The 72,089-nt window shown below is 36.6% G+C and overlaps 2 pseudogenes; both read right to left on the bottom strand.

The window, feature by feature from the left end:
* Positions 1 to 20,816: 20,816 nt before the first annotated feature.
* On the bottom strand, positions 20,817 to 22,635 carry LOC126015098 (AFG3-like protein 2; annotated as a pseudogene).
* Positions 22,636 to 31,462: 8,827 nt separating this feature from the next.
* On the bottom strand, positions 31,463 to 69,103 carry LOC126014937 (serine/threonine-protein phosphatase 6 regulatory subunit 2-like; annotated as a pseudogene).
* Between the last annotated feature and the right edge of the window lie 2,986 nt (positions 69,104 to 72,089).

Raw genomic sequence — 72,089 nt, 5'->3', positions numbered from 1 at the left:
GTTACTATTCCTGGCATCCCATATGGTCCCCTGAGCTGCCAGGAGCGACTTCTGAGTGTGGAGTCAGAAGTAATCCCTGAACGCTGCCAGTTGTGGCCAAAAAAAAAACAAAAAACAAAAAACCATAGAAAATCTTAAGTGGTAGGAATATTGCTAATTCTACACATTTGAAAGCTAGATTCTGAAATTCCATAATTTTTCAACTAATGGCAAATTAATGAAAGTAAACAAGGGTTAATGGTTTGGGCAGAATATCAGAAATCATAAAATACATCGAAGAAAACATAAGCAAAGTATGCCATAATATTGGCTATTCTGATGTCTTTGGGGAACTAAACTCAAGGGAACAAAGCATAAAACAAGTGGGACGACATAAAACTAAAATATTTCTACATAGCAACAGAAAATATCAGTAAAAAAAGGAGTCATGATACAGAACAGAATAAAATATTCTTGTGTCATAAATCCAGTAAAGAAAAGCTCAGCATAAAAACCAAAAAACAATGTGTGGTAGAAAAAGACAGATTTCCAAAGAAGACATACAGTTGACCAATAGCTATATTAAAAATATACTCATTTAAAGCCAGCCCAGTTCTCTCTTCACCCTGCCCCCTCACCTCTGAACTTCCAAAAGCCACGCCCATGAACCAAAGCCTTCTGCCAGTCTCTACAAGAAGCCAACACCAGAGGCCAACTAGGAATTGGTGCTCGGTATCCCAGATAGTCTCCCTAGCCTTCCAGGAGTTTCTAAGTGCAGAGCCAGGAGTGATCCTTAAGCATTGGGTCTGGCCCAAAAAACAAAAAATTAATCAATCAATCAAAATACACATCATAGACTCATCCAACTCTCAAAAGAAAGGTCCAACTAGCAGGAAAAACTCATGAACATACTGGCCTTGCAGCTGATAGCACTGGACCTAGAAACCCCTGTGACTATATGAGCTCTTTAGCCCAATTCCACAGATCCTCAGAGTTGTAGACCGTTTTGCCACTTATGTGGTCACACAACATGCCCATAATTATTTATTTATTTATTTATTTGTGGCTTTTGGGTCACACCGGTGACGCTCAGGGGTTACTCCCGGCTATGCTCTCAGAAATCACTTCTGGCTTGGGGGACCATTTGGGATGCCGGGGGATCAAACCATGGTTCATCCTAGGTCAGCCATGTGCAAGGCAAAAGCCCTAACACTGTGTTATTGCTCAGGTCCCAACACCCCCATAATTTTAATATAGCATATCAGATGTGAAATTTTCATAAAAGCCACATAAGTGCAACAAAGAAAACCAACAATAGGATAGTCTATTGGCAACATACAGCATAGACCTTCAGAAAATGATGTAAGTTCTTATTGCAAAATATGACCAATTTTTCTAATTTTTAATAGATTGGTTTTTGATAATTCCTTATGTTTTAGTTGTGCCAAGCAATATTAAGTAAATTATTCATACATGCCAAGGGGAAAACTTTGAACAGGTTGGAAAACTGATGACAAGTGTGTACAGAATATAACACTGGTGGTGAGATTGGTGTTGGAATATTTAATGCCAGAAATAATTATTATAAAAAAATCTGTAAACACTGCTTCCGGCTCACTTCATGAAGCTCACCACAAAGAGTGGTGAGTGCAGTTATAGAAATAGTGAATGAATGAGGGAATTGGAAAGCCTGTCTAGAGTACAGGTGGGGGTGGGGTGGGATGGAGGGAGATTTGGGACATTGGTGGTGAGAATGTTGCACTTGTGAAAGGGGGTGTTCTTTACATGACTGAAACCTAATCACAATCATATTTGTAATCAAGATGCTTAAATAAAAATATTATACATAAAAATAATTTTTGAAAAACAGATTCATTACTTTATAAGGAAAATGCAAATAAAAACTACATTTGGAAGCAAACATAAGTTATTACTTCACAACCATGAACATACCTATATCACAAAAAGAGAGAATAAGATCTACAAGGAAGGGAGGAAGGAAGGAAGGGAGGAAGGAAGGAAGGAAGGAAGGAAGGGAGGGAGGGAGGGAGGGAGGGAGGGAGGGAGGGAGGGAGGAAGGAAGGGAGGGAGGAAGGAAGGGAGGGAGGGAGGGAGGGAGGGAGGGAGGGAGGGAGGGAGGAAGGAAGGAAGGGAGGGAGGAAGGAAGGGAGGGAGGGAGGGAGGGAGGGAGGGAGGGAGGAAGGAAGGAAGGGAGGGAGGAAGGAAGGAAGGAAGGAAGGAAGGAAGGAAGGAAGGAAGGAAGGAAGGAAGGAAGGGAGGGAGGGAGGGAGGGAGGGAGGGAGGGAGGGAGGGAGGGAGGGAGGGAGGGAGGAAGGGAGGAAGGAAGGAAGGAAGGAAGGAAGGAAGGAAGGAAGGAAGGAAGGAAGGAAGGAAGGAAGGAAGGAAGGAAGGAAGGAAGGAAGGAAGGAAGGAAGGAAGGAAGGAAGGAAGATATAAAGAAAGAAGAGAGGGAGAAGAGAAAGTAGATAGGGAAGAAGGAAAGTAGGAAAGAAGAGAAACATGAAAATAAAAAAAAATGGAGTAAGGAAGGGAAAAAAAGAAAAGTATAGAAAAAAGAAAGGAAAAGAAAATGAAGCCTTGTACACTGTCACCAAAATAAACTAGTCTAGGCTTTTGGGACAACAGATTAGGAATTTCTCAAGTTCTAAAAATATAGTTACCATAACATTTAGTAACCATCCTACTTCTGGGTATCCTTCCTCAGAATATGAAATCACTTTTCAGAAGGATATAGGCATTTCTCAGCTCAGCAGAGGTTACCATAGCTACAATATGCAAAGAACAAAAGTGCACAATGAAATAAAAGTATAGAGAAATAATGTATAAACACAATGAAATACCACTTAGCAATATGAAAAGATTAAATTTACCATTTGTTACAACATGACTTGAGTTGGAAGCACAAGAAAGACAAATACCAAATAATTGCATGTGAGGAGTATAAAAAGACAGACACAAAAACAAAACCAACTCTTGAATCTGGACCACAGAATTGAGGTTCCAGGGGCAAAAAGGCAGATGGGCATAAAGGGAAATGTCTAATGGATGAGGGTGGAAGGATCTCTGCACTTTGGTGATAAACATGGTGTAACAACTTACTTTCTGAGAGATGTAAAATGCACTCCTGAAACACATCAAATGACATAAATCAATGTTACCCTAAGGGAAAGTAAAGAGTAACTCAAACTCCAAATATGTACCTACATTTAATCATCTCAGTTGAAAGAAATAGAAAACACTAAGGAAGAGAAATTTTTAGACTTGGAGGTTTAATTTCATCTTGACTTGTTCAAGAAAAACTTTAATATTAAGAGTTTAATTTAACTTTAGAAACCAAGTTTTTCATTTCCCTTGGCAATAGGAAAAGTTATAATAAAGGACACTGAAAGTAAATGCTCTTAACCTTTCTCCTTGGATAGTAAGACAATCTTAGAGAAACACTTTTGGTGGGTATAGAACTTTTCTACTACTTTTTTTATTATTCAAACATAAAGTGGCATATATTTGATTAACTATACGTGTAGTTTTTAACTCAGAGGTCAAAATTAGGAACCTGGGGTGAAAAGATAGTACAGCAAGTAGGGTGATAGCTTTGCACAGTTCAAACTGGGTTTAATACCTGGCATCACATTGGAATCCTATCCTTTCCCCCTCTTAGAGTGATTTCATATATATATGAAAAAGGGGAACCTCTCCAAGCCTTTTAGTAGGTGGGGGTACTGTCCTTTTTTAAATCTTCGAAGGGTATAAGTGATTTCAAGACCTAGTGAAAAATGGGTTACTGTATTTAAGTGTATGAATAAACTTCATTTATAAACTTAAACATAGTAACCCTGATCACTTTAGGCCTATAAATATGACCAAGCTCTCATTAACTCCAGTATATGTGTTTTATGTGTTATATGTGTTTATAGTTATGTGTTTTATATTTCTCTGAAGGAGCAGTAAGCACTAAAGTTTGGACTTTAAGCTAAGTAAAATGTCCTGAAAGTAAGGGCTCTGCTGGAATTTAATAAACAAGTTTAGTCAATGTTAAGTGTTTCCCTGTTTTTATGCTCATTATTCTTACATACATATTTTATTTATGTAGAAGCATAATGAAATTTAGAGAATTTTTTTTATTTCTGATACAGTATATCTGTTACCAGACCTAGACATATTCATAGAAAGATCCAACATCTTTTAAAAATTCACTTATTGGAAACCTCTGAAATGACAAAAGATTGTACCATTAGTAACAATCTGTTGAGGTCCCGAAGCATGCTGAGAACAAAATAGGTGCCTAATGTGCTATAACATACGTGAGTTTTGACAACAATTATACAGAGTAAAGTTCATTACTTCCAATTTACAGCATGAACCAAGGTTTAGGCAAGTGGGGTTAAAGTTACTTAATCAGAAAATTGTAACTGCTAAGTCCTAATTTTCCTACTATGTCAAAATTCTTGGTTACGCCATTTTGAGTTTTTAAACAATATAACTCAATAACAATGACATAAATCATTATACTTTTAAAAAAAAACTTCATCATTTCTAAGAATAACAACTTAAAATCATGTACCCTTGCAAGATATAGCTTTTTATTCTTTTTTCAATGAAAAGCTTATTAGAGTTCTCACTCTTAATATTTGGAGGTCCCCCGATGGTTCATCTCTCAACTCCACTGTTGAAATTCCATGCACCACAAAATCACCAAGGGGAGAGTAAATGAACTTGAAAGGAGTCTATAGTTAATCCCATGACAATATACTCCAAGGGTGGAGAAACCCTATATCTCTTAGGCCAAGGAAATTCCTTTTTGAATGACACCAATATTTACTGTGCCTATGCAGGAGGGGGGAAAAAAAAGAGACAAAAAGAAAAAAATAATCTTTTTTTAATTTATTTTTCTAGTTTTTGTTGATTTCTTTGTTTTGATGTGGATATTGAAGTTGTTGTCTCCATTATTATTTATATATTTATTTTTTCTTTCTTCTTTTCTCTTCTTCCTTTTTGTGCTCTGTCATGCTTTTTATTTCAAGACCATGGCAATTATGTGGTGCTTATCTTTATTGCTGTAGTGCTCACTGGATATTTTATTTGATACTTCTTTTTGTACTGTTGTGGTGTTTCACTTTCTTTTTCCCCTTCGTCCCTCAAACTGAGAATGAGAGCCTCTAGAAGGACTCTGCCCATTGTCGGTGTATTTGATTTTTACCCCCATTTTATTACTTTTCTCTTCCTCAAACAAAACCACATAACTTGAACTATCTAGTCCCACCTCCCAATTAGAAGGGGAAATAATGGAGGTACCAAGACCAAACAGTTATAAGATCACTAAGTAGTAAGCTAGACACAGAGGGGACCAATTATTCTAACAGCCCCGGAGATGAGGGTGGAGGATATGGGAAGCAGGATGAGAACGGAGGTGGAGGGAGGACAATTCGGTGATGGGAATTCCCCTGATTCAATGTTAATATGTACCTAAAATATTACTGTGAATGATATGTAAGCCACTCTGATTAAAATTAAAATTATACTAAAAAAAGAAATTCTGGCTTGTATTGAGTCAGATTATTTTAAAACGTAAGTTTCTCTGAATAAGGACCTATACAACCAGGGGAAGCCTTACCAGTTATTAGAAAAGGTACAATTGCTTTGCTAATTTTCCAGACCCAAGTACAAAATTTTTTTTAAAAAATAATTATTTTTATTTATGCACAGTAGTTACAAAAATATGTTCATAGTTGGGCTTCAGTCATCAAATGTACACCACCACCTTTCACCAGTGTAACTTCCCCGCAACCAATGTTCCCCATTTCCTTCCTTCCCCACTCCCTGCCAGTCTTTGGGACAGGCATTCTACTTCTTTCTCTTATTATTATTGTCATGGTAGTTAGTGTAGTTAGTGCTCCAGCTGTTCTCACCACTCTTTGTGGTAAGCTTCATATTATGGGCTCTTCCTCCCAGACCTCATCTCTATGCCTCTGGGTATTATTATCATACTGTCTTTTATTTTTCTTAAATAGCACAGATTAGTAAGACTATTCTGTGCCTATCAAATAAAGGATCTTATCAGAGCAATGTGTTGTATCTATCAAACATTCCAAAATACTAGTATAAACGGAATAAGAGGAATTTTTTCCTAAAAAAAATGCTAAGTTTGCCAAAATAGAGTATGATTTAATGTTTAAACTGGATGTAGTCTGGGAGCAACATTCATCTGCTCTCGGTGCTTACTTCTGGTTCTGTGCCCAGGTATCACTCCAGGCAGTGCTCAGGTATCATAGGTGATGCCAGGGATCAAGCTGAGTTAGGTCACATACAAGGCAAGCTCTTTACCCTCTTAGTACTTCTCTGACCTCTACTGCTATTTTTTAAACCAAAAGGATAAAACTCTCAAGATTCAATTTGGTTCAGTCTGACTTATCTAGTAGATTATTGATTCTGAGGTGAAAGGTAAATTTTAGCTAGGATTTTATTACCTCTTAGTAAGATACTTCATTATGTCTTTACTTGTATTTCTAAGTTTTCACTAAAGAATAATGGTTAGTCTCAAATCTACTGGACTGGATGACAGATATTCCATTTGGCATCATTTATTATATTCAGACTTTATTATACACCCTCATTAATTTTGTCACTTCAGCTGTGAGAGATCTAATCTTACAAAATGACTTAAAGGAAAAAGTTGAAATATAATTGGCAGCCCTATGGTTTCCCCCTGGAAAGACCCATCAGTTGAAAAGCTAAAATAACTCATCAGTCAAATCATTCATCAGAAAACACCAAAGAGCCAGAACCTTCCCTTTTCTCTTATATATTTGACAGAGTAAGAATATCATATTTCTAACCTACTTTAAAGACACAAGTTATTATTGAATAAATAAATGTATAAAAATTATTTTTATACATTGTACATAAAATATGATTTTTCTTGCTAAACAATATGAGTTTATAGTTCCATTTCTTTAATATTTAGATCTATAAAGTGGTACTAGTTAACCCTTTTGTAACCACTTTCCTTTCTTCTCAATCTTCAGAAAATATAATTATGATACCCATTTGAAATAAATACTATAGTCCTGGAATTTTGAGGTTTGTTTGCATGTTTATTTGGGGAAAATATGAAAATATCTGCTAAGTACAGTAAACATTTAGCAGTGATTTGAAAATTCAAACAATTATTCAGAACAATACAGAACTAGAAATTCTTTTTTATTTAAATAATTTTTATTGTGACCAAAGTTAATTACAAATTTTTCACAATAATATTTAAGGTACATAGTGATAATGAATTAGGATCATTCCCACCACCATTACTGTCCTCCCTCCACCCCTGTTCCCAGCATGCATTCCTTACCCCCCCCCTTTGCCCCCTGAACTGCCAGTGTAAGAGGTCCCCTTTGTGTATAGCTTGTGGTAGATTGGGTATTGGTTCTTTGGTTGTTAACTTTGGGTTTGGTGTTTAAGTCTGATCATTTTTTTATTTCCACTCAATGCAGAACTAGAAATTTTTAACTGAGTCTGTAATCCACAAATCACAGACTACAAGGGGCAAAGAAATTCCTAGCCACTGGTTCTCAACCACTTTTTAAAATCATCTTTATTTAACCTTTCTGTTAACCTAGAATCTATTAATTGTACCAATATCTTCTCAGAAAGGCCTATTTAGCTTGATTTTAGTCGTTTCAGCTAAAGCTTATTCTGCCGTCAAAACCACTGCAATTGCAATGCAGTCAAGACTCATCAAATTTATTCTTGGTGTACAAACTGACCAGTTCCAGTGTATGTCTTAGAAAAATAAAGCCCCTACAATGTAGGTTTCCAATTCTCTGCAAAGTAAACCAATATTGTTCAAAATAAGAGATTTCAATAAGCATAGTAATATTTAAAAGAGAGGGCAAATGCCAACAAGGAATAAAATCATACTTAAAGGTACTTATTTTACCCCCCACCACAAACACACGCATGCACACACATACTTTAATCCTTTCAATTCAAGTTAATAATTGAAAACCTTTGGCAGTCTGCATTCCCAAAGTACCCCTAACAGATTGTTCACCTATTCCTGGCAGACGATGCTTTCTTATTTGCTTTATTTAATTTTGTTTTGTAAAATTGGATTACGATTCTCATGGAAACACATAATTAAATCTTTTTGGCTGCCAAGGGAGTTTAATTGTTTCAAATAACAAATGTAAATACATTTTGCTATGACAACATAAAAACAAAGTTTATTTTAACACACAGTTTTTGGTGTAAAGTATAAAGAAATCAATCAATATAATTGAGATTATGATCTAATTCTTTTGACATTTAAGAAATAATTTTTCCCTCAGAATTAATTTAAGCTAAAAGCAATAAGAACTCATTTATTAAACAAAACTTGTATATATCTTTAGGAATATATTTTGAATTTTCTAATAAACTTACTTGCATGGTTCATTATTCATAATTTCTACCAGAATATATGACCTTTCACTTAATGGGCATTATTGACAAATAGCCTAATTAGTTTTTTAAATACAGAATATTATAATGGGATCAGAGGCCTCATGTTTCCAAATAAATAATAAAAATTTGAAATGATACCTGAAAAATAGCAAGCACCCCTGGTGTTTCAAGTATCACTGCCATACCACCTACTTGGTCTCAAATGTCAGATTCACACGAACAAAATGCTGAAAGTTCATAAAAATGTAAAATAAAGGTCGTAAATACATAAATAAGTCAAGCAGCTACTAAGCAAAAAATATTATATTGCTATTGCTTAAGATAAGTAGAATAGTTTCTAAAGAAAACTAAGTCTATCTTTTAATAATAATGACTTCATTATTAGTACTCAATATTTATTACTGAAACATATCAAGTAGGAAATGATTAATATCATCTTTATTGAGTATAGATTATTTTTAAAGAGAATATTGAAAATTGAGCATTCTTGCTTATAGAATGCTCACACTGTTCTTGACACAAAACCCAGGAAGGCATCAATATGACTTCTGTCTAATGTTCTTACTATATAAAACAGATAAATTATTTGAATGTATGCCTCATTAATCATTTTATAAGATAGTAGTAAATAGTTACTGAACCAATATTGATAACAATATAGGGCACACATGATAAACCAGAATAGGTAGAAAATATGGAATTCCACAAGAATTATTTCAGTAACTCTCACAAGAGATCTTCAGCTAGAAACTAGCATTACCACTTTGTGTGTGTGTGTGTGTGTGTGTGTGTGTGTGTGGTTTTAGGGTCACACCCAGCAGTGCTCAGGGGTTATTCCTGGCTCCAGGCTCAGAAATTGCTCCTGGCAGGCACGGGGGACCATATGGGACGCTGGGATTCGAACTGCTGACCTCCTGCATGAAAGGCAAACTCCTTACCTCCATGCTGTCTCTCCGGCCCCCAAACTTTTTTTTTTTTTTTTTTTGGTTTTTGGGCCACACCCGTTTGACGCTCAGGGGTTACTCCTGGCTATGCGCTCAGAAATCGCCCCTGGCTTGGGGGGACCATATGGGACGCTGGGGGATCGAACCGCAGACAGTCCTATGCTAGCGCTTGCAAGGCAGGCACCTTACCTCTAGCGCCACCTTCCCGGCCCCATTACCACTTTTTGTAAAAGTGAAAATTCTTTTTTGAAAAATTTTAGGTCACATAATTATAAAATGGGGGGTCAGGATATGGCCCAATTCACCTGATTCTATAGACAATATCGTAATTTATTCTATTATTACCACTCATGTATGACTTCATCCAAAGGATGAATTGGATCTGAACAGGGCCAGGGGTCTCAAACTCAATTTACCTGGGGGCCGCAGGAGGCAAAGTCAGTAGTAAGCCTTGAACATTGGAGGGTGTGACCCAAACAACTAAAACAAAACAAAACAAAACAAAAAAAGATTCCTCTAGGGCAGGGCCACAAAATGTTGTATGGAGGGCCGCAAAAGGCCCATGGACCGCGAATTTGAGACCCTTGACAGACAGAAAAAGCAGGTGAGTATGGAATATAGTATGTACATATTTGATAGATTAAATAAATAATATCAAGATATGGATCCGTAGAGATAGCATGGAGGTAAGGCATTTGCCTTTTATGCAGAAGGACAGTGGTTCAAATCCTGGCATCCCATATGGTCCCCCGAGCCTGCCAGCAGCAGATTTCTGAGCATAGAGCCAGGAGGAACCCCTGAGCACCTCTGGGTGTGACCCAAAAACAAACAAACAAACAAGAAAAAAGATAAATTTTGGTGATTTGGGGCCGGGCGGTGGCGCTAAAGGTAAGGTGCATGCCTTGCCTGCGCTAGCCTTGGACAGACCGGGGTTCGATCCCCCGGTGTCCCATATGGTCCCCCAAGCCAGGAGCAACTTCTGAGCACAAAGCCAGGAGTAACCCCTGAGTGTTACCGGGTGTGGCCCAAAAACCAAAAAAAAAGAAAAAAATTTTGGTGATTAATGGAGAACATTTTAAAATTTAATAAAATATTGCTTAGGATATGTAAAAACATGGCAAGATTTTATTATGCCTATTTTATTTTTATTATTTACTTAGCTATTACAAATTATATTTAGGTGATTATATATAATATTCAATAATTAATTATAAATTATATAATTTAATATATACATAATAATATAAATAAATTATGTGAGTATATAAATAATAAATTACAAAAATCTATTTATAAATGGATATTTGTATTTTATTTATTATTTGATGGGTATATTTATTTAGAATGTGTGATTTTCTTAAGTGCATTTAAACATCTGTGTGAAGAATAAATAGGAAACTAATGGAGCTGAAGAGGTAAGAGGACAGACACTTGCCATGCAAGTGGCTGCTGCATCCACAATTCTCGTTCAAATCCTTGTTGCCTTATATGATCTCCTGAACACTGGCAGGGTGACTCTTGAGTACAGAGGCAAAAACAGCCCCTGAGCACTGCTAAGGATAGCCCAAAAGTAATCATATATATATATATAGATATAGATAGATAGATAGATAGATAGATAGATAGATAGATAGATATAGATATAGATATAGATATATAGATATATATGAAAAGAAATAATAGTACAAATAGGAAGTTATGAGGTGAGGCATAAAAGCTTAAAAAAGACATATGACATAAGACATAAAACTACAGAGGCTCGGCTGGGCTCAGAGCACTCCGCATGCCAGGATTTCTGGGTGTCTTTGCCTGGTATGTTGGGGGCTCTGGGCAGGACAGCTAGCCACAGGCCCCCTGGGCTGACCACCTAGTCCAGGGGTCCAAGGTCCCCCCAAACCTGGTGAGTCTTCAAGGCCACGCCTGGTTAATTGGGCCCTGGGGGGGGGGGGAGAAATTCCTCCCTAGGCATCCAAAAACTACAGAGGCACAGCTGGGCTCACAACACTCCGCATGCCAGGATTTCTGGGTCTTTGCCTGGTATGTTGGGGGCTCTGGGCAGGACAGCTAGCCACAGGCCCCCTGGGCTGACCACCTAGTCCAGGGGACCAAGGTCCCCCCAAACCTGGTGGGTCTTTAAGGCCACGCCTGGTTAATCGGGCCCTGGGGGGAGGGGGGGAGAAATTCCTCCCTAGGCATCCAAAAACTACAGAACCGCGCGGGGGCATGAGCCCCTGCGCGTACTTCATGTACTTCATGTATTCAGAATATTCCTTATTCTTATGTTATGTTTTGCATATACAGAATGTTTATTTTGTATTCTGCCCTTTCCCACACCCATACAAAGCTCTTTTTTACTCCTTAACTCTCTAACCCCCTCTCAAACATCACTAACCTACATTACTCTTTTTTTTTTTTTTTTGTGGTTTTTTGGGTCACACCCGGCAGTGCTCAGGGGTTACTCCTGGCTCCATGCTCAGAAATTGCTCCTGGCAGGCACGGGGGACCATATGGGACGCTGGGATTCGAACCGATGACCTCTTGCATGAAAGGCAAACGCTTTACCTCCATGCTATCTCTCCAGCCCTACATTACTCTTTTTAACTTCAGTAGTGTACAATCCTAATCACAGTCCAAAGATGTGCATTGTGTGTGACAACCCCAAATTGTTTCAAGATACATAAAATGGACACGTATTTCTTTAGAATATTTTGTGGTTTTTTTTGGACAGCTATAATTCTTACTAAATTTTTTCTTATACAGTGATGATTCTAACCACTTTTTATCTTCTCTTTTTGAGCTGTTTAACAAGGAATTTTGGTGGAAGAGTCCCCCAGTTTAATGCTTATGATTGAACCATGTCATGGGAATCATTGTAATTGTTCTTATGGCCCCCATATGCGCCAATAACACCACGTGGCATTGCTTCTTATTTGCATAGGCACATTAAAATGGGAAAATACTATACATACAAATAAGATCCTATTTAATAGAGATTGGAACACACAAATCTTGTAGTGCAGAGGGACCTTACACCCTGAACATTGACATAACGACCTGGCACAGACCTCAGAAGAAAGGGCATAATCCATTCTCCCCTGAACCAGGGAAGCCATCCACGAAACATCCAGGCTGGTTTATAACATCACCTGGAAGCAATCCTCTACCACGGAAGACCTACACTGCTCAGACTTTGACCTGCTCAAAAGAGACTTCCCTTGACACTGAGAAGACTTAACAATGACAACGACCTGCTTACAGGACAGGGCTCCCTGCATTGCCCTTTGATTGTGAGGTGAAAGGAGAGGATGCTCCACATCCTGACTTCAATGTGAGATATGCAGATTCCAGGATCTTTAATACAGAAACATGATACCAACAACAGAGACTGTGTGAAAAATAAAAGTGTGTTGGCACTACAGACAATGTATTGGATTGGACGATCTAGCTTGCCTGAGGCCTAGACTTGGTCTTATGCCAGGAAACTTTAGGGGTCGGGTCTCTTTGTACTTAGGCCAGGGTTATTTCTTTCCATGTCCCTAATATTTTGGTGGGCCTATGCAAACAACAATTGCCACTCTAGTGCCATTTTTTACTGTGCTCCTTTGACTCTAATCTTTAAAAAGAACTCACTTAAAATTTGAGGTTAACGTAAGCTAATATGCATGTATATGGAAATGTAAGAAAATACTATGCCTGTAATGTTTAAGGAGTTACGTAAGTTTTATGGCTTTAGATTGCTTTGTGTACTGTTAAGAAATATTATAATGTGTTACAATCTGGGGACTTGAGGGACAAAGTAATTGTACATGGATTCTGTCTTATTTATCTTAATGTTCTTTGGCTGAAATTTCAAAGTTAAGATATCAGCAAGGGGACTTCTTTGAATTATGTTATGGGTGATTGTCCTTCCACTGTAACTTTACCTTGTCCTCTTTCTTTGTACCTTTGTTCTCATAATTAAAAATAAAAAAAATATCTATTCTAAAATATATATATATATTAAAAAAAAAGAAAAAAAAAGACATATGAGAAACACAGGACCTAAATGCTCAGTTATTACATTTATATCGCAACATGTATAAGCACAAAATGTGATTCAATAGCCACCTCTGCCTCAGAACTACTTGAGTGCTTAGTAGAATGCAGACTTTCAAACTTTGTTTCAAACCATTAAATCAGAAATTTAGAAAATCTAAATTTAAAAATCTTTTTAAAGCAAATTTTATGGCAGTTCTGCCTCTATCCAGAGACTTGACATTTAGATATATGGTTTAAAATAACTCCCCCAATCCCCCTTTGAGCTCTTTAACAACTTGAAAAGCAGGATCATTCCAAAAAGAATTCAGAAAATTCTATCTCAAAAGAAAAACTAGAGATGTGTAAGGAATCTAGTATATAGGTTAACAACTTATATCAATTTATATATTGTGCTCCTTTGTTATTTTATTTATTTTAAAACAGAACATGTTGGCTTGAATGTCATATATAAAATACTTGCATTTTGCCAAGAATAAATCTCTGTACATGGAGGGAATGTTAGTACAGAAGACCTGACTTATTTTACAATAATTAAATTCTATAATCTCAACTCAACATGAAAAAAATGAACGTATATGAATAATTGATTCAATCTCACAGTTCTAACTAGATTAGGATGTGTCAATCATTCCATGCCCCTAGACAGCAATGAAGATACTAATTTAAATGTCGTGCTTTTTACCTGCTGTGAGCCACATGAAGGTTAGTGAATTTTAACATATTTTGATGTTTAATAAATACATTTTTCTCTGCACATATGTCAGATAAGTAGAAATACATTTTGCTTATACATATTTATAAAATCATCAAATTGACTCAAACCAAAAAATGCCATGAAAAAGAGATGATTTTTCTTTTTTAAAAATTTTCTCCTTTTGTTTTTAGCACACTCATCTGTGCTCAGAGACTACTCTTGGCTCTTTACTCAGGGAACACTCCTGGAAGGGCTCAGGGCACTAATGTGGTATCAGGGTCAGTCACACGCAATACAATGGCCCTAACTGCTGTACTACCTTTCCATTCCTGAGATAATTTTTCATATAAAAATTACTCAATAAAAACAAACATCTGAGAAAAAATTACAGATTTAAGTAGGACTGTTTACAAAAAATGTCCTCAAAATTCTCTTTCAAATAGAGGGAATCTAGTTTGTTCTTTAGGGTATGTATCTAATAAAATTTAATTGGATTGTTTTAATAATCTAACACCTGGTTCTTCTTTTCTCTCAACTCATATTCACAGTTCACTGTGTTATTATAAGCATATTAGCCATCCCAAGAGAATTTCCAGAAGACCTGACCACAACATAGATTTAAATCTCCTACCTTGTCAGGGCCACAAAGATAGTACAGCAGGTAAAGACTTTATTAGTATGTGATCAAGCTGGATTTAGTCTCCAGTGCTTCGTGTCATCTCCCAAGCATTACTAGGAATATTCCCAGAGGACAGAACCAGGAGAACCTGAGTAATTTCTCCACTCCAAAAAAAATCTTGCCTTTTTAATTTTAGCACAGATACAATAACACTTCTTGAGTAGTTTCCTCTATTCTATTCCCATGGGTATGTAAAAAAAACCCTATAATATTTCACAGGAGAACAAAAGGATGGAAGAAGGGTGTCAGAGAGGAGTGTGAAAAGAAGAGAGGGAAGAGATAGTTAGATGATAGGTAGAGGAAATAAAGAGCAGAGAGGGAGAGTGAATGAAGAAAGAGAGGGAGGAAAAGGGAAGGAAGGAAGGAAGGAAGGAAGGAAGGAAGGAAGGAAGGAAGGAAGGAAGGAAGGAAGGAAGGAAGGAAGGAAGGAAGGAAGGAAGGAAGGAAGGAAGGAAGGAAGGAAGAAGGAAGGAAGGAAGGAAGGAAGGAAGGAAGGAAGGAAGGAAGGAAGGAAGGAAGGAAGGGGAGGGAGGGAGGAGGGAGGGAGGGAGGGAGGAAGGAAGGAAGGAAGGAAGGAAGGAAGGAAGGAAGGAAGGAAGGAAGGAAGGAAGGAAGGAAGGAAGGAAGGGAAGAAGGGAGGGAGGGAGGAAGGGAGGGAGGAAGGGAGGGAGGAAGGAAGGAAGGAAGGAAGGAAGGGAAGAAGGGAGGGAGGGAGGGAGGAAGGGAGGGAGGGAGGGAGGGAGGAAAGAAGGAAGGAAGGAAGGAAGGAAGGAAGGAGGAAGGAAGGAAGGAAGGAAGGAAGGAAGGAAGGAAGGAAGGAAGGAAGGAAGGGAGGGAGGGAGGGAGGGAGGGAGGGAGGGAGGGAGGGAGGGAGGAAGAAGGAGATGAGAAGGGAGAGATCTAGTTGGCATTCTATTTGTGTTTTCCCTGATATCTGAAGGCAAAATATTTCTTTTTGGGGGTGGTTGGGAGGGGACCACACCTGGTGATGCTCTGCGTTTACTCCTGGCTATGTACTCAGAAATAGCTCCTGGTGGGACCATATGGCAAGCCTGGGATTGAACCCAGGTCCACCCTGGGTCAGTCACGTGCAAGGCAAGTGCCCTACCGCTGCTCTATTGCTCCAGATGCTGAAGGCAGAATATTTCTATAAAACATTTTCTAAGTCAAATACACAAGCCTATAATTTATTTATATGTGAAAAATAAATATACCAGATGTAAAATATACCCCATGAAATAACACAAATAACAAATAAGACCAAAAGTAACATTACAAATAGAAAAATCAGGAGTGCTATGATCAATTCACAACCTATAGAAAGAACTTGATTTTTTTTCCTCTCCCTGCTCTGGCCTATGAACTCTTTCTAGAACAGTTTTGCAAAACAAGCACTAAATATCAATTTAACTTTCCTTTTTTTTTCATGAAATGAGAAATATTTTTCAGAATTATTTTGGTTAACAAAATAAATACTATATAAATCATTTACAAAGCAAAGGACAACTCAAAAATTCAAAGATCAAAAGGTACCATGGTTCATTAGTCTTATAATCTTGCTCTACAAAGCAAACTGTATGTAATAACTCAAGGTCTTTTTTGTTTTATTTTCCATTATACCTTCAAGACCTAGAATAACATTGACTGTTATATGTTCTTAATATATACTTTTTGAATAAATTTATAGTTACTAAAATTATGAACAAATTAGGACATATTTCTATATATCAGAATCACAGCTAGAATAAAAATAAAATATTTTAATATTCCAATGAAAGATTTCAAGTAGTCATACAGAAGATTGCTCTTAAATAACTGATTAATTTTTTCCCAAAAGTAAATCTCTATATTTGGGTCAGTATTTTCAAACAACCTTTCAGTCCATTTGCAAGAATGCCACAAAGATTATTTTTTACTCTTTTTATTTTTTCATGACATTCTCAAAGATCAAGTGAAAAACACATGTCAAAGCAATTTCTCCCTGTTTCTTCTGATTAAAATCAATATTCTCCCTGCTCTTAACAAGAGTAAAAAATCAACACAACTGTTTCTATTAACTCAGGAGAATGTCAAGTGATATCTTAGTGTATTGTTACCAGCAGGGATATCAACAGAGTGGTACCAACAGCCTATAATCATTGCTGTTTTTATTATCTACAAAATGTCATGCATGCATATGGCATTTTACAAAACAACCTAGTGAAAACAAGGCACCTGTCTCAAGCAGCTTAGAGCCTATTTAGACAAAGAGATAAAGAACAGGTATACAAAACTTAAAAAGGAGAGTCTGCTGTTTTTGAGAAAAGAATTCAATAGATTTTACCAACTAGCTAGGGTAAAGTGTGACTCTCACTCCTATTTCTGGAAGTCTATCATTTGATTCTGTTCTTTAGGTCACAAACAGCCAAACCTAGGTGACTTTTTCAAAACTCTGCAATTATTGATCATAGAGAACCTAGTTCATAACATATTCATCATAAAATATATCCTTAGAAATTTCAAAAGAAATAGTCCACATTATACCAGTTATTATTAGCAATATCTTATAATACTTGTTTAAAGAAGCTGACCTTTCCTAAGAAAACCTATAAAAATACAATGAGAATCAAAGAAAGAGGTCAAAGATTTGTGTGTTTATTTTGAATGGAGAAGGCCTCACTTCAATCCTTGGTGGCATCACATGGGTCCCTGAGCACTTGAGGAGGAATTCCCCAAGCACAATGTAAGAAGTGACTCTCAGAAACACTACCAGGTATGGCAAAATATCTTTCAAAAAAAACCCTGAAAATAAAATATTAAATTTGTGTTGGACTTAGCCTAATGTTGAATTTCTAATTTTTATGATCAAGACCTTTAAATTTAGTGTATTTACAATAGGAGTTATTAGCAGTAGTTATCTCAACTACTAAGATTCTTTAAATTTATAAGATATGTATTAATATGAAAATATGAATAGTTATAAGAAAGCCAGAAAAACCTAAATGTCAAGAAAAAATTGTTTGAAAGTATTAAAGTTGATATTGGTAATCATTACATATGTATTAAGTAAAATTTCTAAGGTCCATAAATATTATATGCCAATTAAAAAGTAATTAAAATGAAAACTATTGGCAAAGTAAATCAAATCTATATTAGAGTGTACTATAGAGTACCTTTTATCATTAAAAATAAGTTTTTTAATTATATAATAGTTAAAAATATCTAATAGTTCTATTTTTGATAAATGGACACATTAAACATATGTACACATATTTTATATTTTAAAAACCTACCATGGAGGGGGCCGGGCGGTGGCGCTGGAGGTAAGGTGCCTGCCTTGCCTGCACTAGCCTAGGACGGACCGCGGTTCGATCCCCCGGCATCCCATATGGTCCCCCAAGAAGCCAGGAGCAACTTCTGAGCGCATAGCCAGGAGTAACCCCTGAGCGTCACAGGGTGTGGCCCAAAAACCAAAAAAAAAAAAAAAAAAACCTACCATGGAGGCTGTGAAAGATGACAAGAATGACAAAATAATGACATTGAGAAGCAAAACTAAAGGGAAAAAAGGCAAAAGAAAATACAGATAAAGAATTTCTTAGAAAGTAGAGGAAAATACATTCAAAGAAAGCTTAACAGAGAGATGGACCAACTCTGAAAGATCTATTAAGAAGATCACAGAATGAGATATACAGATTTACTTACATTCACAAAGATTCAGATAGGCAAGTAAGGCCTCGGAGAGTTTATCCTAAAAGTGGGAATCTTAGTTAGGTCTAAGTAGAGAATATATAAGCAAGTTTTACTATATTTTCTATTTCACTTGAGTTTTTACCATGAGATTATACATTTTAATAATCAAACATGATAAAATACAGTTACAAAAAAATCATTGGACTTAAGAATAAAATGATACATTTTAAACATTGAAATAAACAAAATTCTCAAATTTAATTTAAAACATCATTATTCTTTTAAGTCCTAAATGTTTGGGTCATTACTTACTAATAATATTATTATAGTTATAAGAAAAAGCAAATGTCTTTAAAGTACCTTTTTATTTTTCCTATTAATACCCAGCATATGCCAACAAAAAAGTTGATTTTTTGTTCAGAATATTATTTCCATATGAAAATGGCAATGCATAATTGTATTTCATTTTTTATTTAAATCTTTAAACTCAAAAGTTTTGAAGCAATTTTAAGATGTCTAAGAAGAAAATAAAGTACCATATTATCCAAAATCATATATGAATATGTATATGTATATGAAGAAAGTTTTCCAGAGATAACAAAATTCTTAACAAGAATTACATAATTTTTAAAAAGTATTGTCAGAGTCAGATCCAAAGGTAGCACTCAAATTTTTCTCTAGGAAAGATCAGAAAACATATAGACTTTTAATTTACTCTGCATACTAACAAATTGCTTATAGGCTGGTAAAATATAATATGTGAATAAAAATTTTTATTTTTATTGTCTTTAAGCATTCTTTTTTCATTCACAGATTATAATTATATTTTGCCGGCCTATAAGCAATTTGTTAGTCTGCAGAGTAAAGTAAGAGATAATTATATTGTTCATTTTAAAAGTACTCATATAATACCTTTTATTTCTGGATTTTAAAATTAGTAACTTCAGGGCTTATAAATAGTATGGAGTTAAGGCAAGGGACCTTGCATAGGTGGCCATAATTCAATCTTTGGCACCACAAGTTACCCCATGGATAGACAGTTGTTCATCACCATCTGTGGTACTGAAGGCTCCCAAAACATTGCTGGAATGAGTGCCCAACAGAGCAGGGCTCAAGCAGCACTAAATTCCAGTGTCTGGCACTGATCCAACACCCTGGTTGGCCAGAAATTGCTGGAAAAAACCCTGAGGTCTCTGAGCATCACTCTGGAAGCCCACCATGAAAAATCTTCAAGTAATACTTCATCAGAAAAATTGAAAATAAATAGTATAATAAAAAAATAATAATCTTCTGTTAGGTAACACCTTACCTAAAACAAAGATCATCCCTGGTTCCTTTGTATGTTTGTTTACAACTTAGATTTACCCCCAAACAGAGATTATTTTACTTGTAAACGTGGGTGGGATTGGCTCAGGATAGCCTGAGCTGTTTTACTGCTCTGCTCAGGGGTGATCTCTATACTCAATAAAAACAGCAGTTCTGGCAGGTACCTGGGTGGAGATGCAAGGTAGAAGACTATATGTGTTTCATACTCAGTTTAGTTTGGATTATTTCATGTGTGACACTAATTCAGACTCATTCACCTGAGGTTGGAGATAAGGCATCTGGGGTGATTTTACGATTTTCTGATTTAAATATGCTTCTTTTTTTATATAATATAACCATGCTTTAGAACAATAACAATATCATTTTCTCAAGATCAGAGAAACCTAATACTTAAATGATTATAGGGTTTTCTACAAAACCTTTGAGTGCACTTCATTTAAACTCATTCTACATACATTAATTTCAAATATATAAATATGATAATTAAGAATCATTGGAAGATTCTTGTAATACTATTTTTAAAAACTGTAAAACATGATTTACAGAATCACTACTTCCCCAAAATAATTCAGTGGTACTATTTCACAACCTTGGAAATAAAATTCTGAAATTAAGCATCATCAATGATTTTCTACGACTTTTTTTTTTCGGGCCACACCCATTTAATGCTCAGGGGTTACTCCTGGCTAAGAGCTCAGAAATTGTCCCTGGCTTGGGGGGACCATATGGGACGCCGGGGGATCGAACCGTGGTTCTTCCTTGGCTAGCGCTTGCAAGGCAGAAACCTTACCTCCAGCGCCACCTTTCTGCCTTTCTGCAGAGAGAACTCTGGAGGAAACAGGAAAGAAGGGACATCATAGTGTGATTAAAACAGTTTGCACAGTGGGCTTTCTTGGGAGAATGAAAACACTGCCTGAACAAGCTCAGCCAGATGCTGGCCTAGTTGATGTGGTTGGGAGACAAATCCTCAATCCTCCATAGTAGACGGCCTGGTGACCCAGGAAGAACACATGTCAGGTGGATAGTTGCTCTATAGCCAAAGAACTGACTGCCTGGCATCTGCTGGGTACTTTGAGGATTGCCAGTGGGTGTACAGGTACTTTTCCTAGGGCAAATCCTGAGCATAGCCCAGGTCTTTGCCTCTAGAGATAATGAAGACCTTCAGGAATGGATCCACGTATTCCAGGTAGCAGCCACCACTGAGTGACTCACCTCGTGGTAAGCCACGGTCTTCTCCTCAGGCTACAGAACATGAGATTTTTTTTTTCTCCAAATCCAGCTCGATTTCTTGCTCAAAATGTTGCTCACTTCTGGCATCTGCCAGGTGTCTTGCAGCAATCAAAGCAGCTTCATTACAGACATTAGCCCCTGAAAATTCAGGAGTTAAAGATGCAACTTTTCTGGCAAATTTCTCCTTTTCCAGGGCACTGACCAAGTTGAGTGATCTGAGGTGGACTTTCAAAATAAAGGATCTTCCTCTTATGTCTGGTGATCCAATAAAGATCTGCCTACCGAGGCAGCCAGACTTCATTAGCACAGGGTCGGATATCTGGTCAGTTGGTGCCTGCCATGGTGAGGACGTTTCCGTTGTATTAAAACCATCCAATTCCACAAGCAGATGATTGAGCCTATTTTCCTACTCACTTCCCCCACCCCAAAGTTGCTTATTCCCCTCTTCCTTCCCATGGTGTCTATTTCACCAATAAACAGAATGCAAGGGGCATTTTTCCGAGCAAAGGGAAAACAAATCTCGAACTTTAGCTGGGCCCACAACAACATTCATCTCCAGGAACTCATTGGCTTCTCCAGCCGTGTCCTTGGCAAGCAAAGATTTTTCGGGCCCGAAGGTTCTGTGAGAATGGCATCCTTTGGGATTTTTGCTCCTAAGTTTTGATGCTGCTTTGGGTTTGTTTTTTTTCCCCCTAAGAAATTCACAAATTCCATTATCTCCAGCTTGGCCTCCTCATAGCCAGCTACATCTTTGAACTTGACGTCTATCTCATCTTTCAAGACCTTGGCAGTATTTTTACCAATGCTGAAGAGTTCCCCCATGCCCAGACCTGTTCGACCAATACCAACAGGTCCTCTCTAGACGGTGTTGAGTAAGAAAGCAATGATGAGAACCGTGGGCAGCATATTCAAGAGAAATAAACCATCACTTTCAGCGATGTAGACAACAGGAACCTGATTCTCCCCTTCAATGCCCAATTCCTGCTGCAAAGTTTCCAGATTTCGCTCAAAGGTATGCACTCCACCAATATTAAACCAGATATATTGCCAGTCTATATTAGGGGTTTTTTCCTGGTGTGGAAGTCACATTAACAAAATGTTTTATGACAACTTCCAGTCTGTCCACCGTAAAGTCTTTGAAAGATAATTATTGATAAAGTTCTTCCATGTGACTTCTCTCCCTGAGCTCCTGAACAGGAGATAAAACATGGCTACAGCTCAAAAAGGAACAGACCACACAAAGTACATCCTGAACTCTTTATCAGCCCATAGAAAGCCACCCTTCTGGAACCTAAACCACCAATGAGAATCATCTTTCTTGCCAACCCCTTTTCACACCACTCCCAATTCCTCTTCCAGAAAGTGTGAGGTTCAGGTGGCTCTGATTCTTTTCTTTCTTTCTTTCTTTCTTTTTTTTTTTTCTCCTGTAACTTCTTTAGGTTCACTAGGCTTTTTCTACTTTTTCCACTAGGAAAATATTTTTCAAACCCTTTTGGAGGTCAAGAACAGAATCTTCAATAAACAGCAATTACATTTGTCAAAAAAAAGTTTCTGCTGGCTGTTGCATGAGTTGTAGTAATATTGATACATATCTGTATCGTGCAGAAGCTCTGTAGCATATCTGTAGCACGCAGAAGCCTCCCCGGACCCACAGCAGCAGGCAGCGGTGCTTCATGGCTGACTCAGAGCAGAGAAGCTGTGGGACAAGTGCAACCTGCCCGCAGCATCCTGGTGAGGACACACTCTTTTATTATTAATCATTCAAATACATTATCTAATTGACTAAAACACTAATTAATGCAGTATCTGATAAGACACCTATCAGCAGATCTTCAAAAAAAGAACTGTAAAAATAAAATAAAATAAATTAATTAAATAAATAAATAAATAAAACAAGTTTACTCTCAGAGAGTTCCAGATAGTAATTTGGGAGTGAGGCCCAGGAACTCCAAAATTCAAAATCACATTAGATCTGATGCAGCTATTCTATTAAAAGTACATAGAATTAGCTCATTACCCTGGCCATACTACTACCTGGTGTTATGTTACACTTGTAATGTTTCATTGTTCTGTAGAAATTAAGCAAACTAATTTTCACCCCTATCCTATCCCAAGATTCTTCAGTGCCATTTCTAAGCAACTTCCTCCTTCATTAAACCTCAACCTCCAATTTCTTTCTTCTTTAAACTTCTTCCTTTCATATGTAAAAGCCCACTCTCAACCTTCCCCTTCCTTGTGGAAGGGTATTGGTATTATAAAGAAGAATGAGTTTTGACTTGGCATTGGAAGATACCACAAGGAAGAAGCCAAGAGAAGCCATTGATTCCTTGACTTTCCTGTTTGTTTTGGCTTTTTATTTCTTCTTTACTACCCTACCTCTTCAGACCCAGCTGCATGAGGTTTAAAAATATGGTATCTGGGTTGATATCAAACAACTCATAGATTTTTATTTTACAGTCTCAAATAAAACTATCTTGATGTATATGTGTATTCTCTATTTTCCACAATTTTGAGGTTTTGTATAGATTTCATTTTCTTTGGGTTCCAATGTTATCAAAATAATGATTTAATCATCTACTGTTTCTCAGAGAAAATTATCTAAGATTCACCTCCTTCAGTCTGCCACACAATTATCAACTTTTGTGCATTTTACAAACCAAATACAGGAATCCCTTACTGCACAAAACTAGAGAATCTTAAAAATTCTTTCACGGCTAAAATACCATTAAATATATAAACAACTGCTAGCTATTTGTATAAAAAATTAGCATTCCTAGACCTAAATAATTTAAAATAAAATCTAACTAACACTAATACACAGTAAAAGTAGGGATTATATAATAAAGATAAAGCCTGCAAGAAGCTTTTTCCATGGAAGGTGTGAGGCAATGACACTTTTACTGTTTAGAGATGTGTGATACCTCCAAAAGAACTGTTGCAAAACAAATACTGAATGTTATTTTCACTTTTTGTCTTTGTCTTAAAAGTGATAATCCTCTACAGATTTCTTTTTAAAAAATAGGTATCACAGCCAGCAGATCTAGGGAAGGGAATACAAGTGTTATAGTGCTTGGGAGACTCATGGGGACAATCTGGCACTGCTCAGAAATCATACAGTGCCTGAGATCAGTCTCTGAACATCATACATGACAGATATATGTTGCACCCTTTTGAGTAATATCCATTGCCTATATTTAGATTTTGTTTGTTATCAAAAACAGATAGTATTTTAGGTCTTTTGTAAAATCAAAATGACATCATGCAAACTTTCGATAAAGGGAGATTCTTTACTGGAATTTAACATTCCAGTGAGACTAAGAATATGCACCTTTTAGAAGACCTGATGCTCCCCTGGTTTCCTTTACCTGTCTATTTAGAGATCTGTATTCTTTCTTAAGCATGTTTATACTGAAGAATAAAAAAAATTACTTTCTCTCAAAATTTCTTAGGCTTATGAAGGATAAAAAAATTTACTTTCTCTCAAAATTTTTCTCAAAATGTCCTACCAAATACATATCTTAATAGTCTTGTAGGCAATATTCCTCAAAAAATAAATGTTCAAATGAGAACACACAACTGTCCACAAAATTGAAGAATGGCAAAGACAGACTTTCCATTCTCTGACCTTCCCTTTACTTAGATGTGAAGCAAGTCCTCATTGTTCAATGAAGCAGGAAGCAGGAGATTCACAATGATAACAATAAGTAGACTAAAATGTGGAAAAGATTATTCTAGAAAGATATTTAAGGCTTGACCCTATGATTAATAACACAGTGAGTGGATTAGTTGTCTTGCATGAGGCCAACCTGGATTCGATTCCATAGGGTTACCTGATCTCTGAGTGCCGAGCTAGGAGTAACCCCTGAGCACTGCCAGGTGTGGTCCAAAAAATCAATAAATCAATCAATCAATAAATAACCAAACAAACAAACCACAATTAGGCCAAAATGTGCTGTTTAATCTATGAAAATTTAAGGAATGAGGCCCCTGATAATGAAAAGACTGCTATTCTGGTCCACGATTGTAATATTCTAGTTTGAAGATTAAATTTGGTCTGTGAAATAGCTCGATTCAATATAAAAGGAACCCACATAGTCTCTTCTTGCCTTTCCAACTCCTCCACTGTAGGGAGTATCTATTCTTTTTCCTCTCAGAATGAATTTTCACTTTATTCTAGGAATAGCCCCTGAATTTCCTTTTAGACAACTATCTCTCATGGCTTAGAAACATCTGAGAAAATTAAATTAGTGTTTGGCTGGTAACTAAAAAAGAGGGCATTATGAACTGTGTCAAGGCAAGATTTGAGTTCACAGGTCAAAAGGAATACCTTGCTACACACTAATCTTCCCCTTAAATTAACTACTTACTGATTTTAATTTTTATCCCCCAGAGTTTTATTAACTGCTATTAATAATATAAGCCATTTCAAATAAAACACTCTGAATAGGTAAAATAATCATTTGATCTCCAAGATGAACCATGGAGTTAAACGTCAGTAAGTCTATTGATCAGACTAAGACAGAGATCCCCCTGTAAAAGTACATCTCTTAGCTACATTATGCTGCTTCTCTGAAGAAAATTTCAAAACTCCCATTTTTATCACCATTATTTGACCCAGAAGGATTGTATGATATTTGGACAAGATATCTTGTTAAAGGATTAATTCTTCAATCCCAGATAATGGCTTCTTTATGTACACTTTCTTGCTTCTAATAGTTTTTTTTAATAAAGAAATAATAAGTTTTCTTCTTAGCTATTCTAGTCTCATCATTATAAAATGAGAGCACCAACAATGTGATTTATAAAATTCCTCTGACTTTAATAACCCATGATTTGAAAACACACTACACATCTTAGTTAGGAACACAGTCAGTTAAAATGACCTCTCACTCTCCATTATCCTTCAGACATAGTGAAAGGTTTCATTTAATGTGTAGATGAATTGGGGGAAAAAAACCAAGTTGATATTGACCCACTAGAATTTGCAGATAGAAAACAAAAAGCTGAGATCACAATGCATTATAGAAATGAATATCCATGAAAGAAAACACCAGGAATCATAGTCACATATCAAGAGGTAAGTTTCAGATACACAGAAGGCTATTATCACCTCAATAATGTTAATAGTTCTTTTATCTCACATTTCACAAAAAGACATAATTATAATGACATTTCCTTGGGTCCTATAAAAAACACAAAGCACAACCAACCCTTTGTCAATGTCTTCTATTATGAGTTATTTAATGAAATTTAAATTTAACCATAATAGTCTCATAATATGACAATACTTTAGATCATTAAAACAAAGGTAAAAAAGGAAATATAGAGCACATGCTTGTATTTTAAAGCAAATTCTTAATGCTTATTGCAGGAGTTATAATTGTGGTATATTAGTTTCTGTAAAAGAGAAAGTACTCTAAATTATACATTTCACCTTGAGTCATATAGTAGGGACTAAAACAAGTCACTATATTAGACAATACAACAAAAAGATGCTCTGTGCAATTGCTTAAATTTACACTGGGAGATAAAATATTTAGTAAGTTTTTCTTTAAACACAAACACAGTTGTCATGCCTGCATTAGACTAGTCTCAGAGACTCACTCTGTTTTCAAATGAGATGTAAACCAAGTTATGAAGAAGTATGGGTACACTGACCTGGCCATGTAGCTGAAAGCTAGCAATCTCAGGAGGAGAGGGCAGGCCAATCCTGCCCTGCTGAAACCATGCCTGGTGCACCCATCACCCACAATTCCGACTTTGACAATGGCCTTCCTCCATCATTCATATAAAATTTATATAAAATTCATTCATATAAAATATGACCAAACTCCAAATATGCTCATATTTGTGCTGACATCACAAGGACTTTTCTCGAAGTGAGTATTGGGACCCTCTCTGCACTGCTACCCACTTTCTCATATTTCTAGAAGCTCTGGCAGCCAAAAGCATACCCCACAAAAGCTGCAGTAATAGTGCTTTGAATTCCAGGACATCTCCAAATTAAAAAAAATTTTTTTAATTTTTCTTCTCTATAGGAACACATCAAGTGAGACACCAAGTATATCTAAAGCCACCTACTGTTCAAGAACAAGAGAAGTGACAGAAGGATCAACTAGCAACAAGACCTTACTAAATTGTCTGACAGTGACTAATGACTTTATTGCAAGAAACAATAAGTTTACCCCAAAATGTATCCAGAATTGATCTTTTGTTTTTATTCTATATTTCTATTGTTACTACCTATGACAACATTACCATCTTTTTTTTTAATTATTGAAGCAGTTTCCTATTTTTAAGAGAATTTCTTAAGTTAGAAATAAGTGCAAGGGCCAAAGAGAGCACCAAGAGCTGAGTATAGACAGATGTGTCAAGTCCAGCTTCAACCCCCAACGGAATATGTTCTTCAGAGAACCACCAGAAATGAGCCTGGAGTCCCTGAGCACTGCTTGCTGTGACAACAAAGGAAGAGATGGGGAAGGGAGGGAAAGGAAGAAAACAAAAGAGAAGGAAGGGAGTAAGGAAAGGGAATTATCGTACATACATGTTTTCTTCTACTGTTTTCTGAGATCAGGGCATTTAGGAAACTATTAAATATGCCTTGGTCATTTACTTCTTAAAAGCACTTTTAAGTAATGTGAAGCAGAGAACAACTTACGAATTTCTCTATTTAAAACAAATCCATTCACATTTTTTCTCTCTCCACTCATTTTAATATGGATTAATTTGACCAGTGAGAAGAGATAACATTTCAAGCTTTTAGGTACTGTTCTTTTTTTAAAAAAAATTTTTTTATTTAAGCATCATAATTACAACCACGATTGTAGTTGGGTTTCAGTCATAAAAAGAACAATCATCTTCATCAGTGCAATATCTCCACAACCAATGCACCCCATCTTCCTCCTCCCTCACATCCTCCCTGTATTCGAGACAGACATTCTAATTTTCTCACTCATTAACATTGTCATGATAGTTGTAGTGTAGTATTTCTGTGGTGAGTTCCATATCATGAGCCAGTCCTTCCAGTCCTCATCTCTGTTGTCTCTGGGCATTATTACAACAATGTCTTTATTTTATTAAAACCCATGTATGAGTAAGACTATTCTGTGTCTATCTCTCTTCCTCTGACTTATTTCACTCAACATAATAGTTTACATGTACATCCATATATAGGAAAATTTTGTGACTTTTTTCTCCTAAAAGTTGCATAATATTCCATTATGTGTATATATACCACAGTTTTTTTCTTAATAAGTCTATTGTTTCTAGAAGTTTTTTGGTAGTGTCTTTAGGATTTTCTAATATAGTATTATGTCATCTGCAAACAGTGAGAGCCTGACTTCTTCCTTTCCTATCTGGATGTACTTGATATCATTGTCTTGCTTAATTGCAATAGCAAGAACTTCCAGCAAAATGTTGAATAGGAGTGGTAAGAGAAGGCAGACTTGTACCAAATTTTAGAGGAAAGGCTTTTAGTTTATTTCCATTGAGAATAATACTTGCCATTGGCTTGTGGTAGATGGCCTTGGTGATATTGAGAAAAGTTCCTTTCATTCCCATCTTGAGGAGAGTTTTTATCAAGAATAGGTGTTGGACCTTATCAAATGCTTTCTCTGCATTTATTGATATGATTATATGGTTTTTATATTTCCTTTTGTTGATACTGTGTATTGTGTTGAATGATTTACATATGTTAAACAATCCTTGCATTCCTAGGATGAAACCTACTTGGTCATGGTGTATGACCTTCTTGATGAGGCGCTGGATCCTATTTGCCAGGTTTTTTGAGGATCTTTGCATCTGTGTTAATCAGGAATATTGCTCTGTAGTTTTGTGGGTTGGGGGGGTTGTTTGGTTTTTGCAGCCTCTCTTTCTGGTTTTGGTATCAGGGTGATGTTAGCTTCATAAAAACTATTTGGGAGTGTTCCTGATTCTTCAATTTCATGAAAGAGCCTGAAAAAGATTGGTAGTAGTTTCTATAGAAAGTTTTGAAAGAATTCATTAGTGAATTCATCTTGCCTGAGCTTTTGTTTTGGTGAAGATTTTTGATTACCATTTTAATTTATTCCATAGTGGTGGGTCTATTTGGATATGCTAGATCATCCTGATTTAACTATGGAAGATTATAAGAGTTCAAGAATTTATCCATTTCTTCCAAGTTCTCATGTTTCATGTTCTCAAAGTAGTCTGATTATCCTTTGAATCTCGCAGTATCTGTAGTGATCTCCCCTTTTCATTTCTAATCTGGTTTATTAAGTTTCTCTCTCTCCTTTTATTTTTTTGTGAGTTATGCTAGTGGTTTATCAATCTTGTTTGATTTTTGTTTGTTTTTTTTTTTTTTCAAAAAAACAACTTTTGATTTTGTTGATTTTTCAGATTGTTTTTTGGATTTTTACTTCATTGATTTCTGCTCTAAGCTTTGTTATTTCTTTCTGCCTACCTAATTTTGTTTCCTTTTCTAATATTATAAGATGTGTCATTAAGCTTTTTATGTAGGGCCCTTCTTCCTTTCTGATGTGTGCTTGGAAAGCTATAAATGTTCCTCTTAGTAATACTTTTTCTGTGCCCCATAAATTCTGAGAATTTGTGTCTTTATTATTTTTGTTTTGCCTTTTCTTTTTCTTTTTTTTTTTCTTTTTGGACCACCCACTGTAACACTCAGGGGTTATTCCTGGGCTATAAGCTCAGAAATTGCTCCTGGCTCAGGGACCATATGGGACATCGGGATGGAACCAAGGTCCGTCCTAGATTGGCTGTGTGCAAGGCAAACTCTACTGCTGTGCTATCACGATGGTGCCTTCATTATCATTTGTTTTCAGGAATGATTTGATTTCCTCTTTGATTTTATCTTTGAACCACTGGTTGTTCAGTAGTAAACTGTTTAATTTTCAGATGTTAAAGGTTTTCTTCAGTGTCCCTTTGTAGTTCACATCTAATTTTAGTGCCTTGTGATCTGAGAAGGTAGTCTGTACAATTTTGATACTCTTGACTTTATGAAGGTATGTTTTATGGACAGCATGTGGTCTATCCTGAAGAATGATCCAGGTGCATTGGAGAAGAATGTGTATCCAGTTTTCTGGGGAGGGGGTGCCCTATATATATCTACTAGTCTACATTCTTTTATTTCTCTTTTCAGAGCTTTGAGTTTTGTCACTGTATCCCACCACTTCCTTCTGGCCGTGAGGGTTTCTTGTGACAGGTCTGCTGTAAATCTTAAGGATGCTACCTTTGGATGTAATTTCCCTTTTTGATCTTTCAATGTTCTATCCCTAACTGTGGGATTTTTCACTGTGACTAGAATGTGTCTTGGGGTGCTTTTCTTTGGGTCTTTTTTAACTGGTACTCTTCAGACATGCAGAATTTGGTTGCATGTAGTCTTTAGCTCTGAAAATTTCTCTGCAATGATGTCCTTGACTATTGATTCTTCCTAGGAATTTTCTTCCTGGGTCACTGGGACTTCAATGATTCTTATGTTGTTTCTGTTGAGTTTATCAAAGACTTATATTTTCATCTGTTCACATTCTTTGAGTAATTTTCTTTCATTGTCTGATCATTTGCTTTAAGGATCTTTTCCAATCTCTTCTGTTGTATGGAGTTGTTCTGCATTTCATCTTCCAGCTCAGTGATTGAATCCTTAGCTGCTGTTACCCTGTTAAAGCGGCTTTCCATTGAAGTTTCCATTTTGTCTACTGAGTTTTTCAGGCCTGTTATTTCAATTTAGAGTTTTCTAATTTCTATCTTCATATCCTCTTGATTCTTATTTGTAGTCCATTCAACTAAATTTATGCTTTCTTTGAGTTCAATGAACATCCTCCTTATTTCTTCTCTAAACTCCTTATCTGAGAGGTTAACTAGGTGGTTGGCAGTTTTCAGGTCATCAGAGCTGCCATCTTTATTCTCTATGCATGGTGTTGGCCTGCATTGTTTCTCCATTGTCATGCTTGTAGTGTGGTTTTCTTCTACATGTTATGGTGAGGCTCATTGGATATAAGATGCCAATGAACTCTTTTTTTAACCAATGTAGCATATATTTTTAAATTAAATTAAGTTAAATTAAAACAACAAATTGTATCACCAGGTAGTTTTTTGGTTTGGGGCTGGGCTGGTGTCAACAGCTTCAAACAGGACCCTTTAAGGTGGATCCTGCATGCAGTCCAGCTTCCCATCCTTTGTCACTGTCCCCAGGGCGGCTCCCCTGGAGGTGGTTGTCTGCATTGATGTAGGAGACACAATTAGCAGGGTCAAGTCTAGGCCAGCCTTGCTCAGTGCTCACATGGGGGCCCAGGGGAGGCAGCCATGACAGGTGTGGAAGAGAGTTATTTAGGTGTTGGCTAGGTGGGGTTCAGTGGTCTGCTGGTGGCACCATCGGTCCTGGGCAGGGCTGGGGGCAGGAGGGAGGCCTCAGCTGGGTCTGACACTGACAGCCTCTGACACACGAGCTACTTGCTAGCTCTGGTCACTGGCAGGTGCCACCGGGGAAGCTGTTATGGCAGTACAGATGCTCCAGGCACAGGGATTGGCAGGGCAGAGGTGCTCTCGGGAGTCTCGCTTCAGGCCCCCCTGGACTTCCACACTGCCTGAGCCCACTGAGGAGCTGCACCTTGGGCCTGTCTCTAAGCAGCAGAGAGACTGGAAGTCGGTGAATGTGGCCCAGCCTTTCTCCTCTGGAGCCAAGGCGCTGGGAGTGCCAGCTGTCCCTACCTCCATCACTGCCCCTGGGGCTGGCACTGCCCTGTTCACCGGCTCCTCTGACAGCCCCCACAGGGCATCTTTAGTGCCAATCTGTGCATGGAGGCCCTCCTGCCCGGGGGCACTGGAGTGCCTGCTTCTATGCCTGCCTTTCTGTCACAGCCACTGTGACATTCCGGGGCCATTCCTGGGGCAGCATCTTTAGTGCCAGTCTATGCATGGGGGCCCTCCTGCCCGGGGGCACTGGGGTGCCTGCTTCTATGCCTGCCTTTCTGTCACAGCCACTGTGACATTCCGGGGCCATCTGGGGCAGCTCTCGGAGGCATGAGGAGCCTCAAACCTGGCTCTGGCAGTCATCCGGTTGGCACAATGTGCGTCCTTGACCTCCCAGATGTCATTCTCGTCGTCATCAAAGGACTGGATGTGATCACAACAGCAGGCCTCAAAGAGAGCAGCAGCACTGGGACTCTCCTGGTCAGAATTGATGTGGAAGTTGATTTCAGCTATTCTGTCCAAAAGGGCGTTGACACTGTCGTCCTGGTTAGCAAATGCCTCATCATTGAAGCCAAACTGGGCCATGAAGGTGGCGGTCATCTGCTGCAGCTAGTACTCGGAGAAGGCCTGCTGCAGAGACAGTTTGTTAGGGAACACACCCTCCAGGTCCTCATCCTCACTCGAGGGGTGCAGGTGGTGGGTACTGACCAGGTCCACCATGTTTCGGGGTTCGTCTCCATCAGCATCTTCTCCATGAAGCTCTCCCAGAGCCCAGGGCAATCCCAGGGGAACCCTCACTGATGTGGCCCTGTAGGGGCCCCTCTCCAAGCTCTGTGCCACAGCATTGGCAATCTGTGTCAGGTGGCCCTTGTTCCCACATTTCCATCCTCCTGCAGCCTATGTGTGGTCATTAGATTCCCAGGCCTCCAGAATCCACTGCAACAGATAGCACTGCTCGAACAGATGCGTGACTATTGTGTGTTCCTCTGGGTGACTAGCAGCAGGCTGGGGGGTGGGGGGGATGGTCTCTGGTGGCTCAGCCACACGCAATTGGAGCCAGCAGCTTCTGTCCTGTTCTCTGGGGCCATGCAGGAGAGGATGGCAGTGATGCAAAACTCCACTTGAAAGTGCATAAAATTATTCCAGATGCATTTGAAGAACAGGTCCAGCAGAAGCCCCATGGTGGTGAGCCTCCAGAGCTCCCAGTGGATGGTGGATGTGCCTGTGGGCAGCAGTGTGACACTCCCCAAAGGCTCCTCCAGCACCCCAATGGTGGTCAGATGGCTAACTTTAGCAGCCTGAGCAGCAGCTGGTAGAAATCCTTCAGCCGTGGCTCAATATCATGCAGCACGGCCCCAGTGATTGCTGCAGTCCCTGAGAAAAGCAGTCCAACAAGCCGTCTGCCCCAGCTGCCGGGTGTCCAACAGGCTCAGCAGCACCTGCATCCCCAAAACCAAGCAGCTCTCCGTCTGCTCCCCTTTGAACATGTTCTTCAGAAACTTCTCCATGCAGTCCTGTGACTCCAGCACTGTGAGGAGGGAGGGGGTCCAGCTCCGGAGCTTCTGGCAGCTGGCCGCCTTGCTCTCTGCCCAGATGATGTCAAAGAGTCTGGGACGCATTGGACTGTCTATCTTAGTCTTGGTTCTGATGATCAGTCCCACCAGCCACTGGATGATCCTCTCTTCATTCAGCCAATACAGAATGCCCTGCTGCAGTATGTCCGTGTGGCAGGCTCCATTCAGCCACAGCAGCAGGTCCATGAGGGTCGAGTGCCTAGTTGCTTCAGCATCAGGCGATAAACTGCTTCTTCTTCAAGAACATCAGCAGTTGGTCTGTCTTCCTGGCGATGAGATTGTCAATGGTCTTGCTGAAGAAACTGGCCAGTAGAGGGTTGAGAGGAGGCTCCTGGTCCAGAAAGTCATAGAGAAGGCCCAGAAGAGCCTCATCCCCTCCCTAATGATCGTTGATTTGCGGCACATCACAGAATCAGCAGCTCACAGGCGTTGTTCAGGAATTTGAAGAAGACCTTCTCTTCCATGTCCAGGGGTGAGTCACGCGTAACGAGCAAAGTTTCGCTTTGCAGTCCCGCTCCTCAACACTTTCCTATTTTAAACATTCTTCTTGATGCACACAGAGATTCATGTTCTAAAAAGATCTATCTGTTTTATCCTATTCATGGGTTCTCACATTGTTCAATAAAAGTCGAGTCTTTATGACCTACAATAACAAAGTATCATTATCACCTGAGAGTCTGTCAAAAATGCAGATTCTCAGATCCCACCGTAGTGTTTCTTTATCACAAATTCTGGGAATAGAACCCAGAAATTGCTTTAAATAAGTCCTCCAGATTATTGAAATGAATAACAATGTACTATTATCAAGATCTTATGAAATCATGCCATACCACATCGTCTCTATTTCTATTTCTTACTATGTTTTACACATAAAGTCACAGCAAGTTTGAATATAACCAGGATGCCCAAAGTTTAGATTCTTTCAGTCTATGCATAAATATCATATACATGGTGTTCTTTCCTTACTATTCTATATAATCATAATTTATGCCTCCAGAACCCCATTTTATGTTGCTTTATTTTCTCAGTTGCATTATTGATTTACCCTGCCAGAATTCACAATTGAACTTCTAATGAAAGTTTTTAAAAAATGAAGAAATTACTATAATTTATATAAAAATTTCCAAGTATTCTCATACCCAAATACTACTAAATAACAATTGCCTATACTAAAAACAGCTAAAACATGATATAGATATATAAAATGGCCTACATGGAAAGTCAATGAACCACTGAACTTATAGACCAAATTCATCACCATGTGTGAATAAACAAGGAAGTGATTTTCCCCACATTTCTGAGAAAGGACTGTAGTCTGTAGAATATTCAGGTCTATACAATGAAACCTGAATATCCAGACACTTCTAAGTCCTAATTTTTGTGGGGTCTTAGGTCATAACTTATCAAAAGATTATATTAGACCTCATTACTTTTCCAAAAAATAACCTATATATTTTTCCACAAGTGCTCAATGGTATCTTATGATCTACTTACAAATGAACATTATTTTGATTTAAAAGATTTGTTTTTCTTTTCTTTTGAGACTTTCAAGCTGTGCTCAGAGAACTCAATCAATTTGGGGTTATACCTAACAGCGCTAGGAGAGGGCCAAGACATAGAAGTAGGGAACAATGACAGTTAGGAGATAAAATGTGTTACCTTGAGAACACCAGGCTTGTGCACCAACTCTTTAAACTATAACCCCTGCCCCCAAACAATGTAATTTTGTCTGCAATAGAAGTAGAGATTAGAAACGAAGTAACAACTCTCTTTTTCAAAAAGTACCACCTAGTTTAAAATACCAGAGTAGCCAGGAGAGCTGTCTTGTAGATAAAAAGTAATTTGATAAAATAATGGCTGACAATTTTCAAGTGCAATTGCTCAACAAAATAATTTATAGAGAGCATGCCTCTCTTCTTGATGACTCATAATGGAAAAAATTTTAGCAGTAAGCCCTGAGAATTGACAAAGACCATCTGGATCAGTACAACAAAATCTTTTTCAACTGCTTTCTCAAGTATGTTTCCAAGTTACTGTACTTCATCATAAAGGACAGAGTTTGGGAATCTTGACATGCCAAGACAATCAAATTAACTTTTTTAGAATATGCCACAATATCCAGAAGGAGGAAAGATACTTCATATGGTAAAATGGGAAAATTAGTGAATGTTTTAGAAAATATGGCTTCAGTATTTATACAGATTCAAAAGTCATCTTTTTATCTCTACAATGAAAATGTTGACCGTGGGGTGTCACATGATTGTAGAGTGGATATCAAGCTAACCTTGCATGGCCAACTGGGTTCAACTGAATTTAACTGAGCACCAAAGAGATCTCTGAGCACAGAGCCAGAAGTAACTCCTGAGAAAATTAGGGGCCCAAAAACAAACAGAGAGAGAGAGAGAGAGAAGAAAAATAAAGTTGATGGTGCTCAGGGTATGAAGTTCAATAAATAGAAGTATATTATATTGTATCACCTTGAATTTGTCATATTAGGAAATGTTAGTTTCTTCTTAATAGGAAAAATAACTTCCAAAATTCTTTTTAAAACTAAAATAAGACCTGTAGGTCTTTTAATATCTAGCCAGTTTCTATGTCAACTGGAATTACAAAGGTAAACTGGTTTCATGGTTTGAACTAATTCTCATTACCCACTATAGACTCTTTGCTTATAGAAGTGCTTTTGGTGCTAGACTTTAATTGTAACCATCACTATGCTGCTACCAGTTTATCAACATTGACATGAAATTTTTGCTGGAAAGAGATAACATTCTCTGTTTTTGCTTCTTGAGCAGTTCAGTTTCTTCTCTAAACAGAAGGATAATTATAAGAAGGAAAACATGTCAAGAGCAAATACCTTCTTACAGAAGAGATTAGACCATATTAAGAACACATCAGCTTGCTGAGTAATTTTAGAATCTCATTCTCAGACACCATTTAAGAGAATATAAGCCTGAGAGTTGTTTTTTCCAGTGACTGTAAGTTAACTCTTCCTAAACAATTTTAAAATGCAAGTCATTATTCTACAGGAGTCATAATATCTCAGCCCACTCCTAGAAAAATGTATGTGAGGCATGTACCACCATAAAAGAAAGGATGCATTCTTAGAGGCATACTTATCTCACATGAAACAAACTATAGGACAGGTCCAGAATATTGTTAAATAAGTACTAACCATACCTAGTACTGATTGTCAGTGACTAACTCATTCTCTGTTTACAGGTACAGGCCAAATAGAAAAAAATTGTTTTTATTATCATTTGAATAAGAAATGAAACTCCTATTTCAATAGTCAAAGTACTATCCTCTTTGTATATCAAGTGCTGTCATTGAAATGACACTAATTGCTATTCTTACTGACAGCACAGAGTGACAGGGAAGGCTTTGTGGAAGAACCAACATTTCTATATGGGAGTACATGCTGATCACTCACAAGAAAATTCAGGTAACCCCATGTTGAGCCTGTCCTTGTCATTCATGCCCTGTGTAGACAAAGGACAGCAGGACTTTTGATCCAGCACTTTCTCTAAACACTGTTTTCTGTCTTCACTGCAGTGTACATCACCCTCCTTTCCAAGCTGAACTGATGGATAGGAATTCAAAGACAATGAAAGCGTGGCTATGATCAGTGATCATTCATGGCAGGTGCTGAGAGGCTCAGGGCAGTTTTCACAGTTGTATTTGGATGTTATGAAAGGAGCTAATGCTAATGAAACCCACATGAGGGAACACTTTACCCAAGCCAAGTCTGTCTCAAAAAGCCCAGTGATAGAACATTTCTTAGGCTCCATGGTCATTCATTCATGGTGTGCAGCAAAACTCATCCACTGCTTATTTAATTTTAGTCATCTCCTCTGTTTCTTAAAAAATGCTCAACTTCCTGGGACCAGAGTAACACAGTATAACATGTATGGTGCTTTTCTTGAACTGGCCAACGAACCCAGATTCATTTCTTGGTCCCTCAAGTCTTCAAGGAGTGATCCCTGAGTGCAGAGCCAGAAGTAAGCCCTAAGCAAATAAAAAATAGTGTTCAGTTTCTTCCTACAATAGTCATCGCATTCCATACTTACCCAACAAGTATTGAACTGTACTAGTGTATCTGAAAATTTTCATTATAGTTCCGAAGTGAATATAGACTTTTATTACAGATACTCCCAAGAAGAGAATTCATACTTGTTTTGTCCTGACCTGTTATACCCATGTTGCAACAATTTACCAATATAATTACTAAGTTAAAACTAGAACAAGAATATTTTTAAAAATTAAAACCTTTATGCATAAAAAGGAGATATTTTAATAGGTAAAAAAACTAATTTCAAGATCAATGATGATGAGTAGCCATTGAAATAAACAAAGATACATTAAAATATTTATTTTAAAATTACAAATAAAGGGTAATATTTTAAAGTCTGCATACTTCATTTTACCTTATCTGAAACTAATAAAATAGCATGGATTTTACAGGTCATTTTATAAATCATTCTATTATTACAATGAGGGGGATGGTGTGCTATTATTAATATAGAAATCCCCAAATTCCAGATTCACAAGCTTTAGAAAGTTAGCAATGCATTCTTATTTGCAAATCACAAATCCATAGTTAGTAGGAGTGATGCTAAACATAGCAAGTTCTATTTATCAAAAGAAAACATAACTAATCAAATTTGAAAGCTTTCACTTTCATATTATCAAATTTATACTCATGCTAAACTAGAAACAAGAAATCAAATAAATCTATGCATTTTGTGCTCATTCCTCAATGTCAATTCAGTAGAATTTATACCAACATATAAGCCACTGTTCAAATATAATAAATTAAACAGCTTAAATAAATACTATAACAGATATGCATGTTTTAGAACACCAAATCATAATAAAAAGATACAATGTTACATGACATTTAAATAGATGCTTATCTTAAAGAAAACTGTTGAAGTGAAATATGCCTGACATATATACAGAATGTTTCATTGACTTCATTTCAATGAAAATAATATTTTCAAAATAGTTATCGAAATAGTTGAGTTCAATGTGTCACAAGCCTCAGTGATAGATAAAAGTCAAATAACTGCGCTTCTTTAATATTACAGCATCCACAACAATGAAAGCTGGCTTTCTTTGTGAGGCCCTTAAGCCAAACTGAGGAAGCTGTAGGAACTGAGTGTTAAATGCTTTTTTCTAAATTTGTCTTTGTTATCCCACATAGCACCTAAATAGTAGATCCTTGATGATTAATGATAAAGTCCTTAGAAGATCATAAAGGTCTTTACCTTCATGAGCAATAAGCAAAAATTATTTCCCTCGGGTGATAAAAATCACAAATTTTAGGGTTCATACTGAATCTTAAAGATCAGAATTCAACCTCTAATTTTTCTGATAAGAAAAGTTAGGCCTAGTGTGCAAATGTTTTCCCCCAAGCTGACTCCGTTAGCTTACTAGAAATGTCTAGTCCCTGTAGAATTCAAAAAATGATTTGCTCTCACTATATCCTTTGACTAAATGCTGATATTGCCAATACAAAGCTAGTATACTTGATTTTATGGAACAGCTGTCACTGCAAAAGATAAACATTTTTAAAAGTATAAAATTGTCTGGGCCGGGGAGAGAGAACATTGGTAGGGTGTTTACCTTGCACGCAGCCAACTCAGGACTGATAGTTTTTCGATTGTCGGCATCCTGTATGGTCCCCTGTGCTTGCCAGGGCCGATTTCTGAGCACAGAGTCATGAGTAACCCCTGAGCATTGCCGGATATGACCCCCCCAAAATAAATAAATAAGCTTTAAAAATTTTTTATTAAAAAAAATAGAAAATTGTCATTGCAAAAGACAGGCATTTAAAATATATGTTATGGATGGAACTGTTTCTTAATTTCACATGCTGAAGCCCTGACAATGTGGGTATACTGAGTATATCTGAGTAAGGCATTGCTTCTCAAATAGTGGGGCGCGCCCCCAGGACGGACGCGACGCTCCGTAAAGGAGGACGCATTTGACCTCGGCAAGCACTGTTATAACAAGCTAAGCCCCGTTTTTACGTCTTTGTATGTCTCTGGAGCTAAGAGTTGCTGTGTCCTGATTCAAAACCCGCTTCGAAAAGCTATGCACTACAAAACGTGCTCATTGTAGTTATTGATCCAGACATCGCCTCTGATTCAAAAATCGGCTCAAATTATTTTATTTATTTTTCTTTTGCAGGTTAAAGTTTTTTTAATAAAGATACTATTTACAGTCGTGCGGGGCGGGGGCACGAAAAATGTTTTCTTCTTCCTAGGGGAGCATGACAGAAAATAATTAAGAAGCACTGGAGTAAGGGCAGGAAGAGTGAATGGATTGCACCCTATCTATGCTTCAGTCCAGAGCCAAAAAGAAGGAAGTAATCTAGATTGAGAACTTCTTTCCAAAAATTCAAAGTACAGACAGGGTCCACGAAGGAAGAGCAGCTGAAACAAATCAAAACACAATATCAAAAATAGACTGAACACACAGTATCAAAAGATGGTCTCAAATAAAGCACTACAATCTATGAAGAGGACCCTTCACATTGGATGAGATCTGGGGAGGGGGGAGGCAAAATAATTGTATGGATATGGCTATTCACACTGGTATCTTTGCTTGTACCTAAGTAATCAATGTGTGCAGTTTAAGGGATTTTATCCAAAATTTACCTCTCAAGAAAGTCAAGGATAGGGCTGAGGTTGAATCCTGCATGCAAAGTATACACTGGAGTTCTTTGAGCTAGTAGCCTAGCTAGTAGCCTTGCCTGTCCATGTTTTTTGTTTTTTGTTTTTTGTTTTTGTTTGTTTTTATAATATGCTTTCTCTTTCAGAACCCTTATGCAAATGTTCCACTGTGAGAGTTGCTGGTTTTCCCTGGGATGGGGGAAAAGCTGCTGCCTGCAGCCTGCAGTTCACAGTATTTGTTTTGTTTGTGTTCCTGCCAACCCTGGAATGGACTTGGGTAAACAGCAAGGGCATAACATAAGAAATAGACCGAGTCACGAGAAAAAGTGTATTCCAACCAGGGAGGTTGAGCAGCATCTTGGATCTTATTGAGCCAGCCAATTCTCTCTGCTGCTATCCCTGCCACTTTTATTAACCAAAATTTAACATAAATCACCCGAGAGGCAGGGTCTATGGAATTAGGGCACTTGTGCTAATTAACTTAGAAAAGATAAAAGGAAAAAGTGATTTTATAGGTGTCTATAATTGTACAGATAACAAAACTCCACCACCACATTAATCTACTTTCTTAATTCCCATGAGACTGTATCTTTTTTACTTTTCTATTTTTCTTTCTTTTTTGTTTTTATTTTTGTTTTGGGGCCACACCCGGCGGTGCTCAGGGGTCACTCCTAGATGTCTGATCAGAAATAGCTCCTGGCAGGCACGGGGGACCATTTGGGACACCGGGATTCGAACCAACCACCTTTGGTCCTGGATCGGCTGCTTGCAAGGCAAACACCGCTGTGCTATCTCTCCGGGCCCTCTTTTTCACTTTTTGATGCTGCTCTTGAATATCATCTCCTCAAGAAGGTCTTAGCTTCTTACATTTTTAACTTTTTATTTCTTTTGGGGTGCCACACCCAGTAGTGCTGAGGAGTCATTTCTGGCAGTAGTTGGGTAATGATGTGGGTGCCAGGTTCCCCAACACTGTATCCATAGTTCTATTTGTCTGGTCATCGTCTTCGTGTTTTAATAAAACCCTTCCTTCCCAATTCCCAATTCATTTTTACAAATGAACAAATCTGTAAAAAAATTGTTTATGCTTGTTTATTTTTATCAATGTATTTTCTTTTTTTATTTTTATTTATGTATTATTATTTTATTTATTTATTTTTGTATTTTTATTATTTTATCAATGTATTTTTGTTTATCAATGTATTATCCAAGATTTGAGGTTAAGATATGAATGTTTCTTCATTTTTATATCTAGAATAAAACGGTGTCTTACATTTAAATATTTGTCAAGCATATGGGCAGTCAAATGAACAAATTTATAAATGTGAGCAACAAATTGTCAGTTATAGTATGTGAGTGTCATTTAAAAAGCATGACTTTTGTGGTTCTTGATTATGTATTTGGATATTTTCTATTTAGTGGTACAAAAGTGCTTTGGGATAATGGAAGGAAGATCTCTGAGACTGATTTATTACATCATATTTTAATACATATTTTATTTGACAAATCAAAAAGATATTTGTAGATATAATATCACATGCTTATCTTTAAATATTAAAGTTAACTTATCTCTTAGTAAGCAACTCCTATTCTTTAAACTTTTAGCATAATGTAATTCTTTGATTCCACTAGATTTCTCCTGCTACTCTTTGATACCTCTTAAGAACTCCTTATCCTTACTATATGTCAAAGTATTGTTGCTCTTAAAAGCTTAGTATAAAAATATGAAATTTTAAAGAAATAAATTGAATATAGAAATGAAAATAAATGGAAGAAAATCAAATTAAAAGAGAATAAATCTTACCCACAGAACAAAAATTGAAGAATCAACAATAGTGTGATAGATAGTAAAAACTCAGTGGAAAGCATCCAATGGTTCATTAATCTTATCTTCAAAAATGTTTGGTGCTGTCAGGAGAGTAAACTCATAGCTCTGATCTATCTCTACAGGATTAGAAATTAAGCAATATTTCATGCTTAATATTTTTATTGGTACAAAATATTTGTATTTCATTTTATATAACAAATTTCAGCAGACTGTTCATACAATTTACCTCTTCTTAATTCAACTTCTAACTAACTTTGCTGTTTCAAGTGTGATCTTATGAAAAATCCAAAACAATTATTAAGTGGAATTTATATATAATGCCTTTGTTATGTTGTTTGGCTATGGGAATTCCTACATACATGTTACAAAAGTTTTTTACTTTTTTGGTTAATAAGATTCTCATGTCAATGCAATGAATAATATTTTATGTTAGAGATGAAAAAACAAAAGTCCAAAAGTGTTGACATGCCCTAGCCATATTTTTATTTAATAACAAAATCAGAGTATACAACTCTCAAATGTTTTTCCCCATTCGAAATGCACTTTAGTAAAATGTAAAATCAAAACTGTAATATGGACTATTTGTCATGGCACAAACATAGGCAATACCAGTGTTGACTTCATGCTTTATCTCTTAAGATAAAGTTGTATGCAAAAATATTTAAATGTATTCAACTTAAAGTATAATCAAGAGTTCAATAATATAGCTAAATTATAAATTTATGGTAATATTGTTCATTTAGGTCTTTAAATACAATCATAGTATTTCTCCTTTCTGTTTTTTATTGCTCTCTCTCTTTCCCTTTATCTGATTTTTGAGAATGTAGTTTATGTAGAAATTGACAATTGGGAAAAAAAGATTTGAGTGAGGGAGATAAAATTAAGTAGTTCTATTTACACTTTAAATTTTTTACTATTTCAGTGAATTGTGTTCTTCCAGTTATTTAGTTAATATTAGCCATGTCTTTGTGCAATGTTCCAACTGTCATTAGGCTTAAAACCATATATGGAATTGTTGCTAATTTCACGATAGTTGAAAATTTTTTATATTTGAGGTCCTTTTCATCCTTTATGCTATTTAGTTTTTGTAAGTGACCCCGAATCAAAAGTTTTTCTTTTTTATTGTATATCATGATTGACAAAAGGAAATTGAGAATATATGTTTTGAGAATTTAACAGTCTATGTGCATGATATTTTTATGTCTATATAAAGCAACAGACCAGCCTAAAATTAAAAATCCCCCAGTACTTCACATACCATTTTTCTCTGAACACAGAAAAACATTTAATCACCAAATCTAACCTTACATTCACCAAATCTAACCTTAGCCCTAATCTTCATGCTAACCCTCATTCAAGAAAACCTTACCTGAATGATGTCCAAAACTGTCAGTTAGTCAAAGTTCAAGATCTCCCAAATATTAACATGCATTTTTAAGTATAAACCTTAATGCATCTTAAAACCTAGCACACTTCATTAAGCATGAAATTCATTTAGTTCATGCTTCATTAAGTATGAGTTTTTGTGAATGTTAAAACCTAACACAAAATTTCCAGAGACCTAACCCTAACACTACATCTAGGTCAACCTTAAATCTAATCATATCAATTAATTAATGCTACTTAATTGCAGGCATAAAACAATAAACTTTGACAAATTTAACAGTCCAACATTTTACTTGCCTTTTGATCTCTAAAAACAGAAATGATTAATACCTATTGCCTATGAATTCTCTAAACCAAACCCTAGCCTTCATCCTCAACTTAACTCTGACATATGATCAACCTGACCTGGACTGGTAGTGAAATGTGTCAATTAGCCTCAAATTTCAAGAACTTTCCAGTCTTAGCATGCATTTTATGTATGAATACATAAACAAAACATAAAACCTCCACAAACTTAACACTATCCCTATATCTAGCCAATAGGATGTTCATATTTATAAACCCTATATAATTATAGACATAAAAATAGCTTAGGTTTAATTTAACTATGGTTTAAAACTTCATTTGCCTTTTGATCTCTAAAGACAGCAATACTTAACACCTACACCCCACATATTCCCAAATCCAAACTCTAGCCCTAAATCTTTTTTTTTTTTTTTTTTTTTGGGCCATACCCGGTGGTGCTCAGGGGTTACTCCTGGCTGTCTGCTCAGAATTAGCTCCTGGCAGGCATGGGGGACCGGAATTCGAACCAACCACCCTTGGTCCTGGATCGGCTGCTTGCAAGGCAAACACCGCTGTGCTATCTCTCCGGGCCCCTAGCCCTAAATCTTATGCTAACTCTAACACCTGATTAACTTGACTTGGACTGATGCACAAATATGTCAGTTAGTCTAAATTTCACAATCTCCCAAATCATAACTTCTATTTTTTAAGTATGAACATAGAAAGCCCTAATACCCCAACTCTCCAAAGACCTAACACTAACCCTAATGCTAAGTCAATCCCACATTTAATCATATCAGTAAACTAAGCTATGTAATTATAGTCAACTTTGCCAAATTTAACATTTGCACTTCACTTACCTTTTGATCTCTAAAAAACAGAAATTATTAAAAACCTAACACCTACAAATTCCTAACCAAAATCCTAGCTCTCATTTTCAACCTAACCCTAACACATGATCAAACTAGCCTAGACTGATAACTATATCTGTCAATTAGTTTAAATTACTCTAACCTTAAAGATCTCTCCAATCTTAACATGCATGCTATATTGGAACACAGAGAAAACTGATACATAAAGCCTCCATAATCCTATCACTAACCCTATGTAAAGTCAATTCTAGGATAACCCTATCAATAAATTAACACTATAAAATGATAGGCATAAAGTATGAATTTTATGAAATGAACAAATCCCAAAAATTTCTGTGCATTTTAATCTCTGAGCACATAAATAAGTCACACAAACCTCTGCCTATTCCCTACTTCTATCCCTAGTCCTAAACCTAGTCCAAACATGAACTCTGGATAACTCTAAATTGAACTGAGACCCAAATATGTCAATTAAACTAAATATCCTTATTTTTCTAGAAAATTGAAAAAATTTTAGGATATAGAAGAGAAAAAATGTTCAATGGATCATGAGGCAAAACTGTATAGAACTAAATTAAGGATGACTCATTTTATTAAAGTGTTTTTAGACTAAAACTTGTGCTACCTATCAAAGTATTAGAGGATTCCCATTTGTCTTGTTAATAATTAACATAAATTTCAAGATAATCCCACTCTTACCATCTATTTTAAATATAAACCAAGAGGAACCTAACACTAAAAACCTCCACAGATCTAACACTAATAGGTTCCTTAGTCCAATACTAAATTCAATCCAATCAATATACAAAAGCTATCAAAAAATAGTAATAAAGCAACTCACGAGGCTTTATTTAATAATGGCCCAATACTTCATTTACCTTTTGCCAAATCTGTCAGTTAGCCTAAATTTCAAGATATTTCTAATCATACAATGCATTTTTCAGTATAAACCCAGTAAAAAAAATAACACCCTAAACCTGCACAAATTTAACCCTTATCCTAGTCTTAAACAAATTCTAAAGCTAATCCTATTAATAAACTAAAGATACCTAATTATAAGACTAATTTAATACACCATGCCTAACTTAACAATGACCCAACAATTTGTTGTTTCTTGATATATGAATACACTAATACTTAACACCTAAAAACTCCACATTTCCTAATCCTAATTCCTAATATTTATCCTAATCCTAACCCATGATAGATCTGACCTGCCTGATTCCCATATCTGTCAATTAGCCTAAATTTTAAGAAATCCCCGATCTTATCGTGCATTTTTAAGTATGAACACAGAAAAACCCACACCCAAGCCATTATAGACATAACCCTAATCCTATCTTTAGGTCAATCCTAAATTTAATTCTATTTGTAAGCTTGGCCTACATAATTATATGCTAAGGCAATCCACTAGGACTAATTCAACAATGGACCAAAATTTCATTTGTCTGTTTTGAATTTTTTACTTAAACCATTGTTTATATTTACAAGGTTTTTTATAGTTGGGTTTTAGACATACAATGGTTTAGCACCAATCTCACCACCAGTAAGACATGTTATCTTCTCATGACCAATGTTTCCAAAGTCCATCCCATACTACCACCCCCTGCCCCAGACTGCCAGCATAGTAAGCCCGTTTTGTATTTTGATTATTAAAGATTGTATCTCATAATTTTACTATCGTTGACTCTGGCTTGAATATTTAATTCTTTCCTTTCTTAACCTCATCAATGTGTTTGAGATCCCTTGGTCCTGTCCCTTGTCCTTTCATATTTGTCTTTCTCTTCCTACACACAATTGCTTTCCTTCACCTCACTTCTCTGAGCTTAGCATGTTTTTGACAATCTCATTTTAAACTATTGCCTTTTTCATGAAGTAATTCTAAATGCCACATATAGATGATAACATCTTGTATTTATCCTTTTTATTCTGACTTACTTATTTTAACATAATATCTTCCATTTTGATCCATGTTGCAGTGAATTGCATTATTGCATTTTCCTTACAATTGTTTTTTCCATTTTATATATATACCATGTCTTCATGATCCACTTGTCTGTTGTTGGGCATCTAGGTTGATTCCAACTCTTAGCTATTGTGCCTAGTTCAATAATAAATAACAGTGTGCATGCATCATTTTGAATGAATGTTTTCGGTCCTAGATGTAGATCCAAACAGTGGGATTGCTATGTCATGCGGCTTCAATCAATTGGAGATCGACTTTCACCCCCAAAACTTGGAACTTGGGACCACTTCAGTTTTCTGCAACTGCACCAGGAATTAAACATCTACCAGGGAAGGCCATAGTGCTGCTCTGACACTGACTTGCTTCAGAGTGGGTTCATATGACACCCTTATGACTAGGAAACAGCAAAACATTGCTTTTAGAGAAGGTTTCCCTACCTCACCACCTAATAGTGAAATGAAACCAGAAAGCATTCTATGACCCCTGACTTCAACATAGGATCTGTACAAAAAATAAGATCCCTAATTAGAAAAGCCTGACTGCGACAGCCATGATTGAGATCATGGGATCTAGGAAACATGAAGACTTTGGGGTTAGACAAATTAGTATGCCTGGAGCCTGCAGCTGATTTTATGACAAGATGCTTCATGGGTAGAGAGGATACCTGTTTTTAGGCCAAAAGTTTTTCCTTTCTATTTCCCCAACTTCTGCTGTGCCTATATCAAAAAAAAAAAAAAAAAAACTGCCACACCCTTTTTATCTTTTATATAGGGACTGCAACCTTTTTAATAGAACCTTGGCACACAAATTACTTTGTTTTACCTCATATTTCTGCATTTTTCTATAAAGTTAAAAAATAAAAGGATGGCTGGGGCCAGAGAAATAGCGCAGGGGCGTTTGCTTGCAAGCAGCTGACCTAGGACCTAAGGTGATTAGTTCTAATCCTGGCATGCCATATGTTCCCCAGTGCCTGCCAGGAGCTATTTCTGAGCAGATAGCCAGGAGTAACCCCTGAGCACCGCCGAGAGTGGCCCAAAAACCAAATAAATAAATAAATAAATAAATAAATAAATAAATAAATAAATAAATAAATAAATAAAATAGATGGGACAAAGGGTCAGGTGGTATCAGGTGCGTTTGGTAGAAAAAAATTAAAAGGAAAAAATTAAAAGGACAGAACTAAATATCCAAAGTCGTCAACAATAAAATCAAGATGCCCAAACTATAACAATCTAAACTTAAAATGGGCTTGTTATACTGGCAGTCCAGGGTGCAAAAGATGGTGGTATAGTATGCATTCTTGGGAACATTGGTGGAGAGAGGTCAACAATGGTGGTGAAAATAGCTCTGATTCACTGTATATCTAAAATCCAACCATGAAGAAATTTGTAAATCACAATGGTTTCAATAAAATAAATATAGGAGGCTAAATTAACTTTATTGTCACATAAGCTTCTTCAGTGCTAAGTTAGGAAATAATGTATACCTCATTGTCTATCTAAATTTCACACATCATTAATGCTTTCTTTATTACACTTATATTTCTATGGCTCAATTATTTTATTTATGGTCCATCGTGACTGAGATTTTGATCTACAGAAAATTGCATGATTGGTTCTTAATTGATTATATTGATAAAAGTACAAATAATATAAAGAGAAACCAGGCAAAGATCATTTTTGTTTGACAGTGATATAAAGTCACACAATTGTCATAGTCACATGAATGGAAGACACTCAGTTTGAACCTATTATCATCATTAAATAATAAGAGGAAACAGAAGAAAAATGGAAAAAAATAAACAAACAAAAAACCAAGTGTCTAGCCAAAATCTGCAGGCAGAAATCTATAAGACAGAATCAAAGTACTGGTCATATATTTTTCTCCTCAGTCTTCATGTGACACTGAGCACTTGCATTCAGTGCTCACTAGCAAAAAGGGTTCTGGTTATTGCTATTATTAACTTTACAACAAATTTGGTACCTGTTTCAATTCAACAATATGAAATCTTTTATCTGATCACTAAATACAAGGTGCAGGGATAGTTTTCTGGGACATGTTTCCTTTACTTCTTTTGTTTATTTTCTTATATGTAAAGTGACAGAATTTAACCCTGTAGCTAGGTGCAGTGACTAACAAGTGCACTCTGATTGTGTTGTGAAAATCAATGTTATTTTTTAAGTTAATGGTGTGTTTTATTTCCTGCAAATACCCAAAGAAATAAAAGCTAATAGATTGTGTAATATTTCTAAGAGGTAAAGCAAATAACCAATGAGAAGGTAAAATTAAAAGATGACCTGATGCCTAAAGTGTTTCCAAGTTTTGGTTAATGGTTCTTTTGCATTTCGGTGGGTAGAGAAGGTAGAAAACATTGCTCATTTTATTTTAACTTCCCTCTGTCATTCTTTTTTGTTTTACAGATTGTTACTACTGTTTATGTGGATTTTTAAAAATTTATTTTGAATCACCATGAGATACAGTTAAATAAGAATAAGTTCATGGTTGTGTTTCAATTATACAATGTTCAACATCCATCCTGCATCAGTGCACATTTCCCACTATCAATATTCTGTTTGCTTCCCTTTCTTCCGCCCTGCTTCCCCCTACTTGCCTCTATAGCCAATATCACTCTCACTCTTTCTATTTCACTCTTACTCTCTATTGCCTTGTTTGCTCTTCCTTTACTCATTTGCTCTTCCCTTTTTTCCCTTTTAAACACTAGTTTTCAATATAGTTACTGAAGTGATATTATGCATATCACTTTCCCTTCTTTAGGTACCCATTTCTTGTAGAGAGTGATCATTCTGAACTATTATTGTCATTGTGGTCCCTTTGCTACAGTACTGCACTACTCTGCTTTTTGTGGCAAGCTTCCTTATATGAACTGGTAATCCTAGACCTTGTCTCTATTGTCTTTTAATATTAATACCATACTTTATATCCCACAAATAAGTGTAATCATTCTATGTCTCTTTCTGCTTCATCTTGCTCAGAATAATATTCTTCATATCCATTCATGTATAAGAAAATTTCATGACTTCATTTTTTCTAACAACTACATAGTATTCCATGTATAGACATACCACAGTTTCTTTATCCACTCTTCTGTTCTCTGGCTCTTGGGTTGTTTCCAGATTCTGGCTATTGTGAATAGTGCTGCAAAAAAAAACATAGAAATGCAGAGATTTTTCTGCTTTGAGTTTTAGAGCTCCTGGTTTATATTCCTAGGAATGGTATTGCTGAGTCACATAAAAATTCAATTTTTAATTTTTTGAGAAATTTCCATATTGTTTTCCAAAAGACTGGACCAATTGACATTCCCACCAGCAGTGAATGACAGTACCTTTCTCCCAACATCTACACTAGCACTGGTTGTTCTTGTTCTTCTTGATATGTGTCAGTTTCTTATTGTGAAGTGATAGCTCATTGTTGTTTTAATGATTAATTATGTGGAGTATTTTTTATTTGCCTTTTGGCCATCTCTGCTTCTTATTTGAGGAAATATCTGCTCATCTATTCTCCCCATTTTTTGGTATTAAATTTTTTTCTTTAAGCTATACTAGTGCTTTGTTATAGTTATTAGTCCCTTATTAGATGAGTATTGGGTGAATAGTTTCCCCCATTCTGTGGGTGGTCTTTGTCTCCTTGTCTTTATTTCCTTTGAGGTGCAGAAGCTTGTTAATTTAATGTAGCCCCATATGTTTTTCTTTGCTTCTACTTTTTGCGTCCGTGGTGTTTCACCCTTTAATAAAAAAAGCTTCAATGTTATGAAGAATTCTGCCTATAAGGTCTGATATCTAGGTCCTTTATCTATTTTGATATGACCCTTGAACTCAGAGTCAGGAAGCTGCCTGAGTTTATTTCATTGCACATAGCTGATCAGGTTTCCCAACACCAATTATTAAATAGGCTTTTCTTGCTCCACTTGACATGTTTTGTTCCTTTATTAAAATTAACATATACCTGAGGGAACTGCCTCAGAATAGTCAACTCTATTTTACTGATCTGAGCATCTGTCTTTATTCTAAAACCATGTCATTTTAATTACTACTGCTTTGGAGCACTGTTTGGAGTTGGGAAAGATGATGCTCCCAGTCTTCTTATTCCCTAAAATCTGGCACAAGACAAGATTGCCTACCCTTAATACTTCTATTCATATATTACTAAAATGGAGACCAGGATATAAAAACCAGTTACTCATGGAATGGAAAAAACTATTGAACAAATACCCATCTAAAAGGAGTTAATATCTAAGATATACAAGGCACTAGTAGAGCTTAAAAAGGAACAAAATACACACACCTATAGGTCCATTGCAATTTTTAGTACAAAAACCAGAATATGGAAGTAATACAACATCCAACCACAGATGAATGAAAAAAGAAGTTGTATATACAATGCCTGTCTTAAAGACAGGCAGGGGGTGGGGAAGGTAGGAAATTGAAGGTGGTGGGAAAGTTGCACAGGTGAAGGGGGTGTGCACATTATGATTGAAACCCAATTATGAACATGTTTGTAACCATTGTGCTTAAATAACTTGTTAAAAAAAGTTATAGCATATATATACATATATATATAAACACACACACAAATACACACACAGCTTCTAGAAATAATGACGCCAGGCAGTTTGCTACAACTTGGAAGACATTTAATGGCATCATGCTAAGCAAAGTAATCCAGAGTAAGAAGAACAAACACAAGATGATATCATTCACTCCAACTGTTTAGAGTTGGGGAAATGATGCTGGGGAAAATTTTTATGTCCCTAAGATCTGGCACAGGACCAGGTTACCCACTCTTACCACTTCTATCCATATAGTATTGGAATAATGACCAGGATGCAAAGACCACCTACAAGATAAGAGAAACTCTTCACCTAATACTCATCTAATAAGGTACTAATATCTAGATATATAAGGCACTAGTAGAGTTTAACAAGAAAAGAATTGTTTTGGTGGCACTTGCCATAACAATTAGACAAAACAAAGATAACAAGGCATCCAATTAAGAAGGGAAGAACTCAAACCGTTACTATGTTCAGGTAATAAACTACTATACTTAGAAAAATACCTGCCATTCTTATTGTAAACTCATAAAAGAGCATTCTATTTATTACTATTCACTGCTATGGAAACAATAATTACTCTTCAGTTAATCTGCTTCTCTTTGGCATGACAGAGTAACAGAGGATAGAAAACTAAAATTTTTCTATTTGAATCATCCACATTACATATTATGCAGAGACAGTAAAACTTTTGGACAAATTACAGGTGTTGAGTAATTTTATCATACAACCTTATGTTAGTTTTCACATTGAAGGAATACATCCAGAATGATGGTGTTCCACACATTGAAAACTGCCTGAAATATGAATATGATACAACTAATATTTCATGAATTGTGCTTTGTATAAAAACAAGACTTCACTTTATAAATAATAACTAAAATATCACTAAATAAAATTTGACTAAAATATGAGCAAATATGTCATACCTTTCTGAAAAATTTGAATTTTATAAAGAAAAAACCCACAACTCACTAAGAAACTAAAAACATATTTGACTCTGTTCCATAATAAACATAGTTTAGGAGACAGATCATGGGGAAAGTAGCAGGAAGAGAGTAGGTAGTGTCATATATAATGAAAATGTAGGAAATAGTATTTAATCAATGAGAATGATTTAATTGAATATCTGTAAATAACACAAAGGAGAAAACCTCTAGCCAAATTTACAATGGATTCTGGTTTTGAATAGCTATATATAATTGGCACATGTGCAAATTATTAATCAGTGGAAACCAAATATAAAGTCAGCCATTTAATCAAAGACAATTCATTGTTATTTTTTTTTCATTTTGTCTTCTGCAGCCTCTTTTTTCTCCTATTTTTTGCTATTGTTGCTATATTGTTGCTATTCTGCTATTGTTATTTAATATCTGTAAAATCATCAACATCACTTTCAGACTTGAGTATTTACCCACTCAACACTCTATAACACTAATTTCTTTTAATTTTGATTGGGGAATTAAATTATTTCAACCCTTCCTCACTTGTTAGATGGGGAAAGGTGGAATTCAAGTCAAGCATAGTCTCAGAACCACTAAACTCTGGTTTTACAATTTTTTCTTTTTTTATTATATCTTTATTTAAACACCATGATTACAAGCATGACTGTAGTTGGATTTCAGTCACAAAAAGAAATCCACCCTTCACCAGTGCAACAATACCACCACCAATGCCCCCCATATCCCTCCACCCATACCCCCTGCCTGTATTGAGACAGGCATTCTACCTCTCAATCATTAATATTGTCATGGTAGTTGTTATATCATTTCTCTACATGTATTCACCCCTCCTTGAAGTGAGCTTCAAATCATGAGCTGGAATTCTAGCCCTCATATCTGGGCATTATAAAATAATGTCTTATATTTTTCTTAAAACCCATAGATAAGTGAGACAATTCTGTCTCCTCTGATTTATTTCTCTCAGCATAATACTGTCCATGTCCATTCATGTAAAGGAAAATTTTATGACTTCATCTCTCCTGACTGTGGCATAATACTCTATTGTGTATATGTACCATAGTTTCTTTAGCCATTTATCTGTTGAAGGGCATCTTGCTTGTTTCCAGAGTCTGGTTATTGTAAATAGTGCTGCAATAAATATAGGTGTGAGGAAGGGATTATTCAATGGCATCTTTGTGTTCCTAAGGTATACCTCTAGGAGTGGTATAGCTGGATCATCTGAGAGTTCAATTTCCAGTATTTTGAGGAATCTCCATATTGTTTTCCATAAGTGCTTGACTAGATGGCATTCCCACCAGCAATGAATGAGAGTTCCTTTCTCCCCACGTCCTCGCAGGCACTAATTGTTCTTGTTCTTCGTGATTTGTGCCAATCTCCTGGAGTGAGATGGTATCTCATCGTGTTTTGATTTGCATCTCCCTGATAATTAGTGATGTGGAACATTTTTTCATGTGCCTTTTGGCCATATATATATATATATATATATATATATATATATATATCTTTGGTTTGGGTCCACACCCAGCGGTGCTCAGGGGTTACTCCTGGTTGTCTGCTCAGAAATAGCTCCTGGCAGGCACGGGGACCATATGGGACACCGGGATTCTAACCAACCACCTTTGGTCCTGGATCGGCTGCTTGCAAGGCAAACGCCGCTGTGCTATCTCTCCGGGCCCCGGCCATCTATATTTTTCTTTGAGAAATTGTCAGTTAATTTCTTCTCCCCATTTTTTGATAGGGTTAGATATTTTTTCTTGTTAAGTTTCGTCAGTAACTTGTATATCTTAAATATTAGCCCCTTTTCTGATGGGTATTGGGTAGATAGTTTCTACCATTCTGTGGATGGTTTTTGTATCTTAGGCATTATTTCCCTTGAGGTGAAAAAGATTCTCAGCTTAATATAGCCCCATATGTTTATCTTTGTTTCCATTTGTATGGAGAATGCTGGTTCTGCCTTGAAGATTCCTTTAGTCTCAATGTCATGGAATATATTACCTACATGTTGTTCAATATACCTTATAGTTTCGGGTCTGATATTCAGGTCTTCAATCAATTTGAATTTGACCTTTGTGCATGGGATTAGGTCTAAGTTGGCTTTTTTTGCAATTGGCTGACTAATTGCCCCAACAACACTTGTTGAAGAGGCTTTCCTTGCTCCATTTTGCATTTCTTGCTCCTTTATCAAAGATTGTATGTCTGGGGAACATTTTCTGAATATTCAAGTCTATTCCACTTATCTTAGGGTCTGTATTTATTCCAATACTATTCTGTTTAAATATTCTTTAAATATTTTTTCCATTATCTTATCATTTGCTCTAAGATTCTTTTCCAGTCTCTTCTGCTGTATGGAGTTGCACTGCTGATTTTTTAGCTCGCTGATTCTATCCTCGGCTGCTGTTACTTGGAGAGGCTTTTCATTGATTTTTTTTAATTTCATCTACTGAGTTTTTCAGTCCTGTTAATTCAGTGTGGAGTTTTCTGATTTCTATCTTTGTGTTCTATTCAGCTTGATCTGTGCTTTCCTTGAGTTTTATGAGCATCCTCCATATTTCTTCTCTACACTCTTTATCTGAGAGGCTAACTATGTGGTTGAAGGGTCATCAGAGCTGCCATCTTCATTCTCTATACATGATGTTGTCCTGCATTGTTTCCCCATTGACACACTTGCAGTGTGGTTTTTATTGTGTGTTGTGATGGAGTTCATGGGCTTGGAGATGCATGGCAGCAAAGTGAAGAGGAGCAGCCGCTCTCCTCCTACTTGGCCATTTCCAGCTTTCCTCCCCTCACACAGCTTCAACAAAGGATTCTGGGGAGGGGTTGGTCTCAGCACCCACAGGGACATTCAGCTGCTTGCCCTTGGAGTGGTGAACTGTAGCGGCAGGCGGGCCTTTTACAAGTTCTTATTCACTAGTATAGGAGGGCCTGATAAATAGTTCTGAAAACGAGTGAGTAGGCATGCTTCACATGAAGGAGGCCAGGGTTCAGACCCCAGCACAGCATGGTCCCTGAGCACTGTGCTAAGAGGCAGCTCCTAAACAAAACTAAGTGTTCAAAACAAAACGAAAAGGCTAATCTATTCTTAGTGCATATTCTTTCTATGAAAGAGCAATTCAAAAAAGTCTTTCTAAACTCACTCTTTTCTCAAAAAAAGATGTAAACCAAGCCATAAAAATCATTGGTACATCACTATTGTGTATTTTTTCTTTCTGTTCTTTTAAAACATAAGTTTTCTCTCACATATCTGGAAATAAATATATTGTGGTAAATTTTGTCAAATATGTGATGCATATTCTTTAAAAAAAAAGTAAACTTGGGCCCGGAGAGATAGCACAGCGGTGTTTGCCTTGCAAGCAGCCGATCCAGGACCCAAGGTGGTTGGTTCGAATCCCGGTGTCCCATATGGTCCCCTGTGCCTGCCAGGAGCTATTTCTGAGCAGACAGCCAGGAGTAACCCCTGAGCACCGCCGGGTGTGGCCCAAAAACCAAAAAAAAAAAAAAAAAGTAAACTTAAAAAAAATAACTTAGTCTTAGTTCTTCAGGTATGAAACTGAATATAGATAATTCTTCTCCACTCAGAGTAGTCCAAAGTATATTCAGATATTCTAAGTTGAAACCCCAAACATATACTATGTATTTATGTAATTTTATCAATAAATTATACTTAGTACTATTTAATTTAACTTTAATTTATATTAAAATTAGGCAGTTAATAATATTAATATTTCCAGTTTTCACAAAAAAAACGTAAATTCACATTCTGTTATAGGATTTCATAAGCACTGTTCATTTAAGCCGGCAATTTTCTGGATTTTATGAGAGTTAGATATCAAAATTTTTCTGTTATAATTTTCTCTCCAGTCACTGTTCTTCTCCATTCAAAGAATAAAACATGTTATCATTAGTTACTGAGATAAAAAATTCAAATTTGGAATTCCTAGATCACATAATCAAGAAGGTATCTCAGAAAAGCATAAAAGAAAAATTCTTTTACATTATGATGCTACTAGTCCTCATAAATAATCTGTATTAACCTTTCTTTTAAAGTAGCACTTGCCCTTTCATGATTGTTAATTAGTTTTATCTTTATTTTCCCTCTATAAATAAGTCTTCCCATTCTCTTCAACAGCTCCTTCAGCAATTACAAACTGCCCCTTAGGCATCACTTTTACTGTACAGCTTTAATAGAATACTTACCTTTTCTGTGATTACATACTACATCACACAAAAACTTATAAAATCTATTTATACAGAGGGGCCAAAAATAGTAGAGAGGTGAGGGTGCAAGCATAGTTAATCATGCACTGTACCATATGAAACATATAGTACCATACTTCAATTCCTAGCACCATATAATCCCTGAATATTATACCTGAGAACTCCAGCACTGCCAGATCTGGACTAGTTTATGGCACTTTAAGGCCTGATAGTCCTCTGGTCATGCATTGAAACAAGAGGCCAGATAGCTGAGAATCAAAGCTGCAACCCCAGGTCTCTTAAACATAGCTCCCCCAGATATGTACAGTGAAGAAAATAGTCATTGCTGATAACTTATCTTAGTTGATAACAAAAATAAGTTATTAATATGAGACACTACTTCCATGGAAAATTAAGAACACTGTATGAATTGCCTCACTTTTTTAAAATAATTTTTCTTTATTTAAACATCTTGATTACAAATATGATTGTGATTAGGTTTCAGTCATGTAAAGAACACCCCCTTCACCAGTGCAACATTCTCACCACCAATGTCCCAAATCTCCCTCCATCCCACCCCACCCCCACCTGTACTCTAGACAGGCTTTCCAGTTCCCTCACTCATTCATATGATTATGGTAGTTCTCAATGTAGTTGTTTCTATAACTGCGCTCACCACTCTTTGTGGTGAGCTTCACGAAGTGAGCTGGAAGTTCCAGCCCTCCTCTCATTGTCTCTGAGGATTGCCTCACATTTTTATGGGAAAATTATTTTCTTGGGTTACAACACTGTTCATATAAATCTTGCATCTCTTTAAATTTGCCCAAATAAATAATCTAGGCAATATTTATCATAATAAAATAGGGAACACATTTGCTGGCAGAATTTTATTTTACAGCAGTTCTTTAACATTTTGCCAACAGCCTGAAGAAGATTACAGAATGACAGTTTTGGGCCCATTACTAACAGCAGTATCTAAGATGGCATCCAGAGATGGATTCAGTAAGATGGCATGCTCACTTCTCTCCTAAACGGCACACTTTTCCTCATCATATCCTGGTTTTAATATATTAGTGTGACAAATGATACACCTACTCAGTTATATTAGTGTACATTAGTTTTGACAACTTCCAGATAGAACTTTATAAAGAACTAGTTTCTTGAGGGAGGGGAGAAGATCCATTCCATCTGTTTTTCTTTGCTTCCACTTGCTTGAAGAATGGTGTCTCCTCCTTGAAGATGCCTTTAGTTTCAATGTCATGAAGTGTTTTTGCTTGCATTTTCCTCTATATACTTTATAGTTTTATGTCTATTATCACTGTCTTAACCAATTTTTATTTGACCTTTGTGAATGGTCTGAGTTTTCTTTTGTGCATGTACTTAACCAATTATCCCAACATCATTTGTTGAAGAGACTTTCCTTGTTCCACTTTGTATTTCTTGCCTGTTTAGCAAAGATTAGTTGGTTTTTATTCCTGGGGGTCAGTCTCAAAATACTCAAATCTATTCCACTAAAATGAAGATCCATCTTTATTTTAACACCATTCTGTTTTAATAACTACTGCTTTATAGTAGAGTTTAAGGTTAGGCTAAGTGATGCCTACCATCTTCTTTTTCTTAAAGATTGCTTTAGCTATTCATAGACATTTATAGGTCAAAATGAATTTCAGAAATGTTTGATGTACTTTGAAAAATATCATCTATATACTTAAAGAAATTGCATTAAAACAGTACAATGCTTTTCTTTGTTATGCACTCATGCTAGTTAAATGGACTTACAATCATATTTCTCAAAAGCAGGAAAATAAACTTAAACACATGAAAATTAACAATTTATTGGAAACTTATTACTTAACAATCATAATACTGAATGAGTTTTGAATGTATTAATTTTTTTAATCTTTTCACAACCCTATCAGGCAACCCTATATGTTCTTCCTCATATTGATCAGGCTCAGGGGACCATATGGGATGCTGGGATTCAAACCACAGTCCTTTTGCATGTAAACGGTAAAATCCAAATGGATTAAAGACCTTGATATCAGACCTGAAACCATAAGGTATATAGAACAACACTAGATAAAACACTCCATGACAATGTGTCTAAAGGCATATTTAAGAAGGAAACAGCACTCTTCAAACAAGTGGAAGCAGAGATAAACAGATGGGACTATATTAAGCTGAGAAGCCTGCACTTCAAAGAAAATTGTGCCCAGGATTCAAAAGCCACCCACTGAGGAGGATAAACTATTCACCCAATTCCCACCAGATAAGGGGCTAATATCCAAAATAAACATGGCACTGACAGAACTTTACAAGAAAAAAAATATCTAATCCCATCAAAAAATGAGGATATGAAATGAATAGACACCTTATCAAAGAAGAGATACAAATGGAAAAAAGGAACATGAAAAAATGTTCCATATCACTATAAATCAAAACAACCATGAGGTATCATTTCATGCCATAGAGATTGGTGCACATCACAAAGAATGGCAATAAGCAGTGCTGATGGGGATATGGAGAGAAAGGAACTCTTATTCACTGCTGGTGGAAATGCCTCCTAGTCCAGCCTTTATGGAAATTGATATGGAGATTCCTCCAAAAGCTGGAAATTGAGCTCCCATACAATCCAGCTATACCACTCCTAGGGATATACCCTAGGAACATAAAAATACAATACAAAAATCCCTACCTCACACTTATATTCATTGCAGTGCTATTTACAATAGCCAGACTCTGGAAACAACCAAGATGCCCTTCAACAGATGAATGGCTAAAGAAACCGTAGTACATATACACAATGGAATATTATGCAGCCATCAGGAGAGATGAAGTCATGAAATTTTCCTATACATGGATGTACATGGAATTTATTATGCTGAGTGAAATAAATCAGAGGGAGAGAGATAGATGCAGAATAGTCTCACCTATGGGTTTTAAGAAAAATAAAAGACATTTTTGCAATAATTCTCACAGACAAATGAGAGAAGGGATGGAAGGTCCAGCTCACTACATGAGCTCACCACAAAGAGTGATGAGTGCAGTTAAAGAAATAACTACATTGAGAACTCTCATAACAATGTGAAGGAATGAGGGAAGTAGAAAGCTTGTTTAGGGTACAGGTGTGGGTGACTAGGGAGGAGGAAGATTTGGGACATTGGTGATGGGAATGTTGCACTGGTGAAGGGGGATGTTCTTTACATGACTGAAACCCAACTACAATCTTTTTGTATTCAAGGTGTTTAAATAAACGTATAAAAAAGAAACACAATTATAAAGAACTTTGTAAATCACAATGATGTCAATAAAATTCTTTTAAAAAAGAAAAACATATATACACTCGCATTGCTGTTTACAAATGAGAAAACATAAACAAGAGAAATCAAACTAATGCTTTTTTATCATAATAATTTTTATTTTGACCTAAGTAAATTACATATCTTTCACAGTAAAAATTTTAGGTACATAATGACATTGAATCAGGGGAACTCCCACCACCAAAGTTGTCCTTACTCCGCCCTCCTCCCCCAGTTCCCAGTATGAATCCCATAGCCCCCTCCATTACCTCCTGGGCTGCTAGTATAAGTGGTTCCCTCTGTATCTAGCTTGTTGTAGAGTTGGTATCAATTCTGTTGGCTTTGGATTTGATGTTTAAGTTTGATCATTTTGGGGGTGGGTGCTCAGGGGTTACTCCTGGCTCTGCTCTTAGAAATAGCTCCTCACAGACTTGGGGAACCAAATGGGATGCCAGGATTCAAACCACCGTCCTTCTGCATGCAAGGCAAATGCGCTTCCTCCATGATATCTCTCTGGCCCCAAGTCCAATCATTTTTATTGCTACTTAGTGATCATACAACTATTTGGTCTTGGTACCCTCCATTGTTTCCCCTCATTTGTGAGTCGGGACAAGATGGTTCAAATTATGTGGTTCTGTTTGAAGAAAAGAAAAAAAAATAAATGGGGCATAAATCAAATAAGCAAAAATGGGCAAAGTGCTTCTAGAGCAGGGGTCTCAAACTCAAATTACCTAGAGGCCGCAGGAGGCAAAGTCGAAGTGAGGCAGAGCCGCATAAGGGATTTCGCTTACAGAATATTCACAATAAAAAATCGCATTAGTAAGGAAAAAATTGCAAAGAATTGCATTAAACATTTGCATACCCCGAACGGAACTGCTCGGGGTATGCGAATGTTTAATGCGATTTTTTTCTTACTAATGCAATTTTTATTGCGATTATTTGATAAGCAAATAATCGCGAATACTGCGATATTTGAAGGCCGGCCGCGGGCCACAAAATGTTGTACCCGGGCTGCGAGTTTGAGACCCCTGTTCTAGAGGTTATAAATATCAATTTGAGAGAAGAATGGGGAAAAGGAAGAGAAACACAGCAAAAATACAAAAAAAATCAAACAAAAAATCCAAAAAAGTACCACAGCAATAAAGACAACCACCACACAATAACCACTGTCCTGAAATTAAAAATAAATAAATAAATAAATAAATAAATAAATAAATAAATAAATAAAATAAAAAATAACAAAACCAAAAAAGTTATTTTGTGCTGCTTCCTTTTTTTTCTTCCTGCATAGGCACAGTAAATACTGGGGAGATTAGAAAGGGAATTCCCTTGGCCTAAGTGATACAGGGTTTCTCTGCCCTTGAAGTATACTGTCATACAAATAACTACAGACTGCCTACATGTTCATTTACTTTCCCCTAGGTCTTTTTGTGGTGTATGGAAACCTTCTGCTCCATCATGGAGCATATTCAAATATTCAAATATTCAAAGCCAAAGACCCAACCTCTTAAGTCTTTACAAGAAGATCAGGGGCTAGCATGGAGATAGGGCATTGCCTTGCATGCACAAGGACGGTGGTTAGAATCCTGGCATCCCATATGGTCCCCGAATCTGCCAGGAATAATTTCTGAGCATAGGGCCAGGAGTAACCCCTGAGCGCAGCGAGGTGTGACACCTCCCCCCAAAAAAAAAATACCAAGAAGATCAGTGTAAAATATCGACATATACATGTGAGCACTGTAAGTCTACAAAACTAGAGAGATCATTGTACTTTAAAGTAGATTGGATATGTCATATTATATGGAAAAAGATTAGAAACCACTAAGTACTCAAGTAATTAAAACTCTTATCATTTTGGATCAATTTTAATAAAATATAAGCTCCAAATCATATATTAAAACTCGATTCTTTTATGTTGTTTTATCATTTATATTACACAGAAAACATCAGTAAAGAAAAAAAGACAAGCAGATACAAATATGAATATTTTGTATATACAAAATATATATGTTATTTAATATATTTATATCCAGTATACACACATACATAGATATATATGTGTATATTTACCTAAAAAATAAAAGTAAATAAATATCTGAAATTGCAGAATCTTTAATAAAAATATCAATGAGAATAAGTTAATCTTTATTTGAGGATATATCAGTCTTTTATTATCAAAAGGAATAGCCATTGTTTGTAAAACTATGAAGACCAGTTCCAATGAAATAAAAATTAATAAATGTATATATTTGAAAAAGTGTCACCTTACTCTGTAGTTCTGGACATACAAAGTAATCAAGTTTATATTTGATAAATAGCATTCAAGTAGTAGTAGTAGTAGTAGTATTAATTAGATATAAAACAGTGATGTTATCAGAAAATGCCAGAATTCTATCTGACAAATTGCTACATTGCCTGCAAATCCCTGACTGCTCAATTCCATGTTAAGGTATTTTCTCTAAAACAATGGCTTAATCACTCCATTACAAGCAAGCCCACTATATTAACTGATAAGGCTTATGGTGTATTATCCCTTTTCCCTAGCAGCAGCATATAGGTCAACCCATGACTCGGTGACTCTTAAGAATGTGCATCATAAATCCATGCTTAGAAAATATTCTAGATTCAGCAATTGCTGCATTTCCCAGTGACTGCACTCACTTAAAAATAGAAGAAACAACACCAATATTTTATGTAAGAGTTTAGGTTAATTTACAAGTCAGTACTCCATCACCATACCTCTTCCAGAATGCATAACTTAGGAAACTGCGAGAATGAAACCATTTTTTGTGATGCAAACAAATGGCCATGTTAATGCAAGGGAATCTAAGACTCATCCAAATAGAGTGCTTTAAATTAATTTATTTGCAATTACTCCTCTAAAATAAAGACTATTAAATTGCTAACTTTGAGGTATTGATTGGAATTATGAAAACTAATGTTGAAATGTTAGGACCTAAATACAGTGAATAAATTTAAAACTGTATCTGTGAACTATTAAAGTTGAATGATAAAAGGAAATTTGTAGTCACTGGTAGAGAGATAGGGTCATGGGATTGTGGAATGGAAGTGGGAAACTGTATAAATAAAATCCTATTATAAACTACTTTGTAAATCATGCTGCCCAAGTTTAAAAAATGTTTTGAAGTTTCTCTAGGTCAAACAAGTCTTTTTTTTTAAAGACTGATGATTTAACTTTATTTTTTATCAATTGCTTTAGCACAGTGGTTACAAAATTGTTCATTGTTGGGTTTCATTCATACAATGTACACTATCCTTCACCAGTGCACCCTTCCCACCACTGAAGTCCTCCTCTTTCCTTGTTTCTAGAGAAGGCAATTTTTTTCTCTTTCTCTCCCTCTCTTTCTTTCCCTTTTGACATTGTGGTCTGCACTTTGTTCAGTGGAAGGGTGTCATGTGTGTCACTTTCTTCCCTTTCAGCACCAACCAAGTTCTTGTTCAGTGAAATCAGTTCCAACCATCATTGTCCTAGGAGACCCTACTCTACTATTACTGCACTCACCATTTTTTATGGTGAGCTTCATAACCTGGGCTGTACCTCCTTAACCTTATCTCTGTTATCTCTGGATGTTGTTACCATGTTATCTCTTGTTTTTATTATATTCCACAAATATATTTTACTCTGACTCATTTCACTCAGCATAATAATTTCCATATTCATCCATGTATAAATAAATTTCAAAACTTCATTTTCCTAATGGCTGCAAAATATTTCATTGTGTAGCTATACCACATTTTTTTTTTTAGCCATTAATCTTTTATTAGGCACGTGGGTTGTTTCCAGATTCTGGCTATAGTAAATAGGGCTGCAATGAACAGAGGAGTGCAGAGGGCATTTTTTATTATGTTTTGTGTTCTTAGTTTTTATCCCTAGAAGTGGTATTTCTGGGTCAAATGGAAGCTCAATCAATTTCTAGCTTTTTGAGGTATGTCCATATTGTTTTCCAAAATGGCTGAACCATTCTGCATTCCCACCAGCAGTAAATGAGAGTCCCCTTCTCTCTGCATCCACAGTAGCACGGTTGTTCTTGTTTTTGTGATGTGTGCTAGTCTCAGTGTGTAAGATAGTATCTCATTGTTGATTTGATTTATATCTCCCTGATGATTAATGATGTTAAGCATTTTTTCATGTGACTTTTGGCTATCTGTTTTTCTTCTTTAAGGAAATGTCTGTTCATTTCTTCTAGTTTTTGATGGGATAAGATGTTTTTGTTGTTGTTGTTGTTGTTGTTTTGTAAAGTTCTATCAGTGTCTTGTATTTCTTAGACATCAATCCCTTACTTTATGGGTATTGGGTGAATAGTTTCTCCCACTCTGTGTGTAGCTTTTGTATCCTAGTCACTCTTTCCTTTGAAATGCAGAAGCTTCTCAGTTTAATGTAGTTCTATTTGTTTTACTTTGCTTCCACTTGTTTGGCCAGTGGTGTTTCATCTCTGAAGATGTTTTTAGCTTCAATGTCATGAAGTGTTCTGCCTATGTTTTCTCAATAGACCTTATGGTTTCAGGTTTGATATCAAGGCCTTTATTCCATTTTGATTTGTCCTATGTGCATGATGTTAAGAAGAGTACTGAAGGAAGAAAAGACCCACATAAATAACTTAATGGCACAGCATAAAAATATTAGGAAAAAAGGCAACAAAATGGCTGAAAGTATGCAGGTGGAAAGAAATAATAAAATTTAAAGTAGAAATTAATGAACTGGACCTCCAAAAAATTAATCTAAAGAATCAATGAAAGCAAGAGTGGTTCTTTGAAAAAAACAGATTGATAAACTGCTAACAAGACTCACAAAGAAATGAAGAGAAACTTAATAAGCAGAATCAAAAATAAAATAGGGGATTTCACTACAGGTTTTACATAAATTAAAAGGGTAATCAGAGATTACTTTGAGAATCTTTATGCCGCAAAACAAGAGAACCTGGAAGAAATGGATAAATTTTTGGACTTCTACAACCTTCCAAATTTGAAGCAAGATTATTTAGAATACCTGAACAGACCTATCACTATTGAGGACATTGAATGGGTAATAAAAAGATATCCCAAAAAACAAAAGTGGTAAGGATTTTACCTTGCATGCACTAACCTAGGAGGAACCATGGTTCGATCCCCAGGTACCCCATATGGCCCCCCCAAGCCAGGAGCAATTTCTGAGTGCATAGCCCTGAGAGTCACTGGGTGTGACAAAAAAAAAAAACCTAAAGCCCAGGCCCAGATAGATTCCTTAGTGAAATCTTTCAAACTTTTAAAAAAGGATCTACTGTCAATCCTCTCAAACTCTTCTAGAAAAATTGGAGAGTCAAACAAATCTTAAGAAATAAAATACTGGAGCCTGAGTAATGGCACATTAATAGGGCATTTGCCTTGCACAGGCTGCCCAGGAAGGACCTGGGTTCAATTCCCAGTGTCCCATATGGTCCTCCAAGCCAAGAGCAATTTTTGAGCACATAAACAGGAGTAACCCCTGCTGTCACCAGGTGTGGCCCAAAAACCAAAAAGAAGGAGGAGAAGGAGGAGGAAAAGGAGAGAATGAGGAGAAGGAGGAGGAGGAAGAAGAAGAAGAAGAAGAAGAAGAAGAAGAAGAAGAAGAAGAAGAAGAAGAAGAAGAAGAAGAAGAAGAAGAAGAAGAAGAAAAGAAGAAGAAGAAGAAGAAAAGAAGGAGAAGAAGAAGAAGAAGAAGAGAAGAAGAAGAAGAAGAAGAAGAGGAGGAGGAGGAGGAGGAGAAGAAGAAGAAGAAGAAGAAGAAGAAGAAGAAGAAGAAGAAGAAGAAGAAGAAGAAGAAGAAGAAGAAGAGAAGAAGAAGAAGAATTAGAAGAAGAGTAGTAGTAGTGGTGGTGGTGGTGGTGGTAGTAGTAGTAGTAGTAGTAGTAGTAGTAGTAGTAGTAGTAGTAGTAGTAGTAGTAGTAGTAGTAAAATCCTTGGGGCTGAGTGAACAATGGTAGAACAATGGTAGAACAATGGTAGGGTGTGTTTGCCTTGCACCTTGCCAATCTGGGATGGACCCTGGTTCAATCCCAGTATCCCATATGATTCCTGAGCCTCAGCAGCTTCTGAGTGAAGAGCCAGGAATAACTCCTGAGCACAGCCAGGTATGGCCCAAAAACAAACAAAAAAATATAAAAGAAGTGAAACCTTTATAAAAAAAATAACTTCTCACTCCAAAGACCATGTATACTTTTTCTTTCTTCATCACATTTTATGCATGTGCTGGTTATTAAAAAAAAACACTGTGTTCAATCAAAATCATAAATAAAATTTGCTAATTGTCTCTTAATGCACTCACTACTTTAATGCACTCTTGACACTCCTTTCTTGTTTTGTGTTTTGTTTGTTTGTTTGTTTGTTTGTTTTGGGGCCACATCTGGTGACACTCAGGGGTTACTCCTGGCAATGCACTCAGAAATTGCTCCTGGCTTGGGGGAATCATATGGGATGTGGGGGGATTGAATCGCTGTCCATCCTAGGCTAGTGTGTGCAAGGCAGACTCCATACCACTTGTGCCACCACTTTGGCCCCAACTCTTGCTACTCCTTTCATTCTCATTACTCATAATCCACTCAGCAGTAAGAGATATTGTTTATATTAATTTGCATAGACTAATTCTATCTTAAATTATGTTTATAAATTAATATAAACTCCTTATCAAACTTTTTTTTTTTGTTTTTGGGTCACACCCGGCAGTGCTCAGGGGTCACTCCTGACTGTCTGCTCAGAAATAGCTCCTAGCAGGCACAGGGGACCCTATGGGACACCGGAATTCGAACCAACCACCTTTGGTCCTGGATCAGCTGCTTGCAAGGCAAACGCCGCTGTGCTATCTCTCTGGGCCCCTCCTTATCAAATTTAATATGCTCCTGTATGGTGACTCCTGTTTGCTATTCTGAACACCTGAATCACTGTTACTGGCATGCCTTAGACACATTCTATGCAATGAAAAATCCCAGTTCATTCAAGACTTTACACATTTGTTGCCTATGTCTGGTTGCGTTTTCTCAAAATCTCTCACTTGTTCTAGTTCATCATTCAGAGTTTATCTAGTCATTTCTTTGATCATGTTAACTAAAAGAGCTTCTTGCTCTATCCCTGGATAATATATCCCATTATCTGATTTTATTTTATTTATGATATTCATTGTTCTCTAAGTTATTGCTCTTATTTGCTTACTTATTGTCTACCCTTGTAGTTTTCATATGTGTGTGTGTGTGTGTGTGCCAGAGTCTGCAGTGCCCTCAACCTGCTGGAGGCCAAACAGGCAATACTCTAACAAGATGTTTCTTTAAACCTATTTTAATCAACAAGGAGGATAGTGAGGTCAATCCATTGGCATGAAACTTGATTATATGACTTGTGTTGGCCACTAATGTGTAATTGGAAGTTACAGTGGCCTTTAAAGAGGAATAGTAATGGACCAAAGAAATAGTATGGGGCTTAAGGCATTTGTATTGCACAAAACCATTATGAGTACAATCCTCAGCAACACATAAGATACCCCTGAAAATTGCCAGCAATGATTTCTGAGCAGAGTCAGGAGAAACCCTGAACACTGTTAGGTATGTGAAAATATATAAATAAAATACAAAGGTAAATGCAGTCACCATATCTGTATTCAACCTGCTCCATAGAATCACTCTATTCATGAAAAATATATATATACATCAAGCCATGAAAAGTCCTGGGTATACTAGATGAAGAGCTAAAAATGGCAATCCCAGGAGGAAAGTTCCAGCCAATCCCATCACTGCCAATTTCATACCAGCTGCACCCACTACTCATAACCATTGCTTAACCAGTGGTGCTGCTTCCCCACTCAACTATAGAACTCTGTAGAGATCAACCAAAATTCCAGATATGCCAGTATGTGATCTGACATATCCAGGACCTTTCTCTAGTGAGTGCATTCTCTAGTGAGTGTATCCATCTGTTTTCTTGAAATTCTGGAAGTCCTAGAAGTCAAAATCATGCTATGCAAAAGCCACAATATTAGCAATAGAGCTTGAAATTCATGGAATGGTGGCCAGACTGGTGGCAGTCACACAACACCTCCAAATTTTTTTCAGTACTGTCATTCTAGTACACAAATTTATACATCAACATGGATTCAAAGTTACATAATGTTCAGAAGCAAAACGAACAACAGAAAATTAACTAGCAACAAATTGCTTAGCAATCCTTCTGACAATGATTTAATGATCATATTGTAAGATACATTGACTTTCATATTACTGTAATTTTAATAATTTTATTTTCACATACATATAAGGAAGCAATATAGAATATATAATTTTGTGGTCTTCAACGGGGTAGTTTTGGAATAGGTAAAAATCTGGGTACAATGATGAAGGTAATTTTATATGGTGGTGGGATTTGACTTGAAACTAATGTGTAATGAGCAACTATTTAATATATGGTCTTTAAATGAATTATAAAAGAAACCTTTACTCAAAAATATGAAAAGCTATATATAAAAATAAAGACGCATTGTTACACCCCACTCAGGAAGGGCACACACATCAGAAAAGTGTTGCACTCCTAAAAAAGAATTATTTGTCAAAAAGGCCCGCTTAGAGCAGTCAAAATCAATTGACCCTTCACGTGGATTGTTTGGCCATAATTCTATTACGTGACTGTAACTATATCTCTCTTTATTTTTGACAATTATTAGAAATCAGGCCTTAGTAATTCTTTCTAACAAAGGAGGACAGTACAAATCCCGCCAAAAGTCTCCCACTGACCAGCTCTCTGTGATCTCTGCTACCTTGGCGCCAAGATCATGATTTTCCCAAAACTTAGCTCATAGTAAAGCAATTTTCAGTTTTCCCCAAAACTCTAAAACATTTCTCTCTCTTCCCACTTCCCTAAAAATTACCTGGTTTTCTCCTGCTTACCCAAAACAAAGCAAACCCACAACAAAACTGCCTTTCAACTTCAGTATCGGTTATTTAATGTGCAGATTTTAGCAACCCCTTTCATTCTGTTTCCCTAACCATCTCCCACTTTCTTTGATCTGAAAAATTACACCCTGCTTTCCAAAGCTCAACCTTTAAAAGTTACCCAGCTCAAAAAATTTAGACGCAAGTCCCCATGCATTCTGTGTGGTCTCATTTATTTCATATTTCATAATTCATTATTCCATATTCACCTCTTCGTGCTTCCGCTTGACTCTCAGTGGGAAAATGAACTCACTAAGGTTATGCTTAGGGACTTTTTATCTCATCAGGATAAAACAGTCCGCAGCAAGGCATGGTTACTCTCACCAACTCTTGTATAGACCTGAGGCCATACTCTTACTATGAGAAATGCTTAATTCAGACTTTCACACCCTTTCCAACTTTAATCCCAGAATATCATATACCTTAGCCAAGTTCACATTTGATGTGAAGGTAAAAAAACAATGGGAAAATTTTCAACCAATAAAAATCTATTTTTCTTTGTTGTCACATCAAAGTTCAATGCCTGTATTGCACTAAGGACTATTTATTTATTTACTTACTTATTTAAAGTCCATCTGTCTCACTAGAATAGACTCTATCAGAGTAAAGACCAACTTATTCTTAGAACCAAAAAAAGCAGCTGGTATATAGTTAGTACTCAAAAATTACTTGTTAAAACTCATTAACATGGTGAAATACAAGCTAAAACTGCAGAAAACTTAAAATTCATGATACAATACTACTGGAATCCATTTTCATCTGGGAACGCATGCCCTCCACCGGGGCAGGGGAGTCAGGTGACAGGCCTCCAATCCCGTAGCCTTCAGATGCCCAATGGGTCACCATTTCGCCCCAGTCCGTGCCCACACACATGGGAATGCTAGTCAGTGACGCCACCCACCAGGCAGGACCCGGGTGGCCCAGGCACAAAAGAGCATTCCCCTCCTTCTCATCAGATATTTTTTTATCTCTGCATTTTCCATTTTATTTATTTAAACACTGTGGTTACAAGGTTGTTCATAATTCAGTTGTTTCATAAATAAAGTTGTTTATGATTGAATTACAGTCTTACAATGTATGGTCAATACCAACCAAAAACGCATAGCAAATAAAAATGGAATCAAAATCTTTCCAGAGGGTGCCAAACTTATTTGGCTTTCACCACCTCTCCAAATTTTTTAGACAAAAATAATTAACTCAGTAACCCCTGGATATCTACTTTCTCTTTTTTTTTATTTAAACACTTTGATTACATACATGATTGTGCTTGGGTTTCAGTCATAAAAGGAACACCACCCATTACCAGTGCAACATTCCCATCACCCATGTCCCAAATCTTCCTCCTCCCCACCCGACCCCTGCCTGTACTCTAAACAGGCTCTGCATTTCCCTCAGACATTCTCAATATTAGGACAGTTCAAAATGTAGTTATATCTCTAACTAAACTCATCACTCTTTGTGGTGAGCTTACTGAGGTGAGCTGGAACTTCCAGCTCTTTTCTCTTTTGTGTCTGAAATTTATTATTGCAAGAATGTCTTTCATTTTTCTTAAAACCCATAGATGAGTGAGACCATTCTGCGTTTTTCTCTCTCTCTCTGACTTATTTCACTCAGCATAATAGATTCTGTGTACATCCGTGTATAGGAAAATTTCATGACTTCATCTCTCCTGACAGCTGCATAATATTCCATTGTGTATATGTACCAGAGTTTCTTTAGCTATTCGTCTGTTGAAGGGCATCTTGGTTGTTTCCAGAGTCTTGTTATGGTAAATAGTGCTGCAATGAATATAGGTGTAAGGAAGGGATTGTTGTATTGTATTTTTGTGTTCCTAGGGTATATTCCTAGGAGTGGTATAGCTGGATCGTATGGGACCTCGATTTCCAGTTTTTGGAGGAATCTCCATATTGCTTTCCATAAAGGTTGAACTAGACGGTATTCCCACCAGCAGTGGATAAGGGTTCCTTTCTCTCCACATCCCCGCCAGCACTGTTTGTTCTCATTCTTTGTGATGTGTGCCATTCTCTGTGGTGTGAGGTGGTATCTCATTGTTGTTTTGATTTGCATCTCCCTGATGATTAGTGATGTGGAGCATTTCTTCATGTGTCTTTTGGCCATTTGTATTTCTTCTTTGTCAAAGTGTCTGTTCATTTCTTCTCCCCATTTTTTGATGGGATTAGATGTTTATTTCTTGTAAATTTCTGTCAGTGCCTTGTATATTTTAGAGACTAGCCCCTTATCTGATGGTATTGGGTGAATAGTTTCTCCCTCTCAGTGGGTGGCTCTTATATCCTGGGCACTATTTCCTTTGAGGTGCAGAAGCTTCTCAGCTTAATATATTCCCATCTGTTAATCTCTGTTTTCACTTGCTTGGAGAGTGTAGTTTCCTCCTTGAAGATGCCTGTAGTCTCAATGTCCTGGAGAGTTTTGCCTATGTGTTGTTCTATATATCTTATGGTTTGGGGTCTGATATCGAGGTCTTTAATCCGTTTGGATTTTACTTTCGTACATGATGTTAGCTGAGGGTCTAAGTTCAATTTTTTGCAAGTGGCTAGCCAGTTGTGCCAACACCACTTGTTGAAGAGGCTTTCTTTGCTCCATTTAGGATTTCCTGCTCCTTTATCAAAAATTAGGTGATTGTATGTCTGGGGAACATTTTCTGAGTATTCAAGCCTATTCCACTGATCTGAGGGTCTGTCCTTATTCCAATACCATGCTGTTTTGATAACTATTGCTTTGTAGTAAAGTTTAAAGTTGGGGAAAGTAATTCCTCCCATATTCTTTTCCCCAATGACTGCTTTAGCTATTCTAGGGTGTTTATTGTTCCAAACAAATTTCAAAAGTGCCTGATCCACTTCTTTGAAGAATGTCATGGGTATCTTTAGAGGGATAGCGTTGAATCTGTATAATGCCTTGCGGAGTATTGCCATTTTGATGATGTTAATCCTGCCAATCCATGAGCAGGGTATGTGTTTCCATTTCCGCGTGTCCTCTCTTATTTCTTGGAGCAGAGTTTTATAGTTTTCTTTGTATAGGTCCTTCACATTTTTAGTCAAGTTGATTCCAAGATATTTGAGTTTGTGTGGCACTATTGTGAATGGGGTTGTTTTCTTAATGTCCATTTCTTCCTTATTACTATTGGTGTATAGAAAGGCCATTGATTTTTGTGTGTTAATTTTGTACCCTGCCACCTTGCTATATGAGTCTATTGTTTCTAGAAGCTTTTTGGTAGAGTCTTCAGGGTTTTCTAAGTAGAGCATCATGTCATCTGCAAACAGTGAGAGCTTGACTTCTTCCTTTCCTATCTGGATTCCCTTGATATCTTTTTCTTGCCTAATCGCTATAGCAAGTACTTCCAGTGCTATGTTGAATAGGAGTGGTGAGAGAGGACAGCCTTGTCTTGTGCCAGAATTTAGAGGGAAGGCTTTTAGTTTTTCTCCATTGAGGATAATATTTGCCACTGGCTTGTGGTAGATGGCCTTAACTATATTGAGAAAGGTTCCTTCCATTCCCATCTTGCTGAGAGTTTTGATCAAGAATGGGTGTTGGACCTTGTCAAATGCTTTCTCTGCATCTATTGATATGATCATGTGGTTTTTATTTTTCTTGTTATTGATGTTGTGTATTATGTTGATAGACTTACGGATGTTAAACCATCCTTGCATTCCTGGGATGAAACCTACTTGATCGTAGTGGATGATCTTCTTAATGAGGTATTGAATCCTATTTGCCAGGATTTTGTTGAGGATCTTTGCATCTGCATTCATCAGCGATATTGGTCTGTAATTTTCTTTTTTTCGTAGCATCTCTGTCTGGTTTAGGTATCAGGGTG

The sequence above is a fragment of the Suncus etruscus genome, chromosome 1, assembly GCF_024139225.1.
Source record: "Suncus etruscus isolate mSunEtr1 chromosome 1, mSunEtr1.pri.cur, whole genome shotgun sequence".
Lineage (NCBI taxonomy): Eukaryota > Metazoa > Chordata > Mammalia > Eulipotyphla > Soricidae > Suncus > Suncus etruscus.
The sequence above is the reverse complement of the archived record's forward strand: the minus strand, read 5'-3'. Positions and strand labels throughout refer to the sequence as shown.